General features: G+C 34.4%; 1 protein-coding gene and 1 long non-coding RNA gene across 6 annotated transcripts; one reads left to right on the top strand and one right to left on the bottom strand.

Annotated features, from left to right (window-relative positions):
* Positions 1-27375: 27375 nt before the first annotated feature.
* Positions 27376-43391, top strand: LOC149954563 (uncharacterized). 4 transcript variants are annotated; one of them, XM_090169139.1, is made up of 10 exons: positions 27376-27547; positions 32028-32217; positions 33328-33448; positions 33655-33747; positions 34887-35009; positions 36079-36122; positions 37401-37644; positions 37788-37859; positions 38498-38633; positions 40314-41774. In XM_090169139.1, the coding sequence occupies exons 7-10, from the start codon at positions 37497-37499 to the stop codon at positions 40348-40350; spliced, it is 393 nt and encodes a 130-aa protein (XP_090025265.1). In that variant the 5' UTR covers positions 27376-27547; positions 32028-32217; positions 33328-33448; positions 33655-33747; positions 34887-35009; positions 36079-36122; positions 37401-37496; the 3' UTR covers positions 40351-41774. The 4 variants fall into 4 exon arrangements, with proteins under 4 accessions (XP_090025265.1, XP_090025262.1, XP_090025263.1 ...); XM_090169136.1 differs by lacking the exon at positions 40314-41774 and adding an exon at positions 41783-43391 and having other exon boundaries at positions 27438-27547; XM_090169137.1 differs by lacking the exon at positions 40314-41774 and adding an exon at positions 41783-43391 and having other exon boundaries at positions 27438-27547; positions 33612-33747.
* A 13886-nt stretch (positions 43392-57277) lies between these two features.
* On the bottom strand, positions 57278-66001 carry LOC149954562 (uncharacterized). 2 transcript variants are annotated; one of them, XR_016479915.1, is made up of 4 exons: positions 65658-66001; positions 63510-63537; positions 60493-60601; positions 57278-59988 (listed from the first exon to the last, which is right to left on the bottom strand). It is a non-coding gene; the product is annotated as an uncharacterized LOC149954562 (long non-coding RNA). The 2 variants fall into 2 exon arrangements; XR_016479916.1 differs by lacking the exon at positions 63510-63537.
* Between the last annotated feature and the right edge of the window lie 6088 nt (positions 66002-72089).

Raw genomic sequence — 72089 nt, 5'->3', positions numbered from 1 at the left:
CTGTCACGAAATGGTTTCCCTTTTTCCCATCCGCAACTTCAAAATTGCTTTCGAGGCCGGGAATCGCGCTTCAAAATAAAATTATAAATATCGGTTTATTTCTACCTATGCGCACTGAATGTCTTTCAAATAGGTTTTTCAAAAACTGACCATTTCAAAATAATCAGATACTTTGCACACCTCGATCAAAATACTCACGTAACAATACATTTTTTGGTCGTTTCCTTGTATTATATTTAAAAATTTAACCAAGCTATAAATAAAATACATTGTTATTTAAAACATAGGATTGTCATATTTTTAAATTAAGCAAATTTAATAATATGTCTAGGATTGAGAGCACCTTTGCCCACGGATACTTTTAAAAAATGTGATCTAGCGAATTCTATTCGAAACTAGAAAATAAAATATAATATATAATACCTTGTCATTTTTAAAATTTCTACTCTTTGTTACGAGGCAAAGAGAGGTGTCGAAAAAAAATTTTACATTATAGACATTTTGTATCCAGAATTTAGATATCATATGATGCAATGCAATTTCCCTCGCGGATAGCTTACGTGAGCATGTACAATTACAAAAGAAACCGCCACAAAAGTTAGGTCCTGCTGTTTAATCCCGCGTCCTTTAAAACGATCGCTCTTAATCCTTAACCGATGATAACAAACCAAATTTCAAGATGGACTTTCCTTAAGCGTCATTGAAATTTAAGCTTTCTTCTTTGTTTACTTCGCCATTTGGATAATTTTTTTTCGCGTGTTTTTTTCACGGTTGGCTAGCTTAAATGGTGGTTGAGGACCGTGTGACCGGTTGGGATACCACATCTTCCAATGCTCTGGAGTGTAGTCGTAAAGCAATCTTGATATGACTTCAGCAGCACAACGAGATATCTGGTCTTGTACAAATAGCCAGGTATCTACAGCTTCTCAGTCGTTTGCATGTGACATAAATATTTTAAATAGAGTAGATAGTATTCTGAAACTTTAAGTCCCGAAACATTCGCAGATCCTCTTGTTATCTCGCAGAATGGATTTGATAGGATAAAAGCTTAGCTTTTCTATGAATGGAATATTTTACCCAGGGTTTCAGACTTCTGATTTCTCTTTCAAGAAGAAAGCCATCCTGAATCTTGAGAAGTCGTGAGAAAGGAAACAAAGCTCTTGGCTCCTCCCAATGACAATAGTTCAATTGGACCACAGACGTCGGTGTGGAAGAGTTAGCAACTTTCGTAGCTAGTTGAGATGTCGACGATTCTGATTTTCTTCGACGCAGAAGTCTTCACTTGGTTGACAAGTTACGTCCAATTTTCCAATTTTGGACTCGTCTACGTGTTTGTTATTATGACATAACGTTTCACGCTATATCTGAAAGGAATTGGTTCTGCTTGTGTTCGCTTCTGGTGCTCGAATGCGTTAACATACAGGAATTAGAAATCTTGGAAAACGGAATCTTATCTCTGATAATCGCGTCAGCTTAAAAAGAACCCTTGATAAGTGCATTTATTTGATCTCCATTTCCTGAGAGTTATGGGGATCTGCTATGCGAATTTATCGTATTCGGTGAACCAGACAAACTTGAATGAGTTATGGTTTGTCCGAGGGGCTAACCACTCTTATAAAGTCGGTACACCGGATTACTCTTAGATTAGCACTGCCAAAGGCAGGGACTTCAAAGATTACACGTAATCCCATTAGTACAGTCAAAGGTACGGTTCTGTACACCGATTACACGGAGTGATCAGCCCCTCGAGTTTGTCGCTCACAATGAAATTCTAAGCCAGATCAATAGTTTATCAACCAATAACTCGGCCATTCCGACTGATTATCGTTCTTTTTTTAAATGACCCTTTTTCCAGAGTTGAAACATTTGGCGTGATTCTTGCGATCTAGGTGCCGCTTCTTGTCTGTAGAGGAGTTGCTTTTATAGTTGTCCCTTTAGCTAGACGTTTGCTAAAAAGAGTGGATTCTTTACGGAATTCTGGACATCTTTACCCATTGCGACGACTTCTACTCGTTGAGCGGTTCTCAGAGTATTCGTTTTCTCCCTTGAAACCAATCTAGGTTTAATTTGGTCTATAGTTTGTACAGTTGTCAGCTTGCAGAATTTTACCACTCTTTTCTCCTCGCATTCACTTCAAGAGGGTGCGGCGTATATTGTCATGAGTCACTACCGAATATTTTAGTGTGCCAAGTAACTCTCCCAAATAGCCTGTTACCAGGGTTGGCTAATTTTAAACAAAATGTTTAAAACAAGTGTTTTCAAGGTAGATTTTATATACTCTTAGAAGTTATTTTTAAATAATGAGGGTAATTAGAGAAAAAATTGCTCGATTGACGTATTGCTATTGCGACAAGAATGGTATTCAATGACTTAATAATAAAAGGTCTGCTATGAAATTGCCTATTGTTTAAAGTCTATAGATATTGTTCTATTTAACTCCATACACTCTGGTAAAGTTGTGAAGTAATATGGTTTCTATACGCCACATGTTGGTGCATTTCGATAGTCAAATTGTGTAGAATATTCATGATGCCATAAAATTTCAAAATTTTAGAGAGTAGCAGAAGCTTATAATATAACCATTTTTGGTGGGAGGGAGTACCTAATTTAACTACTCGTTTTTCATTAAATATCCTTTTGACGAGTTGTGACTCGTGGGCATCTATATTTGAATAGACCAAATAAAATAAATAAAAAAGAATACATCCATAAATATTATTTTCTTTTTGGAGCGCATTTACGTGATAATTAATTCAAAAACGATTGTAATCGATCCTGATTCAGATAATACGTTAGACCTAGCAAACCACAGTAAATTATCTATATTTTTAAAACCAACAAAAAAACTACTACTCCTGCAGGGAGTTAGATACTTTTCCTGCAGCTGGAGTTTATTATAAGACCCTGGATATTATTATTGAACTTAGATGCTTATCATTATTTCGGATTTATAAATTAACGGATTTTATTTGTCTCCGTAGCTTTCGTTCTTATCCTGATCCGTTTACTTATAAAACGTGTCTATCAAAGAGCATAAATATATTTTTAAAGCTTTGATTAAATTGCAATATCTGTTCCCTCCCTTAAACCAATTCTATCGGGCTTCGCAACTCACACACGAATGATCACTAGTAAGCATGAATAAATTGATTTAAACTTTGCCAGAGTTGTGTCAGAGAATTGGGTGATATTGTTTTGCCTTGTTTTAAGATTCATGAAAATGGTCATCGGGTATTGAGGAGGAACAACTGTTTATGTTGTCCTCCTTTCAAAGGAGGACAACATAACAGAGGTGGGCAAAAATTGTGAGCGAATTATGAAATGAACGCTCAGACGTTTTTTATTTGAGTGGTCAAGTCGGCGAGTGCTCAATGCAGGTGACGCTATTTTCTCTTTCTTCAGCTGAGCCAACTCAGCCCGAGCGCCAAAAAGTTATCTCAGTCACTTATCGTTCACGGCGCGTTGAGCGAGATCGGCCGATTGACGAGCTAGCATGCTCAATTCTGAGCGCCGCGTCGTCTAGCGGCCAAATAGTTCGTTCAATAAAAAGCGCTGCCGCAAAGTCGAGAGATATCTACCCGAGCGATTGAATTCATTTTTTAAGGCTGACGGATCTCGTTCACGGTGAGCGACCGGATGGTCTGTTCGACCACAACCGCTCACTCGGCGGGAGGCCTACGTCTCAAGATTCTTAATTTTTTATCATCATAACTTATTTTTTAATTTTTATAATCAGTGACGGGATGAATATTTTTCTTTATTTTCTTATCGATTTGTATGTTCTAAAATTAAATAAAAAGCTGAACAGAGGGTTCGCAATACTAACTGCAAAAATTTAAAAAATATTTAGAATAATATAAAGGAAGACGAAAAAGGGACGCTTCTAAAAATAACTCATTTTAAGACGTTTACAATTATTTAAAGAATTCAATATGTTTTCCCAATTCTAATACGTTAATTCTAGAAGGTTGCCTCGAAGGTTGCCCACAAAGTTGAAATGTCTGGTTTCAGCGTTTTTACACACAATCCTAAGGATTTGTGTGTATTAGTTTCACGGACAGTGTAGCCGTTGCCGATGCCGATGCCGCCTTGTCGCGCATATCTCTTCAACGGTTAGGGCTAGAAGAGTCAATGATATCTCGTTCGAGTGTACATATCTCGCCATTGATAGCCTTTCATAATTTTTTTAAATCGAAGCCCAAGAAGTTGGGCATCTGCCCAATTTACCGTTTTTGGTAGTTTGGCTTTGTGTGGTAGATATTTTGTTAAAAATTAAGACCGGTAACGTTAAAGAAAATATTATTGAATAGGTTAGGATTCAGCGGAACTATCCCTTCGGTTATATCAGTAAATACAAGGTTCGTAAAAATGCTAGCCGCACTATAAGGTTGGCTCACGCGGACGCGCTGGGCGCCGGTTGTGGGGGAAAACCTTTGGGGCGGGAATAAGAGGCACGCCTCGAGCTTTTTACGTCACAAATTCCGAGAGAGAAGAAACAAGATCACCCCGTCCGAATCCACGCGACGGCCGCCAGCAACGCGAAAATCTCCGTTAGGCCTAATATTTTTGCGTCCATGCAAACAAAGCCGCAGTGCGATATGAAATAAACTTTTGGAACTCTGGAAGATAAAAGGTACGTTAAATAAATAATAAATAGAATATATAGTACAGAAATAAATATTTATTGTTAATTATTCCTCAGTTTAAAATATGTAATTGTTTGAGAACTGTAAAGGTATATAATTCCTTATATTAATCCCAGATAATACCTTTTTTAACAAGTCGAAAACAATTCTTAGCTATATGAATCTTTAGGCTTACCGTTAATGATTTTTATAATTATTTTTCATATCAGGATAAATATGGAATAGTTTGAGCTATTTAAAATTTCAATTATGCCAATAATGAAGTGTTGCGGTTGCGTATTGGGTTGTAACAACTCCAACCAAGAAACTAGTGAACAAGATACTACAAATAACAACTTCCATAGAGATATAAATACTAGAAATAAGTAGTTAGAACAATGTGGTAAACCAGAAGGCATCAATATTAAAAATGCTAGAGAGTGTTCAAGACATTTCAATAAAGAGAGCGACGCTCAACGAAGGGCGGATAAGAGTAACATACGAGTAATTAAAAATTGTAAAATAATAAGGTTGTTTAGAAGTGGCTTTGGCTATGATATCATTTGTAATAGTTTTTAACAAAAATATGTATGTTTTTAAACCATTTGAAATAAAATAAGTACAAATTAATTAATAATTTATTTCTTATGAATTTTAAATAAGTCTTACACATTTTATGTAGTTATCTAATGAAATTAAATAGAATGATAAGTAAAAGAATAAAAATAAATATAAATTGTAATAAAACAAATATAAATTTTAATGAAAACAATTAAATATAAATTTTAATGAAAACAATTAAATATAAATTTTAATGAAAACAATTAAATATAAATTTTAATGAAAACAATTAAATATAAATTTTAATGAAAACAGTGAAATATAAATTGTAATATAATATTAAATATAAATTGTAATATAAAAGTAAATATAAATTGTAATAAAAAAATAATACAGTTAAAAATTTATGTTTGTTTTATCATAGTGGTTCAAAAAAAACCTGCGGCAGACAGACAATGAAACAAACGTAAATATCGTCTTAGCCCTCCCGAATTACTAGCTCCTCAGAGGACTGGGGAATTTGTGACGTAGTACGCTCCTGCGCGCGCAGGGTTTTTCTCTCACGGCCAAAATGAGAGAGACTAACGTCGCGATCCGGCGAATGCGCCCCCGTTGAGTAAATATTAATGTTAAGTGTGGTTTTCGGGGTAATTTAAGGGACCCCAATTTTCGTGGTTTTATATTTCCGCCTGAAAGTCGACATAACGTTCCTTAATTGAAGTCCGATTTTCATGAAAGTTATATTTTTGAATAGCCGTGGTTTCCATATAACCTAGAATTGCAATTACGTTGCTTAATTTTAATTCTAAGTAAGGTTTTTTGGACAGCGTATACGTACCCCCTTCAACTTCCAACATTGGAAATACGCGTGGTTATAGAGATTATACGCGAATTTTTCTCTGGCATTTTCCAAGGCCGTTCTAATATGACCCAAAGTAACAAATAAGTGTGGCACTTATCGGAGTAAACGCGATGCTTACAGCGTATGACCTGAAGTAACAAATAAGTGTGATCAGAAGTAAAAAATAAGAGGGACACTGATCGAATGAACCTTCGATGCTTTCAAAGTATGACTAGAAGTAACAAATAAGTGTAAATACAATTATGTGTGGCCGTGGATATTGGTTGTGATACCGGCGTTGCAGGTTGCTGTGAATAGCTCAAACAAACTTAACACATTAGAAGGATTTTATGTATTCTGACCGTCGTACGTCTTGTTTATATTATCCTATATGGACAGATGATCCTAAAAAAGAGTGAACAATGAAGATGGCGTCAGCGGTCACCGTCGAGCTGAGGATGTGGCGGAGGACGACCTGTTTTTCCTTGGGGGAAAAGGGGATGTAAAACCTTACGAAGGTACTTTTTGAACTCTATACGTAGTGACGTGTGGACAGTGTCAAATCAAGTTCATACGCGGGTTTGCAAACCATACGTTCCAATAACGATATCAACTTAATTCTGCGCCATAGAAATGCCAAATTTAATTTGGTGGGTGTAATTGGTTTTCAATGAAACTTAATTGTTTTTTACATACAATCCCTATTTGTTTCCATTGAATATAATATAGCTGTTTTCGGAAGAATAATGTGATGTAAAAATTTTGGCATAATCTCATGTCTTTAATAGATATTTGGGGTTTTAAAAGTATTTGGATCAAGTTTTTCTTAAAAATGTCCTAATTGCCTTTACGGCATTATTTACTTTTTATTATGCCCAATCTTTATAAAGTGTTAATTGATGTTTTATATACGGTTAGTTGAGGTATTTTTAATAGTGAATGCTAAATACGCTGTTTATTAACCGTTGATAAGCAGATTTTATTTATACGCATTGTGAAACATGTAAATGTACAAAATGTAAACGCTAAAAATAATGCTACTAAATAACAATACTAACGTAGTATATACTTTGCTAAAATAGGATGTATAATTAAATTTATTTCTTAGGTTTCAACCGATTAACTCTCGTTTCCATTTAGAACTTAACAATGTAGTTTCACTCGTTTTGAAAAAAGTGTAAAACACATTTCAGAAGAACAAATTTATTAGGAATAATTTAGTTTGCTCAATATTTCTACCCTATTGTGGCAAGTACCAATTAAGCACGTGGAATACTAGGCTCTCCTTAGTTCTAATGTCGAAATGGTCGGAAGGGCCGCCTCAACGTCGGCAGACCACCTGTGTCGAGATATCCAAAAAGGTCAAGAAAAGTGGACCACTGAATCGGAATGCATAGGGTAGGTGCAAGGTGCAATACACTTATACGTTAGTCCTTTGGTCTACTTTCCTGTAATATTTTTACCGGTTTTTTCTAGCGTGCAGATAAACTTTACCCATTAAAAATTGTAGGTAAAAAAGGTTTTGATATCGACTAAGCTGGTGAATTTAGCGATGGAATATTAATCATTTGAAAACCAAAATAAATATAATCAAATTTCTAAACATACAATAGCGCGATTAACTGTTACGGGATAAGAGCTTTTAGATATTTGAAAATTTTATTTTCTGTTCTCATTCCAGTTTAAGAGGCCAATATCGCGATTTTTGTTTCATATTTTAGGCCATTATTATTTGACATTTTAATTAAAAAAGGTTTAGAATTAATGACAAAAAAGGTAAGGGCTAAATGTTTCCAATAAAAATGAGCATTAGAAATAATTATTGGATCAAAATTGTCGTGACACTCTAAACCGAGTGGGGGAGTTCGAATTTTGTAACTTATGATGACCTTGAAACATTAGTGTGTAAATGTATGTATTTTGATTATTTAAAACCTTACTAAAACAGACCAGTGGTTAATAACATGGTATTGACTTTTAGAATTGCTTTGGCGATATCAATGCCCAAAAAAATTAACTTAATTACTGATGATGCCATGGATTATTTGGATGTTTTCTACAATAAAAATGAAAATAAAACAGCTTTTGTTAAAACCAATTTCATGAAAAACAGAATTGCTCTTACAAGTAATTAAACTTTCGTGGAAAGCATGATACCTTCACTCCAACATATAGAAATATTCAATTCATTGAATATTGAGAATCAACATTGCGTCATTCAGGTATTTTTGGTCCGAATGTTTGAGAAACATGACCTGAAGGCTGATTTACCATTAACTAATGAAAATGACAGGGAAAATCCGTCAGCAGAATTAGTACTCCACCAAGTTGCTGGCTACGTAATTGATCAGCTAAGAGGGTTTTATCATGGCTCTGCAGATTTTGAAGGCAACAGTTTGCAAGACAGAAATCAACCACGTAAATCATTTTACGCCTGGTCTGTGAAATTGGATCGAGGTGGCTTGATATATTTGAAGGAGGAAGCCTTTGAATTTTTCACTAAAGCCCACCAACAAGTCACACCACACCTTCAAATAAGGAAAGTTTTGAAGGAAAATTGTAATCGGAACAAGCTCATTTTAGAAAAATTGTACAGCGATAATTTGTTACATCAATTGTGGCCTAAGTTATGGATTGATAAGAAAAACGCAAGAGAAGCACTATCAAAATGCTACCTTAAAGGATTTACTAATCAAATTAAAAATCAAATTCAAAGTAAAAGAAAGACTAGTTTAAACACCTGTGGTATTAGAAATGAGCTAAAAGTTTTAAGCAAATAGAAAGTAATGGGAAACAATGTATAAGCTTGAATATTAAAAATTAAAAACAAGATTTTAAAGTACATTTTGAAAAACCAAAGTGGGTTATAAAATATTATATTTGAAAGACAAAAGTGAGTTTTAGAATATAAGTTTATTTTAAAGACAAAAGTGAGTTTTAAAATAATAGTTTATTTTAAAGACAAAGGTATAAATCTTTCAAATGCAATAAAAAATATCAAGTTAATTGAAGTCTACGTCTCATTTCTTTCCGTCTCTCAATCCTTTGGTTTGTAACTTGGCAGTTTCCTTTCTTTGGTCGTCCCATTGCTGCACCTTCTGCTGGGTTGAGCGGCTTGCATTGAGGGGGCGGCCATCAGTAGTAGGGTTCTGCTACCCATGCTGGTTTTGTCACCTGTCCGGGCTTGTGGACGCTGGCGTAGGGCATTTTATGATGGACCTCAGGTGGTGTGGTTTCAATCTTACCGGTACACCGGGCTATAAATCTGATGCATGTCTTTGCTTACAAGGCTACTGAACCCATTAACTTGATCCTCTTCTCATTATGGTTGTACTGATTTACAGTAGGATTCTCTCCTGATCCACAAGCAGCACGTTGTTTACCAACGTAGCGTTCTAGTGGATCTTGGTTAATTCAAAATGTACTTGGCACCCTTTTCTAGCAAAAACTTAATGGTAGCAATTGTGGAATATACTGTAAAAGATATTTTCCATTATTATCTTTATATCGGCTTATCTTTGACTAATAAATTTTTATATTGGAAAAGTTACCGGTTATACGGAGTCCTGTGAGATTTTCTCTACTGATAATATTTTTAGTTTTGTCAGAATCATCATCCATTAGCTCAAGTTCATTTTCCCAATATTCGAAGTACTTCAAAAACACATTTTCTAGCCACTAATTTTTTTTCAATTATTTATACTCGCTCAAATTTAAAACATTACCTCGAGCCGCCAATCGTCCATGCTTCGAAATGGATACTTTGCAGGTTTTCTTGAGTGGAATCCTTCCATAGTATTTGAGACATTAAGCACGTCAAAAAACTCTTCAAATAATATAAAGAATTTAACTGTTTCAGATGCTTCTTCGCCTACTATATCATCCATTGCATTTGGTACAGTTGCACTCATAGTGTGAGTTGCTAATTTCACTCGCATGCGAGAAAATGGGGTTAGGTTAACGTGGTTTTAAGTCAATTTTGGAGCTTTACGTAATATGGATTTGGAATCTATCCTGTAGGTTTCAAAAACGTGCTTCCATAAAATTTATTTTCCATTCTTTTTCAGTAAGCGAATTGTTTGTACACTGTTATCTTTCTGGTCCTTAATTTTATTACCTCTCCGAGGGGACAAAGTCCCCTAGGAGGGGTTATACAACGACCGTGTCTGTCTGTGGGTGGGTCTGTGGGTGGGTCTGTGGGTGTGTCTGTCTGTCAGGACTGCGAACGCGTTCGCATTTTCGGTGCAAAGTGTAATCACTGCGTACGCAGTTTCTCAAAGGGTTGGCAAAACCACCGTGTGACGGTGAGCGTTAACGGATGCATTTGCGGTTTGGTTTGGATGGTGTTTTTTCGCTCACCGTCGTGACGGTTTGGTGTATTACGGTTTTTGTAATGTTTATGCGTAGGTTGTGAGTGTTGAATTTGTTGTGTTTGTGTTCTGATGGATGTGCATGTTGAGTCTGTTGTGTTTATATGGGCATTTTCTCTCCAACTTCTTCTTAATGACTTTGGGACGGACCGAGTGCTGAGTGTAATGCTACCTCTCAACGTCCAATGGCAGGGTTTCCACCAGTTGTACACGGTATTCGTCTTAGTATCAATTTGCGATCGCATCGGGCGGGATTTGAACCCGAGACCTCCTGATTGACAGGCGGACGTTCTACCACAGAACCACCGACACTTGTTACGCCTTATTGAAAATTAGACCTTCAGCTTTATCGGAAGCGTATTTAATAGAGTACGAAATTTTGGTTTAATTGAAATAGAATTGAAATTGAAATTATTGCATCGAAGAAATTCTAATTTAGCGTTTCTCTATTGATTAAAAACAAATGCGCCACCCAAGTTTCGAACCCAGACCATTCGGCTTGGCAGTCGAGCGCTCTACCACAGAACCACCGATAGCTGCTTAGATTCACTGAAATTAAGACAGGCATCGTAAGCATAATAGGTAATAAAGTCTTTTTTTATTAATGAATTTATGAAGGCCTAATCTGGTATTTTTTAAAGGTTAAATCTTGTTTTAGCGCAGTCAGCCGAGATTAGAGGGTTAAAGGGTAGACCCTGTGGGTGGTCCACTTTCTTAACGACCTATATATAGTTCTGTTAATTCAAAGGAGATAATTTAACGTTTATTGCTTTAAAAGCTGGCGGTTAGTCAAGTGGCTCTCTGTGCTTTGTTGATGGTAAGGTTTTTGCTTCTTGTAAATACATTTGGTGTGGATATTTGGATATCTACGATTTCTAACGCAGTCAATGATTTCTTGGGTGTGCGAGTCATTATATGATATTGGAAATTGGACGGCATTGGTCTTTTTCATGTGGTATGCGTCACAACGTCAACAGGAAGTGAACGAGTCGTCCACTACCAGATATCTACGGTATCTTCATCAAGGGCGAGTGTTGAAATAAAATGAGCGTTAAAGATGCGGCAAGTATTTCGTAAGCGAGTAATTCCAAAAAGCCTCTGTAGATATTTCTTTCATTAAAATTTGCTTCGTATTATATTTAACTGATAAACTTGTTCTGTAAAAGGGTTTAATTCAATTGTGCATTGTTATAGTACGTCTAACTTACTGTTGTAACTACTTAACTTATGATATTCTGAATAAATTAAAATTGGTCGTTTCGTCTCAATTATTTTAATTATAATTAAAATTTTATACCGGGCGGGATAGAAATGGGTTAATATTTTTAACAAATAACTCTAAATTGCGGAGATATATCTTTGAGGGTTATCTCGAGAAATTAATACCACTAGGGACAATTCTTCCGAGGAGAGGTATATTTTGGCTTGCCAACTTGTTGGAGTTTCCAGCCTTCTCAATTTTACTATTTTTTTCAGTCTTCTTTTTCTTATTTTTGCCACTGTTATCTACATTGTTACGGGCAGTTTTCTCGAGGTGACAAACATCAGATATAAAAAACATTGACTCTTAGTTATTGAACATGTTAATACATCTATATCCAATTTTTTCACATTGCAAAAGTTGTTCACTCTCGGTGCTATCTTTGATAAGTTTCTGGTTGATTGATGCTTTGTCACATATTACTGTTAAGATACGAATATCTGCCCCACATAAATTCTCAATTGCTTCCCAAACAATCGATAATACATCGTTAGAGTTTAACTTAACGGGAAAAAGGTAAACATGAACTTGAATTTGGTCGTGATACCACGTACCATTAATTGAAGAATATGGCTGGCCAAAGGGATGGAGGAAACGTCATCTTCGTTTTCATTTGATAATTCCAATTCAGCTGTGTTAACTGAATTGCGAAAATTGTTAGGGTTTGTAAATCCTACAAGTTGCCCAGTATTGCTGTGGAAAACTAGTTCTTGCTTTACGGATATCTCATCAAGTATGAGTGAAAAGTATTTTTCGTGTTCCTTTAAATTTTGGATTTCAATCTTCGCTTTCATCTCTTTTAGGGTTTCTTCGTTAAAACCACTCCTTGCTGAAAGGCCTCGAGAATACTTGAAAAGCGTGTGCTGTGATGGAAAGGTAAAGACCTGTTTGAAAGCTTCATAGGTTGAGGCTGACTTTGACTTGAGATACAAACACCATTGAATGACAAATTTAAATTAAAACCACAACACCCACTTCTTGTACAATAAAAGTTTTTAATTTAAAAAACGACGACTAGTTTCGTTGCCCCTTCGGGAACATCATCAGGTCTAACTCTAACGTGATGCGGTTAGCCAATATATACAAAAATTCACAGTACAGAGGTTGGTTTACATAACCAGTAAACCGTCAAATATAAAGAATAACAAATAAATAAGAGTAAAAAATTAGGAAATACATAAAAAATATTAAAAAACAAAAACCGTCAAATCAAATTTTTGTACCAAAAAAATGCGGTGAAACTACCTGGACCGTCGTCTCTATTCAATAGGTCCTCGTTTGTATTACGTTTTTTAATAATTTATAAAGACCCACGAACGTTGAGTTTTAAATAATTATCCGTTTGGAATAGCCAGGTAATGTTGTCAAAGTCGGGTATGTGGCCTGTGTTAAATACGTGTTCGGCTAGGGCTGATTCATTAATTTTTAAATTACGGACGGCCAACTTATGCTCGTTAATTCTAAATTTAAAATTTCGTTTTGTTACAACTACAGGGGATTTGGTATATTCCGTAGTTTTCGGAGAGTTTAATTTTGTCTTTGGTGGAGGTAAACAGTGATTGTAATTTATTAATGGGTTTATAAATTGGTTTTATATTAATTTTGCTAAATTCGTTACCGATAGTACATGAGACATTGGTGTACGGTAGAACTACAATTTTCTGGGTTTTCCAGTCTTTTATTAGGAGCGTGTTTTTTTCAATGGCTTGTCTATGGGTTATACGGTCTATCCCTCTATTTAAAATGGAGTTGTCGAAGCCTCTACTTGAAGCAATCGATTTTACAAATGCAATTTCTTTATTAAAATAAGTGTTGTTGGAGCATACTTTAGCCGCACGATCAATAAAATAATAAAAAGAGCTAAGTTTCTGGTTCATGGGGTGGTTGGACCGCGCATGTGGTGGCATGCATACAGAAAAAGGTTTGCGGTATACTTCAGTTTGAACAGATTTGGCGGACTTGGTAATCAAGACATCAAGGAAGGGGATGCAGTTGTTGGATTCGAGTTCAATTGTAAATTGTATGGCAGGGTCTAAGGTGTTTAAATAATCTAAAAAATATGTTGACGTTGGCCAATCCATAACGCCACAGCGCTAGGATATCGTCGACATATCTTTTCCGAAAGTCAATTTTGAAAGGGGAGTTAAGTAGGGCTATAGATTCTAACTTATTAACATAGATATCACATAGAAGTGGGCTAAGAGACGAACCCATCGCTAAACCAGAGATTTGAACATACATTAAGTTATTAGCTTTGAAAAATGGGTCTATTACACAAAGTTCAATTAGGTTTAAAATGTCAATAATTTCAATGGTGTTAATTTTTTCTTCTACTAGCCTTTCTCTGAAGACTTCGATGGCTTCAGAGACTGGAACACTGGTGAATAGCGAGATCACGTCAAACGACACAAAAAAATCTTCTTCATTAATTGTGAGTTGGTTGAGGTCGGAAATACGTTCTGGAGAGTTATTAATCGAATGTTTATGATTTTTTGACAAGAAGCCAAATTTTCTAACTATGAATTTAGCAATAGGTTGGGCGGACGAATTGACATTTTCAACGATCGGTCTAAATTTTAACGTCGGTTTATGCATTTTTGGTAATATGTACAATCTGGGGGCTGAATAATGTGAGACAATAAGTTTTTTCTTATTGTCCTCCGTAAGGGAGTGACATTGTTTTAAAGTTTTTTTTAACCTTCTCATGAAATGTGTACGTGGGATCTTTATTAATCATTTTATATACTTTATTGTCGTTAAGTAGGTTTTTTAACCCTGTCTCATAGTCATTTTTATTGAGTAGGACAATGCAACCGCCTTTATCGGACCTAGTGATAATTAGATTTTTTTCTTTTTTAAGTTCCATTAATGCGCGGAATTCAGAGTTTGATAGATTAGGTTTAAGTTTTGGAAAGCGTTGTATTGAGTTGATGCATTTATTCCTTAAATGGTTTTTTGGTTGTCATGTAACCTATTGCTAAATTCATAGTTAGAAAATTTGGCTTCTTGTCAAAAAATCATAAACATTCGATTAAAAACTCTCCAGAACTTATTTCCGACCTCAACCAACTCACAAATTAATGAAGAAGATTTTTTTGTGTCGTCTGACGTGATCTCGCTATTCACCAGCGTTCCAGTCTCTGAAGCCATCGAAGTCTTCAGAGAAAGGCTAGTAGAAGAAAATATTAACACCATTGAAATTATTGAACTTTGTGTAAAAGACCCATTTTTCAAAGCTAATAACATAATGTATGTTCAAATCTCTGGTTTAGCGATGGGTTCGTCTCTTAGCCCACTTCTATGTGATATCTATGTTAATAAGTTAGAATCTATAGCCCTACTTAACTCCCCTTTCAAAATTGACTTTTGGAAAAGATATGTCGACGATATCCTAGCGCTGTGGCGACATGGATTGGCCAACGTCAACATATTTTTAGATTATTTAAACACCTTAGACCCTGCCATACAATTTACAATTGAACTCGAATCCAACAACTGCATCCCCTTCCTTGATGTCTTGATTACCAAGTCCGCCAAATCTGTTCAAACTGAAGTATACCGCAAACCTTTTTCTGTATGTATGCCACCACATGCGCGGTCCAACCACCCCATGAACCAGAAACTTAGTTCTTTTTATTATTTAATTGATCGTGTGGCTAAAGTATGCTCCAACAACAATAATTTTAATAAAGAAATTGCATTTGTAAAATCAATTGCTTCAAGTAGAGGCTTCGACAACTCCATTTTAAATAGAGGGATAGACCGTATAACCCATAGACAAGCCATTGAAAAAAACACGCTCCTAATAAAAGACTGGAAAACCCAGAAAATTGTAGTTCTACCGTACACCAATGTCTCAAGTACTATCGCTAACGAATTTAGCAAAATTAATATACAACCAGTTTATAAACCCATTAATAAATTACAATCACTGTTTACCTCCACCAAAGACAAAATTAAACTCTCCGAAAACTACGGAATATACCAAATCCCCTGTAGTTGTAACGCCATCTACATTGGACAAACAAAACGAAATTTTAAATTTAGAATTAACGAGCATAAGTTGGCCGTCCGTAATTTAAAAATTAATGAATCAGCCCTAGCCGAACACGTTTTTAACACAGGCCACATACCCGACTTTGACAACATTACCTGTCTATTCCAAACGGTTAATTATTTAAAACTCAACGTTCGTGAGTCTTTAGAAATAATTAAAAAACGTAATACAAACGAGGACCTATTGAATAGAGACGACAGTCCAGGTAGTTTCACTGTACTTTTTGGGTGCACAAATTTGATTTGACGGTTTTTTTTTTAATTTTTTATGTATTTCCTAATTTTTTACTCTTATTTATTTGTTATTCTTTATATTTGACGCTTTACTGGTTATGTAAACCAACCTCTGTACTGTGAATTTTTGTATATATTGGCTAACCGCATCACGCTAGAGTTAGACCTGATGATGTTCCCGAAGGGGCAACGAAACTAGTCGTCGTTTTTTAAATTAAAAACTTTTATTGTACAAGAAGTGGGTGTTGTGGTTTTAATTTATCTTATGTACAAGTGTCTCTATCAATTGTAACCATTGAATGACCACTGGGTGCCACTTTCTTGGTCATGACCTCTTCGATTTGATTAATCTCAATTGCTCCTTAATAAGCAGCTTCTGGAAAACGCTTCGTTCTTGGAATGGATTTTCTTTAAGTAATTGTTCAAATTCCATGCTCTCTTCTTCAAATAAAGAAATTTCTTGTTGAGTGATAGTTTTTCGAATCTTAATTTGTAGGGTTTTGACTTTACGGTTCATCGCTTGGTTTTTTAGTTTCAACTTAATCATTGGTTTCTGCATTTCGCTTTTATCCATGGAACGAAAGTTTTTTCGTTGTTTAGTTGTTCTTGGAGTGTATTCCTTTGCAGAAACTTAACGTTTTCTTTTCAAACGCCTTTATATATATTTTGGCCAGTCTACACGGCTGACAGAGTTTGGTTATCTTTGATTTAAACACTTTTTTGAACGAATGGAATCAGATAAGTGACAAACATACGAAGACTGTAAATAACTGTCCATTCGTCAATTTCAAACATAACTTTCAGTAAATCTTCTAGTTAGGCGAGAGGCTGATTGAAGTTAATTTTCTCTTCCAATTTGTGATTAGTACATAGCTTTTTTAACAACTGGAAATTGTAATCTTCATATCTTGTGAGACCCCTATTTTTAAACTAAGTTTATCATTCAAAATTTTTCTATATGTTACGAATGCATTGCGGTCATCCAAATTGATACCTTGTAGAATTTCAAAGCACCAAGTCATTCGACTTAAATTTACCACGAATTTTTGAACTAGTTTTTCCAGATTGATGATTTCTGGCTCTGGTTGAATGTTCAAAATAGGTGATGTTGCCATTTTTCTAAAAAATTTCAAATTTATAGGAGAAGTTGCGGTATCCTTGGAATGACATATTCCAATTTTTTTCTCCATCATGTTGTGTTGTTATATCATTGCCAATAATGGAATTATCATGACAATCTAGTTTATTGATCTGTTGCTCCTTTTCATTTTTGGTAGAAACAGTACTGCTGTTAAATATACTAGTACATTCCAAATTGTAGATGGGGTTTTCTTGGTTCACAGTCCCATGGGTGTTTTTCTCCATATATAGATCAGGAATGGGATCAGGAAACTCGTCAGAAGGCCCATTTTCGCCAACAGTGTTTTGAACAAATATGGTGGTGTTTCTTTATATTTCCTGTTGAAATATCTTGTCGGTGGATGGCATCAGCCCACTTTTTACACTGATTATAATTTTTCTTTGGATTAGGAAGACGAATAAAGAAAATTTTCGTTTCAAGAATTTCCGAATTTTGCGACCGACTGGTTTTTACAGGAGCGGTAAACGCAATACATGATCAAGGCGGATTAATTAGGATTTATGTAAACCTGCAAAAAACACAGGCTTAACAAAACTATTTTGCATGTAACTCGCAATTTTGTTATATGGAAAACGCACTTACTTAAGTTATATCACGGTCATAGAGATAGATCTCTATAATCACGGGTTATATGATATTTATCTTCACGTGATCAAAAAAATTAGAATTTTACGCATATACTAAGTAAATTTAGTTAACGTGCATTTTTAGCGTATTCACGACGAAACAAAGAAGAATAAAAACCGAAACAACATGGAACAATTTTTCTGAACTAGACGGCGCTCAGAACAGGAACGCGAGCCGGTATTTTACATTCGTTTTCCTCCCGCTCTCACCCACTGGGCGTCTCACGCTCTCTGACTACGGATGCAGCCATAAGAAGAGACTCAATTCAACTCCCCTTTCCTTAATCCTCCTTGATAACTAGGGCCTCACAAAACCCCAACGGGTATTTTTGACAAAAACCTGAGCGGAACCAGCTAGCGACAATATAAATAATTCAAATATTGAACACACATTTAAAGAAATTAAGGTAATAACTTTAATTTTTATGACATACATATCATAGTAGTTTCAGCCTCTCCAGTTCTTTTTTTTTAAGCTAGCCCGGTCTTACTATTGACATTCAAAAGTCGTTCTACGTTAAATCCGTGATCGAAAATTATGCCGTCCAATGTTTTTACGCGCGAAACGGCAACGTATGCCATGCCGTGAGCGAATTCGTTGGGTCCGAGATCAACAACTGCTTGCTCAAGTGTTAAGCCCTGGGAACGATGAATGCTGATTTCGTAAGCAAGTTGCAGTGGGAATTGCTTACGAGTACAAGTGGCCGCCCCCTTTTTAAACGAACGGTGACTGGTGGGATCGGTATCAGATTGTTGTATAACGACGGACCTGAGTATGTTGGAAAATTAACAAGCACACAAAGTGGCAACTCGTTTAAATACTCGCGAGTACCGGTGGAAATATAGATAATGTCAATGACTTTGCCTATAGTACCATTGCCAGTTTCCCTATCTCTCAATAAAAAAACCCTCGAAGGGATTCCCCTCATCAATTACTGTTTTCGAGATATTGCGAAATTTCTGCGAATTATTAGAGCCCCCATCCCCTCCACTTCTCTACAAAACGTTCTCGTACAACTCGCTCCTATCCCCGCCGAGCGCCCCCCTCTACCCTCTCGTTCTCTCTCTCTCTCTCGCAACCCGTGGCTCATACCATTCCTCTTTCTCTTCCGCCCCCCCTACTTTGAAACTTACTAACGGACGACCGTTCCTATCCCCGTCTAGCACCCCCCTACCCTCTCGCTTTCTCTCTCTCTCTCGCATCCCGTGGCTCATACCATTCCTCTTTCTCTTCCGCCCCCCTACTTTGAAACTTACTAACGGACGAACTTTCCTATCCCCGTCTTGCACCCCCCTACCCTCTCGCTTTCTCTCTCTCTCTCGCAACCCGTGGATCATACCATTCCTCTTTCTCTTCCGCCCCCCTACTTTGAAACTTACTAACGGACGACCGTTCCTATCCCCGTCTAGCACCCCCCTACCCTCTCGCTTTCTCTCTCTCTCTCTCTCTCTCGCAACCCGTGGCTCATACCATGCCTCTTTATCTTGCGTCCCCCCCTCCTTTGAAACTTACTAACGTACGGACGGACGGACGGACGGACAAAACTTTCCCATATCTAATCAATTAATATTAATTCTTCGACTAAAGGAATAATGGAAACCATAGATACGTTTAACAATCACGATTTCAAAATATACGTAAAAATGTAGGAGAACAGGAGATCAAGATTCAATCACAGAGTAAGGTGTTTTGCATATGATAGAATTGGATCCACGTCTTTAGACAATTGTCCGGCAAAAGTTCTTTATTACCCAACCGATAAAACACTAGCTAATATTTCAGGATCTCGGTTTTCCAAAAAGCTCGTCGTCGATCCGATTCCAGCAAGTATAATTAATGGCTTTAAAAGTCGCTAGATGACTTAGGCCTAAGGTCGTGCCTTGGGTATTAACCTAGCTGATAATCTATTAAAAAAAATTATACTCGTAAAAAGATTTTCCAAGCATCGAAATTTGTTTTTTGTAGTAGTTTATATGGGATAATATTTTGCTACGCATATAATATTAAATTATTGTCAAGAATCAATTTGTTATTTTTATTTAATATTCAACGATAAATTTTAAAATTAATAACGTAAATGCACTGTTGTATTAAAATTTCTTTACACACCCTTTAGTTAAAAGATACCGTTAATATTAAATTAACAATACTACATTGTGCCATTAAAATAAAATAATTTGGAAAATGAAGTTTTAACCTTAATATGGAAAATAACTTTGACCGTTTACCGAACCCAAATAATTCCTAAACTTCAACAAAGTGCGTTTTCATAACTTTATTCTTTTCAGTATTTTTGTATAATTACATTAATTGCACATTTTCATAAATTACATTAAAATAGCTTTTCTGTCATTCAGAATAAATAATAGTTTGAAATAAGTTTAATAATTTAAAAGTAATAAAAGCTTTGAGGAGTCGCTCTTCGCTCTCTACTGGAGCTGTTCGTGGAAGAACTTGCTCCTTCAAACATTCCGGTAATTGTCGCGTCCTCTTCAGGCGATGCGGTCCCGTTGTTCGGGGCCACCTTCGCGTTGAAGGACCAGGTGGAGACGTTGAATCCGGGAAAGTTGAATGTACTCCTATTCGTCTCGTCAGGGAAATCTGCAGGAAAAGCTGGCAAGGAAGGAAGCGAAGAGAATGGCTTGAAAGACGGCAAAATGAACGTAGGCCAGGTTAAGTTCCACACTGACCATGCTACATCGGGTCTAGGGCTATCCAGGAACTACCATGCTAAAATGTTACGGAAATGTTAATGCAACGACTAATTCAACGTTCATTCATCAAATACGGATCTTAGTTAGGCCCAATAACAATTTTAATTCCACCTATGATATATTAACCCCATCTTAGTCATTACTACTTACTTCCATTGATGAATTGCCAAGTATTCATTGCCAATAATCCAAATACGGTACAGCTCAGCAATACGTAAATTGATAAACCCAACATTTTACGTTTTTAAATAATTAATTACACAATTTCTATAGTTCAAGAGTATCCAAATTTCGACTTTTAATTTTTGGTAAGGAAGAAGAAAATAATATTGCACCAGAAAAAACACTATTTATAGGGAGGTATATGTAATTTATGTTCCAATATCAAAAACAACTTAAAAACGTAAATATTTAAAAAAAAGTAAGCTGAAATAAAATAGGTCAAAAAATTAAATAACCAAAATTCAAACTGGACTTGAAATAGGAAAAAGATTTATCAATTAAAAAAGCTCATCTGCGCTGAGAAAAAAGTTGAAGTATAGCTAACCATTTTAATCATTGCGGCTAAGAATTGGGAAAGAGAGTTAGTAAGTCTTCAAGAAAAATGTTTTTTTTTTGTTTCCAATATGTTGATGTTTCAATAACAGTTTTGTTTTCAGGCTATCGGATGTTTCTTACAATAGACGTTCCTTCAAAAGGGACATTTCTTAAAAAGGGGACGTTTCTTAAAAAGGGACCTTTCTTAAGGGACGTTTCTTAAAAAGGGACGTTCCTTCAAAAGGGACGTTTCTTAAAAAGGGACGTTTCTTAAAAAGGGAGATTTCTTAAAAAGGGACTTTTCATAAAAAGGGACGTTTCTTAAAAAGGCACATTTCTTGAAAAGGGACGTTTCTTAAAAATTGACGTTCCTTAAAAAGGGACGTTTCTTAAAAAGGAACGTTGCAAACAAGAGACGTTCTTTCCAATGGACGTTCCTAACAAGAGACGATCTTTACAATGGACGTTCCTAACCAGAGACGTTCTTTACAATGGACGTTCCTTACAAGGGGCGACCGTTACAAAAGACTTTTCTGGCAAAGCAAATTTCTTCACAACGGACCTTCCTAACAAGAAACGTTCAAATCAAAGGACGTTACGTACAAGGGACGATCGTTACAAGGGACTTTTCTGGCAAAGCAAATTTCTTCACAAGGGACCTTCCTAACAAGAAACGTTCCTAACAATAGACGTTCCTTACAATAGACGTTCCTTAAAAAGAAACGTTTCTTAAAAAGGGACGTTCCTTAAAAAGGGACGTTTCTTAAAAAGGGACGTTCCGAACAAGTGGCGTTCCTTAGAAGGAACGTTCCTTAAAAAGGGACATTCCTTAAAAATTAAGGGATGTTCCTAACAAGTGATGTTCCTAAGAAGAAACGATCCTAACAAGGGACGTTCCCAGCAAAGGCACTTTCATAACAAGGGACGTTCATAGCAAAGTAACTTTCATTACAAGGAACGTTCCTTAGAAGGGACATTCTTAACAAGGGACGTTCCTAACAAGAGACGATCTTTACAATGGACGTTCCTAACCAGAGACGTTCTTTACAATGGACGTTCCCTAAAAAGAAACGTTTCTTAAAAAGGGACGTTCCTTAAAAATAAACTTTTCTTAAAAAGGGACGTGTCTTCAAAAGGGACGTTTCTTTAAAAGGGAAGTTTCTTAAACAGGGATGTTACTTAAAAAGGGACGTTTCTTAAAAAGGGACGTTTCTTAAAAAGGGACGTTCCATAGAAGAAACGATCCTAACAAGGGACATTTCTTAATAAGGGACGTTCCTTAAAAGGGACGTTTCTTAAAAAGGGACGTTTCTCAAATAGGGACGTTTTTTAAAAAGGGACGTTTCTTAAAAAGAGACTTTTTTAAAAAGGGACGTTTCTTAAAAAGAGACGTTTTTTTAAAAAGGGACGTTTCTTAAAAAGGGACGTTTCTTAAAAAGGGACGTTTCTTAAAAAGAGACGTTTCTTAAAAAGAGACGTTTCTTAAAAAGAGACGTTCCTTAAAAAGGGACGTTCCTTAAAAAGGGACGTTCCTTAAAAAGGGACGTTCCTTAAAAAGGGACGTTCCTTAAAAAGGGACGTTCCTTAAAAAGGGACGTTCCTTAAAAAGGGACGTTCCTTAAAAAGGGACGTTCCTTAAAAAGGGACGTTCCTTAAAAAGGGACGTTCCTTAAAAAGGGACGTTTCTTCAAAAGGGACGTTCCTTAAAAAGGGATGCTTCTTAAAAAGGGATGACTCTTAAAAAGGGACGTTTCTTAAAAAGGGACGTTCCTTAAAAAGGGACGTTTCTTCAAAAGGGACATTTCTTCAAAAGGGACATTTCTTAAAAAGGGATGTTTCTTAAAAAGAGACGTTCCTTAGAAGAAACGATCCTTACAAGGGACGTTCCTCACAAGGGACGTTCCTCACAAGGGACGATCGTTACAAGTGACGTTGCATTCAAAGGACGTTTCTTACAAGGGACGATCGTTACAAGGGACGTTTCTAACAAGGGTTGTTCCTTACAAGGGATGATCGTAACAAGTGACGTTACTTACAAAAGACGATCCTTTCAAGTGACATTGCTTACAAATGATGATCGTTGCAAGGAACGTTCAATACAAGGGCCGTTCTATACAAGGGACGTTCTGTACAATTGACGTTCCTTACAAGGTCGTTCTTAACAAGGGACGTTCACAACAAAGGACGTTCCGAACACAGACGTTCCTTATTAAACTTTAAGTTAAGAAAAAATAAACCACATCAACATTAAACATTTTAAATTTTAATTAAGAGTTTATAACCATAAAAATTAATGTTTTATATTTTATTTTAAATTAAGAACTTTAAATTGGGAACTTTCATTGAAATGATCCACTTCTCCAAAGTTCGACGATCTCTCTACATTTTTGGAACAAAGAGCTAGAGCTTTGGAAGCCTCGGAAAATAAAACCAACGTAAACTAATCGAAGACTCCGTCCTAGAATATTAGGAAAACAGCTAACGTTCATCTTGGAACAAGTCAAGATAAATGTTTCTTACGCAATCAAGCACACGCTATCTACAGTTTTTCCACACTCCTAAAAACTTCAATTCACGATCGATGGTTTTAGTTCAAAAGCTTTACCTTTGCTATAACTGGTTGCGTTCTGCACAACGGAGCAGCGAGTGCAAACCCCGAAATTGAAAGAAATGTCATAGTAGACACAACATGCTCTTTCATTATGAACTTCGGAATGGTCCCCAGTTATTCTGAATGGCTGTCATCAACAGTGCCGGATTAGCCATATAGCAGAAGTAGCAAATGCTACGGGCCCCGCTCTAGGCGAGGGGCCCCCGCCGCCCAGCGCCTAAGGAAAACAATTTACAGCGAAGCCAAAAATTTTGAATTTAAAACAAAAATATTAAAAAATCTAGAGATTAAACTAGTCTATACAAAACATTATGCATGAGTCCAGCGGCATCTTCGTGTAACTACTAACGAGGTAATAACCCAAGGACGTATATAAGGGGGGGTTTAGGGGGTTCAACCCCCCCCTTAGGACCCGATTCCTTTCTTACGAAAGGCGCACAACATTAAGAAATGAACAGTAAGACGTAAAAATGAATTGAAATATCCGCAACGCAGCACAGTAAAATATATTAATATATTAAATATATTAATAGGAACACTAATATTATCATTTTCTCGCAAAGGTATTAAAAAACTTCGTTTGATTCACGCGCGGAAATGTCATTGTCACTCGTCCCGAGTCTAGCCAGTACTTTAAATATGCGTTATTGCTAACGCGATTTCATCTGGTTGTGTTATAACCCGTCCCCCCCTTAGACTTTCTACATCTACGTGCTTGTAATAACCTTAAGGTAGAAGCAATGAGTTGGGAATATTAATCTAGAGATCCAATCAAACCTGCTCCCCGCGAAACACGTTTTTGAAACCTAGGGCCTCTTGGTAACATATGCTACAGGCCCCGCGCTGGCTTAATCCGGCACTGGTCATCAACATCTTCCTCATCTCTCCCTCTGGGATCTCTCTCTGTCTCTCTATAGAAAATGGGTCATACGCGCTAGTGGAATAAAATGGCAGTCAGACAGAACAGCCATCCTTAAACTCGCCTTCGTTTCAATGTATGTTTGTGGTGCGTGCAACGCAAAGTTTCAAAACAATCTCATTATACGAAAAAACTTAGAGGTAGTAACGTATATAGGTGACTGAGAACCTACGAGTCTACTACTCCTTTGACGGTTTCTCCTGAACATGAAATATCTTGTACATTTAAGACTTATGATTATATTTCCCTGTTTAAATGGTAGACGGGCAAGGAAAAAGTATTATTCGCCTTTTTGGTGAACTTGTTATTTTCTCTACGCGAACACGGGAATTACTGACTCATTTTAGTTTTGTTTTCGGGGCGAGCGGACAGTTGCGTGAATGCTAACGGGTGAGGTCTCGTCAACGATAACGGGTCGGCGTTTTAAATGTTGTTTTCAAAAAAATATCACTTTGATTTATGCCAAAATTGTAGTTATTAATTAAACTACGTGCACACGAACAAAAATCACCCCAGATGTGGTTATTCTGGTGGTTGAAAAGGCCATCTCTGTTAAACGGATGTTCATCCGACACCACGAATAGATTAAGAAAATCCGGGTTGTCTCTAGACATGATGCTGAGCCAATGAAATGCTTCTTCGAAAGTGGCTCGAAACGGTTGGAAGTTGAGTTTTCGCCGGGTCCTCCATACATAGTCCCTTCTTAACCCTGGTCATCACTTGCGATCCTAATACCGCGTCGATGTTTTCCTGATCTAGTACACGGAACTTGGGATTGACATCTACTTTTACCAACACTAAAAATGCGTGTCGCATCCCTTGCCTAGTTATGAGCCTGTTTATTCGACATGGTAGCAGAGCGTGCTTAATGGTTGATGGACAAGCCTGGCGCTGTAGAAGTCGTCACAGAAGAGCTTATCATCATCGCAAAGATATTTATTATTCGCACTCATTCTAACTATTGGAATACGTGGCTAGCCTTGCAGGACACCTAGGATCGAGCCGGATAATAATAAAAATAAATACATTTTGTTGTAAATCATAAAATAAAATATAAAATAATCAAGTTAAGAGATAATTGCTTGGAAATTTTTAAGCGAACCCCACTTATCAATTAATATAAATAATCAAATTTGAAAGAACTGTATTTAAATTTGAGATTAACAATAAAATTTGAGTAATGACGTTTAAATTTCAAAATAAATACTATTAAACTTAAACTTCAACAGATGTGAAACCTAGGGCAATTTAATTTGACTTTAAAACAAATGGGTTCCACAGTTCTTATATCTTTCCAGACGTGATTTAAAGCTACCGATTGCCGACTTAACTTTAATATTATAGGGTAAATAATTTCTCTCATTCACAATCCTATTTGTGAAAAACAGTTTTCAAAATTGCAGTAGAACAATGTGCTTTGAAAGGTTTTGGGAGCTTTAAACCTCGACTATGTTATTTTGAAGAGCTTCTCAGTCCGAATGAAGTAGACATTTTAAAAGAGTTTGAATCATTCAACGAAACCGGTTCGTAGACGTCGCGTTGCTAATGGAAACAAGTTAAGTCGATGAAGATGTTGTTCGTACCGAGGGACCATTTTAGAAGATTCACGCTCCAGTCTGTCCTTTGTTTTTAATGAGATGAGGCTCTAAAACCTAGGACCGTAATACATATGCGGGTGAACGTATGTGCGGTACAGTATGTCAAAACTCTATTCTAAATGAGTAAATGAACGACGAAGCTCAAAGAAAATCGAGGTATCTTTCGTAGCCGCAGCTATAGCGGAACACGATTGCGAATCGGCAAATTTAATGGTTCCACCCATTGAATGCACTTGCGACAAAGATTGTTTTTGCAATATACATTGCAACAGATTTCTCAGTATTCAATCGCTTACCTATTTCAGCAGCCAGTTTTAAACAAGCTGTTAATCATTCTGTAGAGCCTCTATTAATCCCAGTGTTCTGCCGCAAAGTCGAGAGATATCTACCCGAGCGATTGAATTCATTTTTTAAGGCTGACGGATCTCATTCACGGTGAGCGACCGGATGGTCTGTTCGACCACAACCGCTCACTCGGCGGGAGGCCTACGTCTCAAGATTCTTAATTTTTTATCATCATAACTTATTTTTTAATTTTTATAATCAGTGACGGGATGAATATTTTTCTTCTTTTTCTCATCGATTTATGTGTTCTAAAATTAAATAAAAAGCGGAACAGAGGGTTCGCAATACTAACTGCAAAAATTAAAAAATATTTAGAGTAATATAAAGGAATACTAAAAACAATTGGATAAAATAAATAATTAGTCTTCCATATCTATATGGCACTATTTAATTATAAAAGATTTTGACCGACTAACCCCTTCTAGATTGAATGTTACCGTTTTAAGTAACAGGTTCATCAAAATCTGGGGTGCTCGATTGCTGCAAACATTTTTATCTCTATATTAACAAGAACTAATTTATGTATATACATAAATTAGTTCTTGATATTAATTAATCCTGGTTTTATACTGAAAAATTATTTGGGTTTTTAGTCATTCCGCTGGATACGTCACCCCCTTTTTGTTAGAATAGTTTTTATTGTCATTATAATCAGCTAGGCTAATACCCAAGGCACCACCTTAGGCCTAAGTCATCTTGCGACTTTTAAAGCCTATAATTCAGGTGGCCGGGTTACAATGCGTAGAAGGAGCTATTTCAATGGTCGTATTTTGACACTTACTCATGAGTAAGTCTATGGAGCTTTAGGCTGGAGCAGTGCTGCCAGACATAACATTTTTAGAAAGGCTAGCATGGTGCTACAAAGACGAAAGAGTCAACAATTTTAGAGTCCTGTAGGCTTTATAATGCATTTGAATTGATATTAATCTTTGGATAGGATTTGATTTGCTGCATCGACCAAAGAATCAACCAACATGTTGGGACTCCGTAGGATTATAGGATTGAAAATAAGATTTTTACTCTTTGCTAATTTCTTAATAATTTTGTCAGCGAATGTATTTAATTGTTCTTATACCTTTTTTTGTTATATATTACGAATTTAGAAAGGTAAAATGTTGTTTTTATATCAATATCTTGGTTATTGTGTTTTATTTACACTTTTTTAACTTCGTGGAATGGTTTTCATGTTGTTTTAGCTCGTAATTAATTTTAAAAACCAAGGCTTAATTAGTTAAAATATTAGTTTTTAACTATTTATTACTTGGGCCTGCGGTATTAATTTAATTAAGTACCGCGATAATTAAGTGGTACTATAGTTAATTAGGTAGTACTATAGTTAATTAGGTAGTACTATAGTTAATTAGGTAGTACTATAGTTAATTAGGTAGTACTATAGTTAATTAGGTAGTACTATAGTTAATTAAGTGCTACTATAATTAATTAAGTAGTACTATAGATGTGGAGAGAAGCACATTGTGAAAAACTAATTGAAAAGAGTTTAAGTCTCTTTTCAATAAGTAGTACTATAGTTAGTTAATTAAGTAGTACTATAGTTAGTTAATTAAGTAGTACTATAGTTAGTTAATTATGTAGTACTATAGTTAGTTAATTAAGTAGTACTATAGTTAGTTAATTAAGTAGTACTATAGTTAGTTAAGTAGTACTATAGTTAGTTAAGTAGTACTATAGTTAGTTAAGTAGTACTATAGTTAGTTAATTAAGTAGTACTATAGTTAGTTAATTAAGTAGTACTATAGTGAATGAGGTAGTACTGTAGTTAAATATTAGTTTTATTTAGCATGTTAAAGAAATTATTGACACATGCATTAAATAACTTTAGTACTAGATACAATGAGATGAATTAGTGAGTTTTTTTAATAAAATTACAACAAAGACGACTTGGACTAGATGGTATTTAATTGACTAGCAGTTTCTGTTAGCTCGCTCTTAATAAAGCACACTTTCTGATACAGTAGACCCCGCTTAACGTGATCACTTAATTAGTTAGAATATTAGTTTTATTTTGCATGTTAAAGAAATTATTGACACATGCATTAAATAAGTTTAATACTAGATACAACGAGATGAATTAGAGGTTTTTTTTATAAAATTGCAAAGACGACTTTGACTTGATGGTATTTAATTAATTAGTGGAGTTTCTGTTAGCTCTATCTTAATAAAGCACACTTTCTGATACAGTAGACCCCGCTTAACGTGATCACTTTGGGACCTAGCATAATTGATAACGGTAAACGGGTGATAACAGAAAGCGGGTTATCAAAATTATCGGATTTTGAAATGTTTATCTACTACACGTGTAAATCAACCAAATTTTGAGGAATGTCAGCCGAAGAAAACTTACCGATAATGCGGATTACGTCGTATTTATAGCAGCTGAAGCGAGGATATATATGTTTTCTTGTTCCCTTACCAAAAAATAAGTGGTCTAGGAAATACTTTAAGTTGGTATTTGAGACAAATACCAACTTAAAACCAACTAAATACCAACTTAAAACCTACTTAAAACCAACTTACAAATAATATGTCATTTTCTGACCACTAAAAACCAACTAAATACCAACTTAAAGAAAAAGGCATTTTCCCACCAACTTAAAACCAACTTATTACCAACTTAACTAGTTTACTGAAATATGCTGACCACTTAAAACCAACTTATTATCAACTTAAATGTTAATAATATTGAATACCAACTAAAAACCAACTTATTTTTTGGTGAGGGTTAAAATGTTATTTTTCGCGGTAGTTTAAGTTGTCTGCTAGTATTTCTATATCTTTTTCTCTTGTCACTTTCCACGATTAGGTCTGTCCCACGATTAAGGCGAGTAAATTTTAATTTTACAGACGGATTCTTAAAAAAATGGAATGATTGTTATTGATTATTATTTTAAAACGTTTGATTATATGTTAAATTAATTTTTCGGATTTAATAAGAGTTGGTTTCAGATGTTAATCGCTAATGGCAGGTAGCACGCAGCACTATAGCGAATGAAGTAGTACTATAGTTAATGAAGTAGTACTATAGATAAAGAAGTAGTACTTATGTTAATGCAGTTGTACTATAGTTAATGAAGTAGTACTATAGTTAATGAAGTAGTACTATAGTTAATGAAGTAGTACTATAGTTAATGAAGTAGTACTATAGTTAATGAAGTAGTACTATAGTTAATGAAGTAGTACTATAGTTAATGAAGTAGTACTATAGTTAATGAAGTAGTACTATAGTTAATGAAGTAGTACTATAGTTAATGAAGTAGTACTATAGATAATGAAGTAGTACTATAGATAATGAAGTAGTACTATAGATAATGAAGTATTATAATTAATGAAATAGTACTATAGTTATTAGTTAATGAACTAGTACTATAGTTATTAGTTAATGAAGTAGTACTATAGTTATTAGTTAATGAAGTAGTACTATAGTTATTAGTTAATGAAGTAGTACTATAGTTAATGAAGTGGTACTATAGTTATTAGTTAATGAAGTAGTACTATAGTGATTAGTAATGAAGTAGTACTATAGTTATTAGTTAATGAAGTAGTACTATAGTTATTAGTTAATGAAGTAGTACTATAGTTATTAGTTAATGAAGTAGTACTATAGAAGTGAAGAGAAGGACATTGTGAAAAACTAAATGAAAAGAGACTTAAAACGGTTTTAAAATTCACAAATTATTTATTTAGAAAATCCAACGTTTCTGAGGAACTGTTCCTCCGAAACGTTGGATTTTCTAAATAAATAAATTATGAATTTTAAAACCGTTTTAAGTCTCTTTTCAAGTAGTACTATAGTTAATGAAGTAGTACTATAGTTATTAGTTAATGAAGTAGTACTATAGTTAATGAAGTAGTACTATAGTTGAAATACTAATGAAATAAAGTAGAACTATTTCATGAGTTCTGCTATAGTGTAGCTCCTATACTAAAGTATACCACCTTACGATAATACTTAAGGTTTCTTATCAAAACCCGAACTAGCTGTACGGGGATTTGTTTCGCCCAACCTGGTGCGGTAGCGTAGCTAGACCTGTTTTCTACCCAGGGTGGTCCCAATGTTATCCACGTACCCTCTTAATATACACCAGATTTCAGTCTCTCTCTCTCTCTCTCCTCTACCTATTTCCAAGGGTAACTCATGAAAAATTCTGCCCCCACAAAAGTACCGCCTGGGGTGGACCATCCCTTCCTCCCCCATTGCTATGTCACTGACCTGGCGTCACTTACACAAACCCCCAAGACCCCTGCTTTTGTATCACTCCCCCCTTAAAATACTATTTGCCTGGTGTACAACAATGCCTGGGCTATGGCCATGCGCATAGGTTGGGAGAAGTTTATCTGAGGCCAAACGATGTCTAACATAGGACAGAACTAACTTGTCACTGATGACCATTAACGTATGTCTTACTGCTAAGGCCATACCGACAACATTTACACCTTTTCCCTACTACCAAAGATTTTATTATAGCTTCAAAAGTAGCTCATTCTTCTTACGCTAGACTTGAAAAACAGGAGGAAAAAAATAAAGTAATTGCAGGCAAAGAAGGGAATAACTGATTTACCATCTCAATTGTAGTATCTACAAAAATCAAATAAAAAAGAAGAGGAAGTTGGTTATAATTGGTTTGAACAAGCTACCACTAAACTTAAAGATGCCATTACCATTGAAAATCTCGCATTTTTGTAAAAAAGTGAAAAAAGTTCATAATATTGTGACATTTTTAAACTAGATAATTTAACCATAAAATGTTTGAAGCTTAACATAGTTCAACACTAACTATTTATGTATGTGATATTTTAAAGGGAAAAAGTTTTAACTATGAAATGTTGAAAGTTTAACGGTTATAAATTACAATAAAATAATTAATGCAACGCTTTCTGTTAAATAACTTGTAAAACTCATATATTTTTGTATTTTAACCATATAAGACCCCTATAAATTGAAAATAAGTACTGTACTTCTCCTATAATTTTGGAATTTTAATCGTATATTTCTCCGACAATTTTGTGATTTCAATCCCATAATTCCTTAACTTTAATTTTCCTATTAGCTGGAAACACTGCACCTTATTTTCCTCTTGATTCTGGAAGAATAACCACCGCTCTTATCTTTCCCCATCGAGTCTCATAGTTTCAGGCTTTCTCTCTCGCCATCTATCCCAGTCTCTCTTTCTCAGGAAACTATTTGCCCTAGTGATTACCACCATTGTTTTACTCCATGAAAAGAGTTGGCTAAGGGGTTTGATACTACCACAGTAAAAACTAATTAATATAACCAAATTGAGACACTTATTTGTCATAGAATTGAAAATTTGCACATGAGAAAATACAGAGCTTGTGAAATTTATTATATGGTACTTAAATATTGTACTAAGACAAACTGATTAAGCAGGAATCCCCGGAACTCAACTAGATCTGAGTTTTTAAAATTCCCAATAGTGAAAAATACCAACTGTGAAGTAATTTTAAAAATTTTATAATATTATATGATTATTTTTCATTTCCTCCTGACTTAGATAAGTAATATTACTGTTGGGTTCAAGTATTCATAGTCATATTCTTTTTACTTTAGTTACAGAGATGTCTAAACCATGGAAATTTTACCCTTCAAAAGCTATGACATCAAGAAGTGATGGATTTTCTGGCCACACTGATAGAGCTTTGATTCCAAGGAAAAATAAATATGTTAAAAGAAGTGTATTAAATAAAATGAAAGCAAAAGCGAGAGATGAAGATCAGAGCCATTTATCTTTTTCACAAAAGTAATGTGTTAAACTGTATGCTACATAAATTATCACATCTGCGGGGTATTTGTATAGAAAAATTTGTGTATGACATCAGTGTATCCCAAGTTATTTGAAACGAGCATCAGTATGCAGTGTTTGGAAATGGAAAATTCCAGGTGGCCATAAGTTTGGAAAATAATGGAAATGTCCGGCCTGGACAAAACTGAATTAAGGGGCTCATTCGGGAATGTAACATCAAATCTCCGAAATTCACTTTCCTTCTATCAATTGTTTTTAATTAGACTGAAATTTGAAAGTAGTTTATATGAAAAAATTGTAAAGTGTATGCTTTTCATGGGGAGTAATAAGTACTAACCCACAAAAATTTCTTCCAAAATATAGTTCATTTAATTATTTCCAGCGAAGGAAAAATTTCCCCATTGAGCTGAAATGATTGTTAGCATTTTTCTGTATTAAATCCTCAATTTCATTATTTTGAGAATTTTTTACACATTGCTTGTTAATGTGGGGTTACAATAAGTCTCTTATATTGGGGCTGTTGATGGTTATATATATCTAATAATATCTAACTTTTTGCACATCATATTAGACTTAATACCAACGATTCAAATTTCATAAAATGGAACCATTTCTTCAAATAACTGTTCAATGTTAAACTAGAAACTTTATCAGATTCTGATTGCATGAGATCAAACTTGTTTTTTTTTTGTTACAAGGTAACAAGTATGTTTTTAAAAAAAAACTATTTTGATAAGCCCATGCTGCCACGTCGTCATCAACTTATTTGGATGGTGTATCAGAGAATTTCAAATTTTTTCTGTATCTTCTAGTCTACATAACAGATAATTGAGTCTTGCATAATGTTTGAGTTGAACTTCTTCTGTGTATAGTTAGATCCATTGGATTGGTATTCCTCAGATCACTTCGGTTCTTTTTTTATAATGTAGTGCCCCATCAAATCAATATTGGGCAAAGAACTATTATGAAGTTGTTACTTGCACATTTATTATTATTTAGTCACTGATACTAGTTAAAATGGAAGTTGCGCTTACAAGTCTCATGCATTCATATACTATCAATAACTTAGATTTACAATTAAAGTAGTATAATTTTTTTTGGTTTTAGGTTGATGACACAACAGCTTACAAATAGGAGATTTCTAAGAATGGTGCTATATGATGCCATGTACAAAGAACACAATTGGTTCATTTTGTTAGATTTTAATCTATAACCAAGAACCTTAAAAGTAACTACATTAATCCAATAACAATAAATATTTATTAAAATGAACGTTTCTTTTTAATGGATAACGATTTATAGTCTATATATTTTCTTTTTACTTTTGAAAATTTAAGTATAAAATCATATTCAAACTTAATCCTGATCTTATTTATAACTTTGTATTTTAGGAAACCCCAGTTTTCATACAAGTTATTTCTAAAACGTTTACAGATTGTTGCAAAGTGGTATTGCAGGGTTTGTGTATGAACCGAGAAGATCAGTTGATATTTGGCACATCGTCAGAGCCAAACTGTTCATTTTCAGGTAACAATTAAGTTCCTTAATTAATTTTTGTTTGATAACATTTTCACAGTATGGGAGCTATTCTTTACATAACAAACATTAAAATTGATAGTTTATTACTGTAACCAGTAGCTTAAACATAAAACTATTAGGGATGCACCAATATGGGTAGAACCGACCCTTACCAAAAAAAAGTTGTCTAGGAAATACTTTAAGTTGGTTTTAAGTTTGTATTTGAGACAAATACTAACTAAATACCAACTGAAAACCAACTAATTACCAACTTAAAGAAAAAAGTATTTTCCCACTCAACTTAATAACAACTTATTACCCCTTTAACTAGTTTATTGAAATATGCTGACGTACCACTTGAGCCTACTTAAAACCAACTTAATGTCAACTAAAATGTGTATACCAACTAAAATCCAACTTATTTTTTGGTAAGGGGATATATTGGCTGACCGATATATTGGCTATCCGTGGCCGATATTAACAAAGTCATCCATCATAACAGTAGTGTGTATGATAAAATCATTGTAAAAGACGGTTCAGTGCACTGTCATACCATTTTATTCTAATTTTTCATTAAAAAGGTTTGCAAGAGCATATCAGAATATGTTTCTGTCCTGTTAACGTGATACATATTATCACAAATCTAATATCGTTGATTTTATTTGTTTAAACTCTAAACCCCCTGTTAACAAAAATGGTCTAGCTTCTGAAGTCTGGTGTACGTGGCGCGGCCAATCACTCTTTGGGTCTTTTAAAAACGTTCTTTGGTCTTATGAGACATGTTTTTCCTGCAAATATTTTTCGGATACCGGTATCGGCCAATATCAACTTTAGTTACTGATATATCAGTGCACCCCTTAAAACTATAGTTGTGTTTATGTTGCCTATTTGTTCTCTGAAACTCATTTTTTTATTCTACCTTAAGTTATTTCAAATTTAATTTAATCCCTGGGAATTATTTTTGGTTGTTGATGTACTTTTATCTCCACATAAAGTACAAAGAAATATAAACAATTCACAAAAATAACCATACCAAATTAAGTGTATATGACCTACAAGTAGCTACGCTATAAAAATACGAGGAGCTAGGTTTTTAAAATTTCCACTTTAATAAGCACTCATAAATGTTACTATACCTACATTTTCAGAGTTTGTAAATCAAGTGTCCTATTGTATACACGCTTCAGCTGCGGAACAATTCATATTGATGTTTTTTTGAAAAAAAAGACTTAGACCCAACTGATTTTTGTCATTGTCTAATGCAAGTATTGGTAAGCTAGTATTCATTAAAATATATATATATATAAATATAGTATTTGTTTTTTCATTTGCTAAAATAATGTAAACAGTGACCTAAACCGTTCAAACTATTAATTTTTTGGTTTTATATTTACTGTACAGCTTATAAAAAATTAATATGCACCAAAAATAAATTATACTTAACACAAAAGTCTGGGACTCAGCTTTGATCGTGGTTTAAATCATATTTACCAATTAATGATGCAATGTTTTTCTTGAAGAGAATTTAAGAATGGAAAATTAGCTCAGTTTGTAAAATTTATATCAATGGAATAAAACATGCTCCGCCGGGCCCTTGAGTCACGCTGCACGTACAAGATAAATTTTCATTTATTTCAAATCGAATGAAAAAAATTTAGTTGGGACCTACTTAGGTTAGTCATTCTGCAAAAGAATAGCCAAAAATCTCTAGTCGCCCCAAAATAAGAATGAAAACGGTATTATTACACTTATGATTCGGTTTGACAAAGAACTTTGGTATATGCTGTCACGAAAAAGACCTGAAGGAAGCGCGTCAAATTATATCACTTAATAAATGCCATGTAAACCTCAACAGCCGCAGTCCCAGACGTTCTGCATATAACATAATTAATTTTTGGCAAAACTTATTAAGTGTTAGTGACTGTCACGAATCAGTTAATTGAAGCCTTAAGCTGAGAGAGAAATTCACTTTATTAAACTTTTAAAAAATATATTATATTATATTATGTTATATTTAATTATAAATTTTATAAATGTGGAATTCATTTTGTGACCTTATCATACTTAAAAATAGTTATGAAATACTATTTAGTCTAATTAATATTTCTTATCCACATATCAAAGTTATAAAAATGCATGTTTGGTTGAAATTCTTGATGCATGAGTTCACGAAAACGATTTTCCATCTACCCATAGTGATATACCATTCCACCCCCTAGACATTTGTCACTCTTTTCAAATGGGTATTGTATCTAACGTGAAATTCAACCATCCATTCATGTTGGTATAAGCCACTGTAATAGTGGTGCTCAAACTAAAATAAAATTTTATATTCATTAGGAGCTCATAATTGTAAAAACGTCTTATCTGAAGCAGCTATTGAGGTAATTTAAAATTTAATTATTGGTTTAGTTCTGTTACGGTTACAAGTTGCATTCAAGTCAAGTCAATTGATGTTTTCAAAGTAGGATGAAGTATTAAACAATAATTTTTGTTAGGAGTGATCCTCAATCAAAACGTTATTATGATCCTGATAGTGTTTCCGTATGTTATGCTATTGGGTTGGTAACGTGGCCCTTAGAGGCTTACAATGAGACTACACAGTAACTATTCTAGTATAACAAAGTACTAATAACAATTAGTTATACCACAAAAGGGAAGAATATGCAATCTTGCAGCCACTAGGGGGGAATTAACCACTGCCTTCTGCTATTCTGCCCCTGGTCTATCATTGACTACCCTTTTTACCTTTTTATCCTAATTCCCACATTGCCTCCACCACTGGCGCCCCTTTGATTTAAGCCTTCTTAAGATAAGGGGTCTGGCTATCTGGCCTACTAGTCAATATGGCTGCCATTGACCATGGGTACGTTCAGTTGCATCGTAAAAAAAAATAGCGTATAGCAACTTTTGATGTCACGATGCTCATCGGTGAAATCACGCAAGCCTGTAGGGGCAGATGGATTGGTTTTGCAAAACATTAGGTTTTGAAGGTGGCGGTTGGACAGTTTTAATAAATTTGGGTTTAGATGAGTGTTTCTTTTGAAATATATTGTTGTTTCTTGGACAATATTTTGAAGGGTGTGTCTTTTAATCTGATGTGTCGACCTTATCCTTGAACTTTTTTAATCATTATTTTTGGAGCCATCAAATAATAATCAGATCCCCTATACAAGAAATTGAGGTAGTCAAGGAACCCATTAAAATTAAAAGATACAACACCAAAGAGCCTTGAAAATTAATGAATACTTCTAAGGCCTTGATGAACTGTAGTAGCTGGTGCTTTACCCTTACTATTAAAACATTTAAAATTATAATTCAGAGGCAAGCGTGTTTAGTTTAGTAAGGGCTATTTATGGTGGACTATAAATTTCCTCTTAGTTTAATTCGATATATACTTTTATATGTACACCCGAATGAACAATTTTTTTTCTATAATGAAGTTTACGTATGTTTGAGAAAGGAATCTATTGACAATAACATGCCATATCTTTACGAACACTAAATCCTGTATAGCCAAATTACTAAGCCACATTGTTTTTTATATGACTTATGCAGGTGTATGTATCACATTGCATTCTATATATGCACACATTAAAATGTGTAAAGTAAACAATTAAATTTTGACTATTAGTTTTGCAATAATACTGCTATCTTTTTAGGATATTTTCCCAAGAGTTTTACATGTACCTTTTTGCCATGGAAAAAAATAATTTGGCCATAGTTAAGATGAAAGGTAATCAACTACAGTGCTTGTCATGCATCTTTGGAAATCATTCACGCAATCATGTGGATTCATGTGTAGAAGGAAAGCACTTTCTTTTAGATCCATACCATATGAACCAACTGTTGGTGAAATAGAAGTATTCAGAAAAGGCACTTGTTTTTATGAAGTATTAGAAAAAAGTAATAGTAATATCATTTTTCCGTTTGTAGCTGTGTTTTTGAATTTAATGGTACGAATAATTATTCATCCCTTAACAAAGTATTTAGTCCTGGCTTTTATATAATTTTGACCGCATTAATGTGAACAACTTTTATAATTCCAGAAAGTTTTGAATTATTTTATGGAAGCAAAGAAGTACAACTTCACTTATTAACTGCTGTAAAAAAATGTTATGGTAAGTATAAAATGTATATTTTCTAGGGTTATGAAATTGGCAACAAATTGGTTTTACATATTTTTAAATATTTTTTCTAAGAAATTATCAGTTGACTTAATTAAGTAACATTTAAAGCGGCATAAAACCGAAAAGTGTATCAGCCCTACTTTGGTGCCTTTTGAAATATCTACTGAGAGCTAGTCTCGCCATGAAATACAAAGCGAACTAGATGGCTATATGTAATAGAGGTGTTCTCTTTGGTCTATTTGCGAATTTGTCTTGGCTCGATTTTCTCTTTAGTTGCACATAGAGGTACTTATTCTTTACCCCCACTTCTACACTCTTTTTACTTTACGACCAGATCTCAGTTAAAAAAATAACAATCTCATTGGGTCTTATATCGTTTTTGGTCACATCATTGCAACTGCTAATTGATCCGTAGTTTGTTTGGTTTAGCAGATGCTAGTGACTCTCCTACCTGATTTAAGCTCGAGTTGAAAATGTCAGTGACTTGGCTTATTTGTGACTTATTATTATTACCTATTTCTATAGTAAATAGTTTAACCACCACAAAATTCAACATCTTAACGCCACTTTGATTGGCTTTTGAAAATAACAATAAAGTACATTTTATAGGTATTTTTTTTTCTTTTTAGTCCCCTCCTTTACTTGTTCTAACTGCTTATTAAATCGCATATTCGATGGCAGCGATAATGCTATTTTGAACATGGGAACATACCTTGTAGGCCATGTGGTACTGCGGCATTATTTGGACGAATTTGAGTGTGGAAAGTAAGTTTGATGGTTAAATAACCTTTTTAAACTGATTATTAATTAGTGGTGTTACCACTGGAGTCGGGGGGGGGGGGGGGGCATGTTGCACTAGGTATCATTCTGACGGCCCATTTTAGGGGGTGCCAATGGACTCAAATGGATTAATTATATGATTCCCTTAGTATGGTACAGTTTTCCTTCTAAAAATCCTCCAGAAAATTCTACACCTATATGAGTTTGTTCCATGATGTAGGCTTGCCCTTTACTCGTCACGCAACCATATACAGTTGTAGGCACCCCGTAGTGGGCGAAAGATTAGTGAATGACGTCAGCAGTGGCTGGCGCCAAATAATAGATAATATATATAGGAGGTCCCTCAAGTAATAGGAGACAGTAATCATTTGAGAGCAACTAACTATAGTTAGGCGTTAACCCAGTCGCCAGAGGTTGAAGAACAGCTAGGTGGAGGTATGAACTAAATAAAGTATTGTTTAAATAACTAATCAGGCGTCTTCAGTCAAAATTTTAATATACGACGTATAAACTCTCCGTTTTTACCTAACTTGGGAAGAGAGTTTATTACACAGCCAACTCCTCAAGATCAAAAATATAGAAATACCTGGGACTCTTTTTTTTGAGTTGTTAGACATTGACTTCAATGTTGGTTTCACATGTGGAAAGTGTTTGGATCGGCAATCTATAATCCTCTGCAATGGAACATCTGTATGCTTTTTTTTTGTGCATTGCAAGAATGCAACCTAAATTCCCTGAGTAATAATTTCAAATTTTCTTTAATCTTATACCAAAATGATGTTGTTAGCAGACATGCTTTTTCGAATTTATTTAAATGGAACCAACACTTTTTTTTATATTTCTAACGCTAGTATGGCTGTTTTAATAACTTTATACTAGGTATAAGGATCGGCTTCTAATCAAATTGGAAAAAAACAAAATTGTTTGCACATTTTGCAAACTCAACTATTGAAAAGCAAGTAGCTACTGAGGAATATTCTTCACTTCTGCTTAATCTTGGAGCCTTCAAGGAGGGCTTGATTATAAAGGACTTTATTGTTTCCATTGTCAACCCTAAAGATATATTTTGTCTAGTTTGGTACTCAAGCTTGCTTCGAATAATGTCACTTACCTCACTAATTTGCGCATCTTTGCCTTTTTCTGATGATTTAATTTATCTCTTAAAACAATAAATTTCTGGGTTTGATGTAAAAAAAACCTGACATTTATGGCCTGTCTAATGAAGAAATGCCCTCTTCTTTATAAAATTATGGTTAATGTCAATGGTGATAATTTTCTGGAAGCCTTGTTAGATGTGTTAGAGTTGTTGATTGAATATTCGGGAAAACCTTTTGAAAACCTAATCCATTTGGATCAGAGATCATCTACATTGGAGAAGAAATGTGAAGATGACTTATCTTTTTTTCCTTCTCTTCCTAAAAGAAGAGAGAGAGGTTGTTTTGAAGCTGACAAAAAAATATAAGGGCTGAAGGTTGCATCAAAACCTTTAATAGACATCCCAAGCTGTTACCAGGTGTTTTCACCATTTACGGTGGTCACGGTTAGTCAACTCAGTTTCGTTTTAAACTGGTAAATTGTGTTCTTTATCGGAAACTAAACTTAAATTAACTCTACATAGTTTACAAGCAAAAATACGTTAGTGATAACCATCCTCATTCTTTTTAGGTGTCTGTTATGGATATCAAATAATGGCTCTTGCTGAGTCAGTAAATGTAACATTCACTATTGTAAAGACTAGGTTTGGAAAACGTTATGTATGCTCATTTACTTCATGAAAATTTCATGGGCTTAGCAGTAAACAGAACTCGATGCCCTTCCATTAAATTTAAAATATAGGTCAGTTGAATTTTAGCCCATGGAAAATCCTTTACCTAAATGGTCTTAATTTTTTTAACATTCATTTATGTTATTTGTCGTTAGAAGTGATCAAATTTGAAATTAATTTGAAAAATTTAATGCATAGTTTTAGATTAATATTTATCTGCCACTTTGAAAGGGGGTTTCCAAAACTGATTTCTTTGCCTTTCCAGTCACCAAAACAGTTCTATGCATGCTCTTGTAAAATAATAATCATCAGACCCAAAGACCACCCACATGATATGCCAAGAGTGGGAAATACTAAAAACATATGCACTACATATGCTTGGGCACCAATCACAACTACTAGGTGTCATGTGGATCTAGCGAGGGTCACTCAGTGCCATAAAAACTTAGTGCATAGATGGGAAATTTCTATTTTCTATGCCCTAGGTAGTGTTTGGCTGTAGTTATATTTTCACATTTTTCTTATTATTAGCTATAAATCTGGTTTTATATACCCATGCTTGTAAGCTGCATGCGTTCACTTTGAGTAGAAGCCCTTTGGAGTTCAAAGACCCCAGGTTTTTAATTGACCAAATTTTTTATGCATGCTAGAAAATAAATGAAGCCTACTTTCAGTGACAGAATGTATTAATGAATTAGGATGGTTTACGCTAAGAGAAGTTAGATATAAGTTCCACTTGTCTATCTTCATGCATAAAATATTTTATAAGAAAGTACCACTTAATATAACTGAAATTTTTAATGATGTACATATAACACTAGACTTTTCCATAACTGATCTCCCAAAAAAATACTATACAATATGTATGAAAATGGTATTGGAATCAGTTACCAAATGAAATTAGAAGTATAAATAGTGTAAACATATTTAAGTCAAGGATGATGGGCTTTTTAAAAATTTTAATTGGATGCATACCAAAGGACCCCACTGTAAACCAGTTTCAGCTGAATGGGAATATCCCATTTGCTTTTTCTCTTTGCAAATAAAGCTTTTGATTATTATTATTATTAATTGTGTGTAGATCCCATAATAGAGTCAAAGCTTTCTCTCTATTTTCGAAACTGAGAGGCTGGCTGGACACGTAGAGAGGATTATAATTTTGGGCAGATGTGAGCAGAAGGTCTAAATTTAGGTTTCATACACTTGGTAACACCAAAAGTGCTCAACCCACTGGTTTTTAAATTATTTTTTTTTACTGTTGTTTTAGCAGTAAGCATGATCTGGTCTGAAATACTAAACTCATCCCCATGTCCCTACCTTATTAGATTTTGTCTGGTGGTAATTAACAGTTAAATTTATTTTTCCTTAGGCTGCTACGTGGGATACAATTTATCAGAATATCCTGAATTATTGTCTTTGAATAGTCAAGTCAATGAACAAGTGAATGCAAGCTTACAAAAAATTAAACATTTTCTTTCATACATGAGCCAAGGAAAGCTTTATATTTGTGGTTCTACACCAAAACTTTTGTACAACGAACTAGATGAAAGCTTGAAGAAAATATTATTATGAACACAAGGCAATGATATGTTGTACTGTAATTTGTGTTAATATATTTATGTATTCATTGCTCTTTAGCTTCTACGAAAAACCTAGGCAATGTGATTTGTACTTTAAGCAATTAAAATTAAATTAATTGTATATTGTCAGTTAGAGTGAAAATAGTTGCAATCTGTTAGTAAAGTGAATGTAGAGGTTTCGAAATAATTTTTATGTACTTTAATAATTGTAAATTTAAGTGTAGAATTATATTTTGGATTTGTTTCTTTTTGAATGAGGCTCCAAAATATTTACCTGTGCTTTGATGGCAAGACAATCTATTCTGTAGTATTATATCCTACTTTTTGTGAACTATTTATGGTTAAGAACTGATAAGGCTACCTAGCCTGTATTGTATTTTGTGGTGGAAATTTCTGGATTGCGTCTAAATGATGCCAAACAGTTATATTAACTTATTGTTAAAAGAGTATTATATTCTAAAAGTAAATCAATTTGGTAGAAAGCCATCACCCAAAGAAAAAAATTAACATGGTTTTGCCGAAGATATAAATTTTCATTATCAAACTTTTTTTGGTGTCTGAAGCTCTTTAAAAATTTTAAATGGACTTTACAAAATTGTTTACTTATTTAGGTCTCCAAAAGGCCTTAAGTGCTGGATCTTAACTTGTTTTTTTTTGTTTGTTTTGGAACCATGGCTTAGATTATTACGACTATAAATTCAGTGTACCAACAGCTGAAAGCTTAGACTTGTCTTTACCCAAACTTATACACATCACCTTACCTGGAGAGAGTATATGATGAATAATTATTGGATTTATTTTTCTTATCACAATGTATTGTAACAGAAATCCTTGGTATATAGTTATTTTCAATTCCTATTCTTTTTGAGAGATGATTTGAGCAGTTAGCCTTGAATGTAGATTTCATATTTCTTGAGCTGACAATGCGAGTAACAGGGAAATGAATAATTATCGAATCTTTGTTACAAAATTAGTGCAGAGCTTACCAAAATTACATTCTGGAAACACATGGGCAAGGCTTACTTTTTCACTAAAGATATAAACTAAATACTAGTTTTAAATTTGAATAGCAATATTCAAATTGTTATTCAATATTCTTCTGACAGTACTAAATATTTGAAAACCCTATAATTTATATCAATTTGTGTTAAAAGTGCCAGATTGACAGATTCAACAATATTTTCTTTAAAACAGGATACACTAAAATTATCAAGCATGTATAGATAAAACTACTATGTTAAAGCTATGTGGCAATTTATTAAGCAGTACTAAATATTTGAAAACCCTATAATTTATAGGAATTTGTGTTAAAAGTGCTTAGATTCGACAAAATTTTCTATAAAACAGGATATACTCAAATTATCAAGCATGTACAGTTAAAACTGCTGTGTTAAACTATGTGGAAATTTATTTTAATTTTTCAAATAAAGCCTATTTTATGGTATTATTTATTGTATTTACTTTTTTATAATTTACTTTAAATATTTGTTTTTTAAAGAGAATTTTTAAAATAAACAAGTTAAAATTTCAAACTAACTATTATTTGTAGCCTAGCTACTCCTTGGCAAGTTACATGGTTGTAGATGCAGTTTTACAGATATATTTGTTTGTAACAGGCTAGGGGATAACATGCCTCAACCACATAAAGACGACGCTAGGTGAAAATAACCCGGATTGTGTGAGTGGGAGTTCAGCAGCTTGTAACCCACTGGTGAAACAAAAATAGCCAGCAGATTGCTACTCCTGCATACTGTTTTCCTCCAAGGAGAAAATAACATATTTTGCACCATATGTCTAGATTGGGCCTTTTTTAGTGAAGTCTTATTGATATTTGGTTCCAGGATTATCTGTGGACAGTCTCAAATAATCTCTGCAGGTTCAAACTTTCTATAAGAAAAAGAGCTCTTAGTCTTAATCACAAATATTAATTCATTTCTAGTAGTTTACTACTATTTCCTAAATCTCTGTACTTGTCAGTGGTAACAATATTAAAGGTTTGCAGTTCAATTTCTAAAACTGCATATGATCTACCCTACTTCCGCTTTTGACCTGTCCCAGCTGCAAATTCTTCACAGTTTCCAAATCCCACCGAACTCACCCTTTTCCACCCTGGATTTGTAGAAGGTTCTTCAATGCCTCTGGGCCGTAGAGAGATGCGAAATGTTTCCCTGCTTTTGGCAGTTACTGTGCCACATTAAGGAAATTTTTAAGACTGGTAAATAGAGATGATAAGCTAATATAGGGGCGATGCGTTAGCATTCCCTTACCTAAAAATTAGCTATTTTAGTGTGGATTTTACCTGGTTGTCTTTAAATAAGAAGGTTTGTGAATAGTTTTATTCAGGCTCAACCTAGAGTGCTTGTTTCGATTATTTATACTAGGCTGCTGGTAGGAAGCTGACTTCTGATTTCTGCATAAAATTACCTGGAATAGAAAGCTCATCAAACTGGTTTTTCACTATCTCATCAACTTCTTCTGTTAATTTAAACATGGTTTTAAGCTAGTTAATGGCATGTTGGAATAGAACAGTGCTGTTTAAAAGTGGTTTTTATCTAATGAATTTTCCCAAGGCTGAACTCCAGGTTATTTTGGTATTAATTTTAACTTAATTTACATCGTGGTTTACACCCGGTACTTTTCAAACCAAAAGTATTGATCAGGTAAAACATTTTATGTGTGTATTGCCAGCCCAAATATTACCTTCCCATAGACGCTGATACAGACAAAGGCGAAATAAAACATTAATAATAATAATAATAATAATAATGAGCTAGGCTAATACCCAAGGCACCACCTTAGGCCTAAGTCATCAAGCGACTTTTGAAGCCATTAATTCAGGTGGCCTGATTACAATGCGTAGGAGGGTGGTGACTCAACACCACTAAGTAACAGTCAGTTAAATTGAGTTGATTCATGCAAATACGTAGTAGTCCACTTTTTACGGACCCTGCCCATATCCTATATCTATTCAGTATAAATATATCACCATTTGATTTGAGTTAAGCACTTATTATGCATAAATTTTTAATTGTCAAAATTGTAAAATAAACTAGACACCACGACCAGTGGCGTAGCTAGGGGGAGGGGCGGCCCCCACCGTGTGCCATCCCCAAACGGGTGGCACCCGACCGTGAAAAAAATAAACACTTACACAAACTAGAGAAATTCGAAAAACATTTTATACACGTTTTGACTAGTAAGTAAGTTTCAAATTTTAAACAACAAATTACAATTAATAAAATTTTCTGATTATTGTGATAGGTAAATTTAAACAAGTTTTACTATTAGTGGTCAATATATAATTGAGCTAGATTACGGTTATTTATAGTTCCCGTGAGTCGCGAAATTTCGCCCTTTCCAATGGGAAAAAAAATTATTTGTAAAATTTCCAATTTCTTCAGTTTCCAGCACTAAATAATATACATTAAATAGTTTAGGCTCACACTAAACGTGTAGAAATAAAAATTAATTTTTTAGAAAATAGTGTTTCAAAATTGACTAAACGCCTGTAATTTCATTCTTCACGCATTGCATAGGGCCGTACAGTGTAGCTCACCACCAGTGTTTAGCTTAGTATTGCCTTCACTATAGAACCCCTGTAAAGGTCTCACACCGACTGAATTTGGCTGCTCGAGGAGAAGTTGAAATAGGTACCTTAGGTGAAAAAACCGTGAAATTTCGCGTAGTTCATGAAAAATACGACTGTCGCTATTTCAGTTCATCTACAAATTATTAATTTGTATTGTGAAAGAAATAATTTAAGTTTCTTAAGAAATTAAAATTATAAAATATCAAATAATTAGTAAACGACTACGAGGTTTTGGTTTGTAGGGCTTAACGTGAAATGAAAATTTACCTTATTTTGTTGTTAATTTATAACGAGTGTAAAACCCAAAATGGTTATTAAATTAATTAAGAATTGTGTGAACTTAAACTTGGAATAACTCGAAAAGGTGATCACGTTTCATATCAGTGGTAAATAACGAAATATTTCATTCATAATTATACGCACACGCAGTTTCCAAGTCATACCAAGCTCATTCAATCCGAGGGGCAGGTCACTTCCTTGATTAACGACGCACCCCTCGAAAGATTAAATCCTATTTACTTGTGATTATTTTGTTATATTAAATTAAATCACGAATATGTTGATTAAATCACGTTTAATCACGATTAGAATGTTTAAATCTGATTTAATCATGATTAAATATGATTAAAATTATTAAATCCTGTTTGAAACGATTAAATATGATTAAAATTATTAAATCCTGTTTGAAACGATTAAATCGTGATTAGTATAATTGAATCGCGATTAGAAATTAGAACGATAATCAAACACAATTGCGATAGAATCATCAATATTAATAATTAATATTAAATTATCGTACTTTAGTTTTGATTTTAATTATAAAATCTCGATTCAACCGATTACATTGATTAAATCTGATTAAAATGATTAAATGCTGATTAAAATGATTAGATATGATTAATATGATTAAATTATGATTAGAATGATTAAATCTAGTTTAAATCGTGATTAGATTGATAAAATCGTGATTAGATTGATTAAATCGTGATTAGATTGATTAAATCGTGATTAGATTGATTAAATCGTGATTAGATTTTCTAATCTTGATTACATTTTTTAATCTGGATTACCTGATTTAATCATTTTACTATGATTAAGACGCATCCAAAATGGAAGTGATTTGACCCTCGATTCAATCAGTAATTAAACTTTGTTGTTTACCGATATTCAATACCCAATAAATCACATGTAGTCATTTACTGAACGCGTTATATATAATTATACTTACTTCATAAGTTAATTAGTAATTCATTAGTTCAATTATTTATATTTACCAATATAATACCAACTATAAAATCGAGCCAGTTTGAAAGCTGTCTAGCGTTTTCCTTAAACTTGAAATTTCACCGAAAGTACGTTTATGTGAACTTCTCCTCGAGCAGAAAAATTCGGCAGGTGTGAAACCTTTACAGGAGTCCTTTAGCGAAGGCAATACTAAGCTAAACACTGGTGGTGAGTTACACGATACGCGCCTATGCAATGCGTGGAGAATGACATTACAGGCGTTTGGTCAATTTTGAAATTATATTTTCTAAAAGATTATTTTTTTATTTCTACTTCTTTAGTGTGAGCCTAAATTATTTAATGTATATTATTTAGTGCTGGAAACTAAAGTAATTGGAAATTTTCCCAAGAATTTTTTCACCATTGGAAAGGGCAAAATTTCGCGATTTACGGAAACGATAGAAAGGGTTTCCAACTAACCCCATTTACTAAGATAATTAGAGATCCTAGGACTCCGTTAATTGCAGATTTAATTTAATTTTACCGATATTAATTAAGTGTAATTTAGAGAAATAGCTAAAAATGAAGCCAATTGCACTCGTTAATCATTGTTTTTAAACACATTCAACTTCCCGAATTCAAATTTCCCGCCGACATTTCAAATTTTGGGATCGCGCTCAGACTCAATTTGACGATTAAATGCTTTTCTTTGTATATAAATTTAACTACTTCATCAACGCGACTTAAATTTTCGTTCATGAACGCTAAACTAAGTGAATTACGGCTTTATCTCATATTTAGGGAAATCTACGATTTGGCGGGAATTTGAAATACCTTATTTGTTGACAAGCTAGCAGTAATTTGTTTTATTCTTGGTTCTGTTGAGTCACCTTGGGTTACTATTTTAAAAGTCAAGATATTCTGAAGATTATAGAAGCCTTTGAACAGTTCATAATAAAGAATAATTTCTTTAATTCAGACTAATAAAAGCAAAAATTTGTTTAAATAATTTATTAGCATACAAGTATGACTGACTTCATATCATTTATATTGAAGTTTTTAACTCTGCAACTGGAACTTAACTGGTCCTAGAAATAAGAATGTTAGTAAAAATTAAAGTCTCTCAGTCTAAAGTTTTCGTATTTTACAATTGGTTTCTCTGAAACAATTCCTGTAATAGTAGTTTTCAGGCCCGGATTGGCTCCTTTGGGGGCCTTCGGCTAGAGACTGAATAGGGGGCCCCTTACCAGGCGGTGTGGGGGTATGGAATAAAAATCTAAATGTTTATTTATAGGACAACAAATAACGTTTAAAGTGTAATAGATTCTACGTGCACATTAATTTGAAACGTCAAACGCGTCTAAAGTATATCTTTAGGAAAAATTTATTATAAGCAATTTGGGGGCCCCTTGAGCCGGGGGCCCTCGGCGATCGCCAACCAGCCGATCTGGCCAGTCCGGGCCTGGTAGTTTTAATCTTAACCATCCATTATGTCTGCTAATTTTTAAAGCAATTTCGCTAGAGTTACTTTTGTATGAAAAATATAGTATAAAAATATATGGACAATTTTCGAGGCAGCAAAAATGATGGCACTATACAGGGTGGAAGCCTCATACGCGTGGTCCAGCCTCGGTACTTCTCCTAGTACACCAGAAATTTTATTTCTGTATTCACTCCTGAGAATCAATTTTTAAATTTTTTACTCCCTGTTTCAAAAGGGGTTTGTAAAATCAAAAGGAAAATAAATATGTAGGTATGTATGGAGCTCTACCGACTGGAAAACGTCTCCGTGAAATCTTAGGAAATGATCCAGCGTGCCTCTTACGTGGGGAACCCAACGAAGACCTGTGCCATAACGTTCGTGAATGTCCAACAATCGAGGAGAAAAAGTTGTCGAACATTATTTGTTACCCCTGGTGACCATATTTGCCTTCGACAATGTGGGAGATCGCCATCTAATTGAAAACACGAAGTACCTCCTGAAGCAGTGGTGGTTTAAAATAAATGACATCAAGCGGGCCAACTAACAAAACAATAAACTGCCATATATAGAAACCTTTGTAAATAATTTGTATTTATAATATACATAATTTTAACAATTTCAATATAAGTTCTAACATAAATATATATATTTCTAACTTGTAATATAATTATAGCCTGTGAGCTTTGCTCCTTCCTCGAAAAGGAATTTGCCAAATAAAAATTCATTCATTCATTCTGCGGGTGAAACAGTCGCTGGTAGGCCAAAAATAGACCAATGGGAGAATTAGAACAAAATTCCACACTGCTCTCTTACACCAGCAATGGTTATTGACAAAGCGGCAGATGGGAAGAAGTAATTTTTTATCGTAGTTTATAAATGTTTTACTTATTCTTCAGAACAAATAGTTCTTTTTATAAATTCAGCAACGCTTGCCGAACTTGTTTTTATGTTGCTCCTACGTCACGATGTCCTAGCTTTATTAGAATAGTTTTGACACGCGAGGTTTGCACGCGCACGTGGAAATTCGAGGTTTCTCGCGCCCTGAGCGCGCGCTCGCAATATAACCAAAGTTAAAGCAGTGACGTAGTAGCTACATACAAACAAGAAGGCCACGTTAATTTATAAAAACACCAATTATCGCTCGCTACGTAGTTATGGTAAAATTATCGCGAAATCGTTATTTTCCAAACTTTTTGAATTCAAAATAAGTAAAACAAACCGTGAATCTGACCTCTCCAAATGGCCACTCCTAGAACTAAAACTGGAGCTTCAGTTGCAAAAACAAACACAGTCACACATTTATCCAATCGCCCGAAAAAGCATTTGGAAGATGCGCTTCTAATCCTCATATTGGTCTATTTTTGGCCTACCAGCGCCTGTAGAAGTGTTCTACCTGCAGCACTCTAGTGTACTAGGAGAAGTAATGAGGCTGGACCACGGCTGAGGCTTCCAGACTCTAAAGATTACGCGTAATCTCATTAGTACAGTCTAAGTTACGGGCTTGTACACCGTTTACGCGGAGTGACTAGCACCTCGGCTACTATTTAATGTAAAATAAAACATAATACAGTATAATCATTGTGGTCAATTGATATCAACCTACATTTACGGTGGTAGTGAGGAAAAATGCAGGGATAAGGTTAGAAGTGTTATACTTATGGATATTATGTTACCTATCCTTGCTCATAGAGCTACTTTTTCTGAGATTATAAAGTGCTGAAACTTGGAGTACTTTTCTGAAGAACATTAAAACACTTTAGTGTAATTAATAACGTACCTGATAGTGTCAAAATTCCAACACAGAAAACTTTGCGTTTGACCCAGCAGTAGTTGAGGGCAAAGGCTTTTCATACCAATTCCAAAGGATGAACATGATAGTTAAATTAAATGTGACTGTACAACATGAAGGATGAGCCAGATACTGAAAGGACGACTGAACTACTTTTGTTTATTGATAACAGGTTTATCTAACAATTTTTTTTATTGTGATACAACAGATGTTTAGAGCATATATTAATAAAACAATCTACTAAATAATGACTTTTTTTATTGCAACAAAATCATACATGGACCCCAATATAGCCTTAATGCTAGTGTCACACTCCTCAATAGAAAATGTGAGACATGGTTGGAAATTAGTGATAAAAATTCTGATAATCAAATAAATTTCCCTCTTTCCATTGACTTAGTTTGAATCCAGCTTATTTTATTGCTATCGCTTGATTATTATATTAAGTAAAGTAAAGTACCTATCTTACCCCTTTTGTATTTCATAAACTACTGGTATCTAAGTAATCTTATTTTTTACAGGTAGAGAATTGTTCCACTGGATATCGCCTAGAGCAGTACAAAAATACCAGAACATCAACTTATTATTATTTTAATTTCAGAAAAAAATTCCTTTAAATCCATATTTTGAATTTTTGTGCTATGGACCAAGAATAAGAAGATTTAAAATCAATACAACTAGTTTTATGAATCTTAAACTAACAAAACCTGAATTATAAATAATTATTGGAAAACAAACTAGCTAGTCAATTCAATGACTGTGGTCATTGTGAAAATTATCAAAGAATAAGGCAACTACTTACCTATAGAACATTTGTAAGTACGCTACCATACAACGTTTTTTTCAAATACTGTGCATACCACAGGTATTTTGATAAGTAATGGTAAATAGTATACATAATATGTAAAATTAATTATATTTAACAGTTTGCACCATAATGTTATTTACCATTATTTAACATCTGTTAAATTTCACTTTGGAACACTTAAGTGGAATAGGCTCATTAAAACATTAGGTGGTTTTTTTTCGCCTGTTCTGGGTTTTTTGAGCAGGTTAAAAAGTGTAGCCATATGACGTCATTTTACTTCAATTCTGTCTTGACGAAAAAAATTATTTAGAGTAAGAAGGGAGTAGTTAATTAAAGAGTAAAGGTTTTTATTATTATTATTATATTTTCGTGAAACGCAATTTAAACAGACGACAAAGCTAGATTACTCCCTCTACACCTCCTTTCGAGGAGGAGTAAAAAATTTAACCTTAGAACTCTGGAACAAGCTAACAAAATTCGGTACAGGATAAATCTTACCCCGAGAACAGGCGAATAAAACGTCTTAGGGTAAAAAGTTTACACTTTTTGTCCCCGGACAAGCGAAAAAAAAACCACCTAATAAAGAACAAAAATAATACAAACTACATGTAGGGACTGGTTCCTACTCTTACATTTCCCAGAGACGTTTCGAAATGTTTTAAATAAAACCCCAAAAATGTTTAATTCCATATCAAAAAATCAAAAGCTATGTAAGGGTTCAATGTTTATGTTATTTTTACTACTTGTTTAAAGAACCATCAACTGTTTTTTTAAATTAATACGCCTAACATTAACAGGATTTTGAGATTTGCATTATTTTTTGCATGTTCTGCTAAGCCGGAACATAAAAAATAATCAAATTAACAAAATCGATCATAATTATGTTTAACTAACTTCAAGAAAATCTCCAAATATTCTAGATCCTAAAAAAATGCAATGTAATTTTTAATAGTAATGACAGCCTGAGTTCCATTTTAGCTAATTTTTGGAATATGTAATCAATTGGGATATTTAAAAACGCCCTCACGGGTGCAGGCGATGCTAGAGCCACCCAAAACATTTCTGAAGCGCCACCTAAATTTCCAAAAATCCCCTCCTCTACAGGAAGAAGCCTTGATCTGGCCAACTATACTGACTTTTCTTTTTCACTTGACAAAAAGTTTATTTATTTTGGAAAAAATGCTTCCTAAAAAAAAGGCCACCAAAAACTTAATTTGGCCAAGTCAGCCTTGATTTTTCAACTTTACAAAAACTTTTTGGGGGTTTCCACCTCCCATCTCCTTAGAAGGGATGCCCCTGACCAGAGTTTATGGCTTAAGCTCCACCAATTTAGAAAAACCTGGCGACGCCACTGCTGTACACACCTGATGAAATTACTGAATGGTCAACGAAACTAGTCTTATAAAATATTTTGTTTTTATTCTTAGTGATTTTAATACATATTGTTATAATAACCGTATATGGTAGGGTTTCATTAGATTATTCTTTTATAACCTATGGTCAGTGGTAGAGCTCGGCATTTGGATAAAAATTAACCACTTATTTTATTTTTATCCATAACCTACAATTATCTGAAAATAAATTATTTTTTGCATGTTAAATCTTTTTTATCCATGGATAATATCCATAAATAAACAGTTAACCAAAATATTTACGATTAATCGAAATTTTGTCAGTTAATTTATCTGTTATGCAGAGCTCTAGTCAGTGGCGTCCCCCTCCCTGCCACTTAAAAATGTTGCGCTCTTTCATACATCATATATAAAAATCCTCCCCAAAAAACTCGTGTCCAACCTTTAGTTGTGTACGCTGCAAGATATACACGACCATCACTGGCTCTACTAGCCCCATTTATTAAATTATATTAAACCAACAAAACAACCAGGGTTAGTTTCAAAATCTAACTTTTTAATTAGGTTTGGCAAAATCCTCTTAATTTGGTTTGAAAACTTCCTTATATTTCCAGCTCATAATCTAACTAACTACCATTTGAATTTTAGTTGCTTTCTGTAATAGTGAAACATTAGATTTGACAGTCTAGCTTTTACATGCATGCTATTAACCCCTGAAATAAAGGGCAGTTTAATTAATAATTGCCAATTTTTTTTTCTAAAATTTTAACTTTATGAATAGTAAAGTGATGTAGAATGGATGCCATATCCAGAAAAATAAGACCCTATAGTGGGCAAAATATATACCAAAAATATTATCTTGCACAAGTTCTACACTTCAGCACAGCTCACTATGATGACAAGCAGACTGGAGGACTAGAGACCAACATAAATAAGAAAACTAAGCAGTATCTTTGTGAAACCTAAGTAAAGGATTTCAATTAGCAAAATCTATGTAACAGAATTATGTTGGATTCGGTTAAACATTCAGTATTTTTAGTAAAATAAAATCACATTCAGAGTAATGACATTAAAAATTTAAATGCTTTTCAATTTCTCAGAACTCAAAAATCCTCCAGTCACCTAAAAAAAATGTTTTAATTAATAGTACACAGTTTTTATAACTTCAAACAATACAATAAGTCATCTCCGTTTGTTTATTGATTTTCTTCATTAAAGGGATAGTAGCAATTGTTTTTGCTGATAATGCATGTTAGTCAAAGTTGATTTATTACATAGGCTAATATTGAAAATTTATTTGTCCAATTCTCAAAAAACATTTTTTTTTCCTTCAAGTGGATTTGAAAATTAAAATACAAACAAAACCTCAGATTTATTTTCTTTGAAATATTCTCGAGCACTTTGGTAAATTTCTAAAAGCATAGCACGGCTCCAAGTTTCTTTAAAAAAATATCACTGAAGACACTTAACAGAAAAATTCTCGTTGTGTAAAGCAAAATCTTAAGATATTAATATGCTGTAATTATTATGAAACTAATGGCTGTAAAATTATTTAGATACAAAATTAATAATGATAATAATAATAATTCGCTACGCTAATACTCAAGGCCTAATTCAGGTGGCCAGGTTAAATTGCGTAGGAGGGTGGTGGCCAACAGCTCCCTACACTTACTGTTACCATTAACCTCCACAAGTTTTAACCTGGTTATAACACAATTTCTAGATAAGAATTGCATAGAAAACCTGATATTAAAGATGTACGACTAAAATTCCTGTATTTGACAAACGGGACTTGGTAATTAGAAAAAATCAACTTTGAGTTCTATTGAGTTAAAGAAAAGTTAAATTTGAATTTCATTGAGTTGAGGAAAAGTCAACCTGGAATTCCGTTGAGTTGATGAAAAGTCAACCTGGAATTTCATTGAATTGAATTCCGGGGAGTTGAGGAAAATTTAACTTTGAACTCCGTTGGAGTTAACAAAAACTAAATTAACGGATCTGAGTAAAGCAAATCAAATGACAAACACAATACAAACATATAAATTAACAAACTTAAAACCAACTTATTACCAACTTAACTAGTTTACTGAAATATGCTGACCACTTAAAACCAACTTAATATCAACTTAAATGTGAATACCAACTAAATACCAACTAAAAACCTTATTTTTTGGTAAGGGACAGAAGAATAAATAGATTAATTTTTAATCTCGGGACTTTTTAATAGTTTTATATTTTAATTTTGTAAATATTCAATTTGAAACGTTTGATTCCGTAACTATGTCCTATTTCCTTTTTAGCGTTATTTTTATTAATACCCTTTTGGACATTTATTTTGTGTTTTTAAGTGTAGCTCCTTTTAAAGTATTCATTTTCCCTTACCAAAAAATAAGTTGGTTTTTAGTTGGTATTTAGTTGGTATTCACATTTAAGTTGATATTAAGTTGGTTTTAAGTGGTCAGCATATTACAGTAAACTAGTTAAGTTGGTAATAAGTTGGTTTTAAGTTGGTGGGAAAATGCCTTTTTCTTTAAGTTGGTATTTAGTTGGTTTTTAGTGGTCAGAAAATGAGATATTTGTAAGTTGGTTTTAAGTTGGTATTTAGTTGGTTTTAAGTTGGTATTTGTCTCAAATACCAACTTAAAGTATTTCCTAGACCACTTATTTTTTGGTAAGGGATTATATCCTTAAATTTATTAGTCTTAATTTTGGAACCGCCTTGAAGGCATATTCTGCCGAAGTACTGCGGTTTTTTATTAATTATAACGATCCTATTACCATTGTTTTACTTTATTAACCAAAGGATACTCTAAAGAAGCAGCGGGAGAAAAAGTCTAAGAAATAATGCTAAGAAAATCTGAAACTTGTCAGAAAATTAAAAAAATATGAAGCTATTAACTCAAGTGGATTTCTGTTCTAGAACCAAAACTAAATGTGAGGGCGCCCCTCTACGCTCACAATCCAATGAAAAAAATCATGAAAAATTGCTTACCTTCAAGGTTTACACTACCAAAACACATGTCTCTTGGCCACTACTGGCCTACGTTTCAGAAACACATTATCGACCATTGTTTTTTTGAGTTTGAATGCTTCTCTTACTAATTTTAGTCGCCGATTCTAAATTTGAAGTCCGTATTTTTCTATCTGGTCTAGTTTCCGAGATGAGAAAATGCAAAAACGCATTAAAATTGAAAAGTTTTGTTACTCTGCAGAAACGCATTATGTCGTAATTAACCAATAAGAGTCTTCATTTTGTAAAATTTCGTCTGCTCTAATTTCTTTGGCTGCATTCCCAGGGTAACAGTCACAATGGCCATTACTCAGTATTATTATACCACAATGCGTTTCTGCCAAATATAAACGTACAAAACGCATTATGTCAAATTATTCTGAGATTTACTTAATTTTGGGGATAGTCGTTGTTATATTTATATTGCGGACTAAAAGAAACCCCTAACAACTAGTTTTCAGTTACCTAAATAGTAGTAGTAGCATTGTTATATTCCCTTACCAAAAAATAAGTTGATTTTTAGTTGGTATTCACATTTAAGTTGATATTAAGTTGGTTTTAAGTGGTCAGCATATTTCAGTAAACTAGTTAAGTTGGTAATAAGTTGGTTTTAATTTGGTGGGAAAATGCCTTTTTCTTTAAGTTGGTTTTTAGTGGTCAGAAAATTACATATTATTTGTAAGTTGGTTTTAAGTAGGTTTTAAGTTGGTATTTAGTTGGTTTTAAGTTGGTATTTGTTTCAAATACCAAATTAAAATATTTCCTAGACCGCTTATTTTTTGGTAAGGGTTGGGTATTAGCCTAGCTGATTATTGTTATTATTAATATTATTTTTAATAAGAATTAAAAAAATCGATTTATCTTGATATGCCATTTTTGGAGATAATATAGGGGTGTGCGAGTACTCGATCATCATTGAGTACCCGACGTTTTTTGAGGTCGAGTACTCGAAACTCAAACTCGAATAAGAAAATTTAAATACTCGTCAATTATCGAGTAGTAAAAATTTGCCTTATTCGAGTACTCGACTACTCGAATAAGCCGCTTGCTAAACTCGTCGAGTTATTTCCCCGTCGATAATATTCAGCCCGTCGTGTAATCGTCTAAAAAACGCCACACTCCCCCTCTAAAAGAGTCTTTCTCTTCGTCTACCCTTACCAAAAAATAAGTTGGTTTTTAGTTGGTATTTAGTTGGTTTTCACATTTAAGTTGGTTTTTAGTTGCTATTTAGTAGGTTTTCACATTTAAGTTGGTTTTAAGTTGGTTTTAAGTAGGTTCAAGTTGCCAGCATATTTTAATAAACTATTTAAAGAGGTAATAAGTTGTTTTTAAGTTGTTTTTAAGTTGGCTGGAAAATACTCATTTTTTGAAGTTGGTTTTAAGTTGGTTTTTAGTGGTCAGATAATTCCTTATAATTTTTAAGTAGGTTATAAGTTGGCTTTAAGTGGTCTTTATTAAGAAAGCTTTTAGTTGGTTTTAAGTTGGTGTAAAGTGGTTTTTAAGTAGGTTTTTAGTTGGTATTTAGTTGGCATTTGTTCCAAATACCAACTTAAAAAGTTACAAGACCACTTATTTTTTGGTAAGGGTAGCCCTTTTCTCCACCGATGAAGCGTTTTATTTTATCTTCAACGCGCGGCTGCACAGTACACAGCTATGATATTAATAAATGCCATCGTTACCTGGTACTCTTAGACATACGGTACGACGGCTAGCTTTGAATTGGTAGTAGTAACAAGTAAGGCGGGCTTCTAGAACTTTCTCTAAAGTTTCGGTTTCGAATCGAGCTTCACTTAGGCGGTTTTTCACGACTCTGACGGCGGCGTTTTTCGGGTGTTAGGCTTCACGTATTCTTTTAACAATTAAAAACCGTACGGAACTATGTTAAAGCTAAGTAGAAGAATAATATAATTAAGTTAATTTAGATTTTAAAGTTATTAAAATTAATTAAAATTTTTAATTAGCTACTGGTTTTTCTTCAATCGACAACCCCGGGCGATTTTTCAAACTACTCGAGTACCAGAACGATTTTTCTTAAATACTTGATACTCGAATAAGGAAAAATTTTAGCTTAATCGAGTACTCGACTCGACCAAAATATTACCCGACTCGACTACTCAACAGAAGCTTGTCGAGTACTCGATACCCGACTCGATCACCAAAAACCACTACTCGCACATCCCTAAGATAATATGTTTCTGAAACGTAAGGCAGACCAGTCTGATCTAGAAATTTTTTGATAGACTCCATGCTTCAGAACTACAAAAAAAGTTTTGATAATTATATCTTAGTGGTTATGAAACCTTCCCAGTTTTTAACCCAAATTTTTAAATCCAAATTGTTTTGGGCTTTCAAAAAAAAAATGCATGCATGGGTCTTGCTTAATAGGTAGTGCTATTACACTGCAATAGTTTACTATAAAGAGAGCCAACACAGAATTAATGAATTCAATAAAAATTCAGAAATAAATATTTTGACAAAAATATTAATTAACTTTTGCCCTTTTTTTGATGCACAGTAAAACTTCCATAGGTGTTTTTGTTAAAAGAAAAAAATTATAGCATCATGTTCAGCACATAACTACATTTAAAACAAAAAGGGATAAATTTGCACATTTTACTACTTTTTACTTAAGATGTTGTTTTAAAACCAATAAATTTTCCTTTGTGGTCGGGATGTGTATTATGATACTTTTCTTTCATTGGCTAGGCCAATATTACAACGTTCTTTTATTCTAAACGCACAAAAAAAATGAGGTTGTCATTAGAAATACAACTTTCATTGTTTGAAAAAACCTTATAATAAATCTTTAAATTTGAAATGGACTATTAGTTTCCACCAATAAAATTTGTTGCCATTAAAACCCTTAAGTCGTCTACACTTTAAAATAATTGAAATAAATTATTGTTAACTATTCTTATCCCTTTCCGTGATTGTAGCCCACGGCCAGATTAAGCAGGGTTGGCACGATTTTTCCAAGGGTGGAAAAAACCGCGGTTTTTTCCTGTTAAAAACTGTGTGGAAAAATGTATTTCCATGGTTTTTCCACACCTAGTAGCAAAATTCAATAAAAAATTAATAAAAGCAGTGATACTCTCTTCTATTCTATTCACTCGTCTGTCTATACATAATACACAAACAAGAAATTATACCACAAATTCGTAACTTAATAGATATATTAATGAGTAATTTAGCCTGTTTCACCGGTTTTCCCACATGTCCCGGCAAAATCCTGTTTTGGCTGGGTTTTGCGAACCCTGATTTTAAGTGTGTTTTCTCAGCACTATAAAGGTGGAGGGGAAAAACGTTAAGATTCCATTTATGTCCCGAGGCAGTATTTCACAATTTTGATGCATATTGCAAGATTTCTTTGGCTCGTGGGCGCAGTACTTCACCTCTTGTAGTGGTTAATCCCTTACCAAAAAATAAGTTGGTTTTTAGTTGGTATTTAGTTGGTATTCAATACTATTCACATTTAAGTTGGTAATAAGTTGGTTTTAAGTTGGTGGGAAAATGCCTTTTTCTTTAAGTTGGTATTTAGTTGGTTTTTAGTGGTCAGAAAATGACATATTATTTGTAAGTTGGTTTTAAGTAGGTTTTAAGTTGGTATTTAGTTGGTTTTAAGTTGGTATTTGTCTCAAATACCAACTTAAAGTATTTCCTAGACCACTTATTTTTTGGTAAGGGATCGTCTGTGATAAAGGAATGATCATTCAGATATAATGAAACTGAAATAAATACAAATGGTACATAAAAATTGCTCCCCATTATCACATTATCAATGGAAACATGACTAAAGACCTTTTCACACGAGCGAACTTTTCAAATCAAAATACTGAGTCAGCAAAAATTGATCAGTGATACATCTTTTCTTGTGTACTTTTTTAGTTTATCAACTCATCGAACTTTTATTCACACGAACGAACTAGTTAACTCAACTCAAGTTTACTCATCTAGTTGGGTCAAAAAGTTGGCTCGTGTGAAAAGGCCTTTAGTGTTCTTTATTTTCTAACTTGTCATAAGATACACCTAGAATTTGTAGTGGGAATTGTAGAAGCTGTCTTTTTTTTAAATTATGATAAACCTTTTTGTGAGTCATGATTAAATTTACATTTCATGCAATACATCAGAAATTCCAAGAGCTAATGTGTTACGCATGATTTTTTTCATTACTGGTATTGCAATTTATTTTTATTCTATAATATTTATAAATCTTGAGGAGCTAGCCATGCACTTCCTAAAAATCTGCACAATGATTACAGGCATATGAAACTAAGTACAGTCTTGTGGTTATACTAAATTACATATCACTTTGGTATCTAAGCATTTAACACAAATATCATTGGCTTTGTCTTTTTATTCCAACAACAGCATGTAGTTTTGTTATTAATTTATTTTTCCTGTGGCACGGCAACATGAATTCCTATATCTGTGGTCTCTTTTCACCAAAAGCCAGCGGCAAATCTAAGGGTTGGCTAAGTTCAGTGCAATAAATAATGTGACAGCCGGACCCTCACATGTTCAGAAAAGGCTTCAAATCAAATTTAACTAGTGAACGCCAAGGACCTTAATAACGTTACTGACTAAGTTGGCAATGGCCAACTGTAAATAATTGAGAGACCTGCTTTAAATTTACTTATTTTGCATAAAACTTAAAAGAAACTAATAATAGTTACTACTCACGCACTGGCTTAAGGAGAGTTATTAGTTCCCTCAACTGAACTAGCTGTGTACAGACTCCACCTTAGAATTTAAAAAAAGAAATGATTGATCATCTTGAAAATATACAATTAAGGGGGGAAATATTAGTTGGGCAAAGCAGCCTAGGACCACAAACTACCCATAGTGTTCAATAAAAGTGGTAATGGTAATTGGCTGGCAATGATTTTCTTTGATTTCTTCATTGAGATAGATCCATTAATTTTTCTATTTTGAAAACATAACTTTCCAATACATCAATGAGAGTTATTCTCATGCTGAAAATATACCATTATCAAGTCAGTCCAGGAGCTATATAGTCTAAGACTTATATTTATTTCTCGCCATGTTAAAAATCACAAATAAACAGTTTCACTTAGCTCTGAAGCTTGGAATAGCAATTGAATATGTAGTGACAACATTTTCATGGAGCATTTTATGTTTATTAGAAACTTAAGTATAAGCTTTAAACTATATATGTATACGCGTGAAAAATCTAAGGAAGACTATGGTGCCCTAAGAGATTTAATGTGAATCTAAGAACATTACCAAATTATATCTTCAAATTCACTTCTTCCTGATGACGCCTCAATAATGCCATTTAAGAAAACGTTTTTTATTTCCAATTTCATTTTGTTGTCCAATGAACAGCCATAAACTAAAAAAATTACTTTATTCTAAGCATATTAGGATGTAATGGTTAAAACTAAATTTAATTATGCTAATTTTATTTAATTATACCTAAGAAATAAACCCACACTAGTTGGCACCAATAGTGCAATTTCTGTACATGTTTTATGAAGTAGACATAAATAGACCTGGATAACGGTTCCAAAAATTTCATTGCTTCGTAAATTACCTTACATATATGAAAATAAAACCAATCCAAAATAACTCTTGAGCGCTAGTTCTTAGCAATGAACTTCTAAGAAGCATGCGACCAAACTTAAAATTTACTATCTTGAATAATTTTGCTGTTACCTGGTACAATGTTGAAGAAATGCCCCGTACACGGCCAAACCACACACTTTTAAATGAATGTACCAAATTTCAATAATACATCCCATAAGTGCAATTGATCATTGAATTAAACAAAAATAAAATAGCCAAGATAGGAAAAAGGATAACAGAAGACTTAGTTAGGAGGACAAGCTTGTCTGTCCAAGAGTCTAATAGTGTCGATATGATACTTTGCTTTTGTGTTGAAAAGAAAGATAAAGAAATAAACTATCTATTTCCACATTATTGGTATTGCATACTAAAAGACTAGGCGCCTTGGTATTTTGAAACAACTCTTTTTGCTATAAAGCAAAATAATACAGATTAAACAGAAGAAAACAATTGAGCTGATCAAGCTATCAAACATGATTTACACTTCCATACATTGTTTCACACTGGGAAGGTGGACAGGACTTACTAAAGGTTTATTATTTAAGTAGGCAACAAGAGACCAAAATATATTTCCAAAATGATGACCTCTAGAATATTTGCATGTTTTTAAACACTTTACTCCTTTTAATTTTGAAACTTAAAATTGCCAGTTTTCAGTTCAAAAGATCAAATTTCTCTACATGGACAAAAGGCATGGTGTAGCAAATATTCTAGACTTTCTACAGAAAATCCTACCTCTAATTTGCTTTCAGCACTAATAACAATTTACTCTCCAGAGGTTTCCAGTGAGCTACTACCTCGTCATTAGTATATAATCTTTAATACTGGAAAAGGATAAATGCCGTGTCGACTCAAGGATAATGTGATCTTGGAATGCTAAACTATGGCTTAAACTCAGTGCCTAGAAACTCATAACCCAGTTATTGGTTTCATTAGCAATGCATGTAAAGAATACTAGTCAGGAGTTAAAATTCAGGCTAGCAACCGATATTAAGCACAAGCATAAACCATTAATAAACACATGTCCCTTTAAAATCAATTTTAATTTAATTAAGTAGTCTTGTGTATAGGCCAAAACTTACTTTCTTGCCGGGTTGTAATACATAGGAGGGTGGTGGCCATCTCTTCATGCCACTAGAGAAAACAGCTCCCTACACTTAATATTACCATTAACCTTTACAAGTTTTTATAGAAAGGGGAACCCGAAGATATCGGGTGAAACTTCCAAACTCAACACAGAAGTAGTTGCTCTAGCTTTTAACCCAGAGCCACAAACTAGTATCGAACCTGGCTACTCTTGCTGAGAGCTTTATGTCATATTGTTAGAAAATATTAAAAAAAAACATTTAACTAGACTAAAATTCAAAAATTAAAAATAAAAAGCAAATAGCTTTTTAAGTTCTGACATGGAATTGCATAGCTAAAATGGCCGCCTTAAGTAATTTAAATAAGCACAGTTATGTTAAAATAACTAAAAAATTAAACAAATTCCTTTTTAAAGATAATGAGGCATAAGCTTACTTTCTTTCCTTTTAGTACCATAGAATTTCACTGCCTTAATTAACACTGGCGATTTCCGGTTAACCAATATTTAAACAAATTACCCTTACCAAAAAATAAGTTGTCTAAAAAATATTTAAACTTGGTTTTAAGTTGGTATTTGTCTCAAATACCAACTTAAAACCAAGTTTAAACCTACTTAAAACCAACTAGAAGTATACTTAAAACCAACTCTGATTTCGCTTAATGGAGGCAACTTAAAGCCAACTTAAAAATAATATGAAATTTTCTGACCACTAAAAACCAACTAATTACCAACTTAGAAAAAAGAAGTATTTTCCAGCCAACTTAAAACCACCTTAAAACCAACTTATTACCCCTTTAACTAGTTTCTTGAAATATGCTGGAAACTTGAGCCTACTTAAAACCAACTTAATATCAACTGAAATGTGTAAACCAACTAAAAGCCAACTAAAAACCAACTTATTTTTTGGTAAGGGTAGTTGTATCTAATTTTTAGGCCTAGAGTTTAACTTATTTTCTGTAATTAACACAAAAATAATGAAGATAGACAGGTGTAAAATGAAACTGACAATTTAATAAAATATCACTTAATTTATAGCAAATAGGGCTTATACTAAGCCACAGTGATTTTAGACTAAAAAATTATAATTGAAGTGGAGCAAAACAAACTTTTAAAAGTTTGCAAAGTAATCGGAAATATTTATAAGGAGAATCACGATACGTTTTTAATGATAAATTAAAAAAAAAGGTTAATTAAAATAGATTGCTCTTACCATAGAAAAACCTCTGTACTAATTAGCCTGACAACGGCGCTAGTATTGGCGCCAAAGCGACCGTAGCTTAGTTTTGTAAATTAAGTAATTAAAATTAAACCTCCAAAGAGTTTTTGCTAATTTTCATTTTTTAATCCTCCTAGGTATGATTTTGGTTTCCTTTTTTTTCTAGATTTCAGGGAAGGCTGAGTAACCATGTTATATTTTTTATTTTATTTTAGGGGCGGCATTTATATTTTTCACAAGGAAATTCCTAAACCTAGTAGAGACAAAAGTAAATTACAAGCTTGTTGACAGTGAAATCAAATAACTACCATGCCCATAACTGGACATCACTGCTTTTATCAAAGATTTCTAAAAGTATGTATTTAAACCTACCATGATTTCTTCAATTGCAAATTGATTCCTGTAACAAAAACCTTTCACTTTAGAAAACACATAAGATCTTTTGATTTTGCTAATTCAACTTCTCAATGACACAGCATTAATGCAAAAACACTCGTACCATGAAAGTATTTTGGTATGCACAGGCTTTAAACGAGCGATCTTTCCAATACCTTGGTAAAGCAAATTTCGCGCTGCGTTTCAGACACTGGGCTTTTCCATGTAGTCTAAAAGGCTGTAGCTGCACAATGGACCTCTGGTCGAAGTGCAGGGTTGCGCTTGACCCAACCACCCGGCCCCTACTAATTATTATTATTGAAGGGGTGGAAAGCCTCGCACTTCGACCTTTGTACAACCCCAGCCTGTGACTTTAGGTAAAAAAAAGTCCTATTTCCGACACAAAGTTAAGAATCTGTTGGGCCGGGATGTTGAAGAAGTCATGCGTCTCCAACCGATGCATACCAAGATGCTCAAACCTTTGAGCCGCATAATAGTCACAGCTACAAAGAATGTGATAGTTTCCTCCTCGGTTAGACAAGCCCTACAAATTGGGTCATCACTGACTCCAATAAGATTTAGGTGTCTGTTAAGTTAGCAATTATTATGTTTCGTCTAGGCGTTGAATAAAGACAACAAGGTTGACTTACTATAAGTTATTATAATTAATTTAAACGAATACGTTATATAACAAAAAAAAATAATTATTGGTATAACAATAGTAATTGCATAGCTACTCTCTACATCGCCCGGTCATTCTGTTCATCATCGCTGCTCGCGAAGATTCGAGTAAACCCAGGAGGTTTGGATGCGGTAGAGATAGCGCCATCTTTTGCTCAATACATTTCAGCAATGGCCTGTAAATAGGCCAGTTACCAACCTTATATTCGTCTTAATGAGCGAGAGTAGCTCTTTTGCTCTCTGCCTAGAGGGGCCAGGGATAAACTCCTTGTCCTGCCTATGACCATTCATCTCAAGCCAAAGCTTGAGTTGAAAATCCGATATATACTTGGATGTCACGGGGGATGGGAAGAGCAAATACAGGCCCACTAAACCCAGCTCTTGCACCCTCCCGTCCCAAGGCGTCAGCCTTTTCATTCTAGTATACGAAGTTGTAAGTTTTTTAAATCTAGAATCGTTCTCTTAATAGTTTATTTTTTATTGCTTAAGGTTTTGCAGAAAGATTACAATTTATGTCACCGATTAGAATCGGTTCAGTATTAACGTTTCGAAGTAGGCTATCTATTTACCTCCGAAGTACCACCGTTAGACCCTAATTAAAATGTTGAGGAGTTATATAAAGTATACCAATATTGAGTTTGGATAAATGATTGTTACCATTATTTTTGTATTGAAGCTCGTATAAAAGCCATCACTAGCTTTATAAGCGTTTTCACTGGTTAAATAAATAAATAGATAAATATAAAATTGTCATATGGAAGAGAAGAACTCGATAGTGGCTTGTGGATGTGAGTAGACTCCAAAAGAAGTCTAGACTTTCAATAAATGGCATAACAACTTAATTGAATGCCGTACTACATTACTACACAATTAACAACAATACTACCTCATTAACTACAGTACTACCTCATTCACTATAGTACTACTTAATTAACTAACTATAGTACTACTTAATTAACTAACTAACTATAGTACTACTTAATTAACTAACAATAATACTACTTAATTAACTAACTATAATACTACTTAATTAACTAATTATAGTACTACTTAATTAACTAATTATAGTACTACTTAATTAACTAACTATAGTACTACTTAATTAACTAACTATAGTACTACTTATTGAAAAGAGACTTAAAACGGTTTTAAGTCTCTTTTCAATTAGTTTTTCACAATGTGCTTCTCTCCACATCTATAGTACTACTTAATTAATTATAGTAGCACTTAATTAACTATAGTACTACCTAATTAACTATAGTACCACTTAATTATCGCGGTACTTAATTAAATTAATACCGCAGGCCCAAGTAATAAATAGTTAAAAACTAATATTTTAACTAATTAAGCCTTGGTTTTTAAAATTAATTACGAGCTAAAACAACATGAAAACCATTCCACGAAGTTAAAAAAGTGTAAATAAAACACAATAACCAAGATATTGATATAAAAACAACATTTTACCTTTCTAAATTCGTAATATATAACAAAAAAAGGTATAAGAACAATTAAATACATTCGCTGACAAAATTATTAAGAAATTAGCAAAGAGTAAAAATCTTATTTTCAATCCTATAATCCTACGGAGTCCCAACATGTTGGTTGATTCTTTGGTCGATGCAGCAAATCAAATCCTATCCAAAGATTAATATCAATTCAAATGCATTATAAAGCCTACAGGACTCTAAAATTGTTGACTCTTTCGTCTTTGTAGCACCATGCTAGCCTTTCTAAAAATGTTATGTCTGGCAGCACTGCTCCAGCCTAAAGCTCCATAGACTTACTCATGAGTAAGTGTCAAAATACGACCATTGAAATAGCTCGTAGAAGGGTGGTGGCAAGCCCTGCAAGCCAACAGCTCCCTACACTAACTATGGCCGTTAACCTCAACAAGTTTTTATGGAAGGGGAAACCGAAGATCTCGGGGGAAAACCCCTAAAACCAGTGTAACTTGTCTACGGATGTAATCAGAAGCTTACAGAAGGGGTCGGATGGGAGGGGAGTTTGTGTATCAGATTTGTTGCCCGGTGTACCGAAAACAAAGTGCACACCACCGGAGGTCCTTATCATAATGCCCTACGCCAGCGTCCACAGAACAGACAGGTGACAGAACAGCCAAGGCAGCGAGAGAACCCTACCGCCGACGGTCTCACCTTCGACGCAAGCCGCTAAACCCAGCAGAAGGTGCAACAATGGGAAGACCAATCCCTCACTTCGCACACAGCAGTGGGAATAAGAGCGGATGCTATGGCAACTCCAGCCGACAACCTACCTACGTAGGTAGAGAGCCATACCCTTCAGAAAGAGTGTTTAAAAGGGAATGACGGGCACACAGCAGTCCGCATAACCCGGAACAGCTGGCACCGGGAAATGGGACCACTGCGCCTCATACGGAGGGCCACCACCCCACAGCAAGCTACCCAATCCACCGAGGTGGCCAGTTTGCACGGATCCTCTGCGTTAGCCTGAGCCTAAGCCCAGTTTCCAGCCCATACGTGACCGAAGTCGGGGGTGGAGGTAGGACCATTTGATCAGAGCTAACATCTCCTAGTGCCCCACCACCCTTATGAGTTACAAGAGCTGGACCCCAACTCCCCGGTAAAGCCACCAGTTATTCGTTTATTTACCTCAGGTGAAAGGTAAGTTGACTTAAAAAACCTTGTCGGGCATTTTTCTAATTGGAACCATTCTCCTAATCCTAATGGTTCTCGAGATAAATTTTGAATGACCTTGAACTAATGTTTCAAGGTCATCATAAGTTACAAAATTCGAACTCCCCCACTCGGTTTAGAGTGTCACGACAATTTTGATCCAATAATTATTTCTAATGCTCATTTTTATTGGAAACATTTAGCCCTTACCTTTTTTGTCATTAAATCTAAACCTTTTTTAATTAAAATGTCAAATAATAATGGCCTAAAATATGAAACAAAAATCGCGATATTGGCCTCTTAAACTGGAATGAGAACAGAAAATAAAATTTTCAAATATCTAAAAGCTCTTATCCCGTAACAGTTAATCGCGCTATTGTATGTTTAGAAATTTGATTATATTTATTTTGGTTTTCAAATGATTAATATTCCATCGCTAAATTCACCAGCTTAGTCGATATCAAAACCTTTTTTACCTACAATTTTTAATGGGTAAAGTTTATCTGCACGCTAGAAAAAACCGGTAAAAATATTACAGGAAAGTAGACCAAAGGACTAACGTATAAGTGTATTGCACCTTGCACCTACCCTATGCATTCCGATTCAGTGGTCCACTTTTCTTGACCTTTTTGGATATCTCGACACAGGTGGTCTGCAGACGTTTTGGCGGCCCTTCCGACCATTTCGACATTAGAACTAAGGAGGGCCTAGTATTCCACGTGCTTAATTGGTACTTGCCACAATAGGGTAGAAATATTGAGCAAACTAAATTATTCCTAATAAATTTGTTCTTCTGAAATGTGTTTTACACGAGTGAAACTACATTGTTAAGTTCTAAATGGAAACGAGAGTTAATCGGTTGAAACCTAAGAAATAAATTTAATTATACATCCTATTTTAGCAAAGTATATACTACGTTAGTATTGTTATTTAGTAGTATTATTTTTAGCGTTTACATTTTGTACATTTACATGTTTCACAATGCGTATAAATAAAATCTGCTTATCAACAGTTAATAAACAGCGTATTTAGCATTCACTATTAAAAATACCTCAACTAACCGTATATAAAACATCAATTAACACTTTATAAAGATTGGGCATAATAAAAAGTAAATAATGCCGTAAAGGCAATTAGGACATTTTTAAGAAAAACTTGATCCAAATACTTTTAAAACCCCAAATATCTATTAGACATGAGATTATGCCAACATTTTTACATCACATTATTCTTCCGAAAACAGCTATATTATATTCAATGGAAACAAATAGGGATTGTATGTAAAAAACAATTAAGTTTCATTGAAAACCAATTACACCCACCAAATTAAATTTGACATTTCTATGGCGCAGAATTAAGTTGATATCGTTATTGGAACTTGATTTGACACTGTCCACACGTCACTACGTATAGAGTTCAAAAAGTACCTTCGTAAGGTTTTACATCCCCTTTTCCCCCAAGGAAAAACAGGTCGTCCTCCGCCACATCCTCAGAAAAATCCGCCCCCAGACTGAACTAACAATTTCTTTTTACTTTTCCAAGCTACCCGCTTACTGGCTAGTTTTCGAAGGGTATTTTTATGACGAGATAACCTGGTTTTTTGGGTATTTGATAGTTTTACGTTAACAATTAAAGTGTTATGAATACATTCACTGATAGCGTCTATGAGGGATTTGTCGGCTTTAGCTAAAATGGCTTTTCTTTGAACTGGTTTACAACGACCGAGATATCGGAGAGTGTCTCTCTCGATACGCACTCTACGAGACATGATTCATAACTGATTGAAATTACGAAATGTTAGTTCTATTTATTTGGGGAGATAGGCGTAGCACGTTTCTCCCGGTAAAATATTAGTTAAGACTCTTTGATCTTCGGGACAAGTTTGAGTTAAATTGAATACTAGGTAACCGTGAGGTCTCGAAGTCGCGTCTTCGTAGGCGTCTACTACAAAACGCCACTTATCAGGGAACATTTATCTAGCGAGATAAGCCACTTGCTGACGGTCTCGGGGGCTTTTCAATAAAATTATGTAATGCGAATTCAGGGAAATGGTTCTGCTATCTTTTGATTGATGGAATAAGTTCTGTGTAATAAAAATAACGCTTAGAGAACGGTGATGGGTCCCTTTCACGAATAAATCGCCAATTTGACCTTTACTCTCGCTCATCTGGTCGTCGATAACTAATAATATTGGATCTTTTCCGTCATAATCAGATAAAACAGGCAATCCTTCTTTAAAAACTACCCTGTGCTTCATTTTATCGTATAGAGCTTGCCATTCTCCGTAATACCAATGTATTTCTTTGAAACCCGGAACAAACATTTCCTCTTCGTGATTAATTATAGATTCAATTAAATAGCTTTTGCCACTCTGACTCGGGCCTGCCGTTACGTAAGTAAACGGATGAATAAATTGCATGGTTATCTCCCTTCGAGTACTAGCGTACAAATGAAAATGTAAATTAAAATTCGGTTAAATTTATGGGACTCTTCAGCGGAGGAAAAATATAATCGAATAACCTATTTCGTCCCTTACCCCGTATAGGTTTGATATTCACATTAGAGTCGGAAGACTATATTCACTTTAGAGTCGTAAGACTGAAACCTATATTCACTTTAGAGTGGTGAGACTAATTTTAAGCGAGAATTAGCGATTGGAGGGCTCTACGTCCCCGTCCTCAGGACCAATTAGATTCGCTTTATAGCCGTAGGGTACCGTAGTGAAGTCATCCAGTAACCGTACCTTGTCTACGACGGGTCTATAGATTTTAGTACGGTCGACGGAAACGACCGTATGATCGGGTAGACGCAAAATCTGCCTCGGCTGGGGTACGGTTACTGGCTCGTTCGTTTCCCCGTCGACGCCTATCAATCTTTTAAGCGTGTCCATATTAACCAAATCTTTAATGCCTTGATTTATACGGAACCCTTTGACCTTCATCTCGTAGGAGACTTTACCGGTCGTAGGGTTTAGTACTTTAAAGGCGTAATTTTTTGCGCCACCTGTTGCCAATTCTTGGATGTACGAGCCTTTTCCGTACTTTGCCAACTCATCGGTCATGTCTCCGAGATAGTTTCCCGTCTCAATCTCTATCCCATTACGTAATTTTAGATAAATGCAACTGTCCGTATCATAATAATACGAAAGACGGCCTAATCTCCTTAAATAAGAGTATGACTTGATCCTAGCCAACAAGATCAATATCTTTCAAAAACGCCCACTTGATCACGCAATGGGTTTGACTTAAGGGAATAACCGATTTAACTTCTATGTCGGGGTCTAAGAATAAATCGAAAAACTTTTTGGGATCGCTAATAATAGCCGATTGGTCTTTGCGAGGGTTTAAACCAAAACGACCCCAAAAAGAGTTAAGACAAAGCTTCGCGATGGTACGAGGTCCAGGGTTCTTTTTAATATTGGTAGGATCAAGTTTTACTCCTTCCTTTTCGTAATATTCGTCAACGTATTTCTTAATCTCTTCATCGGTCTCTATTCCCGTGGGTAAGCCGCTGGATTCCTGTTTGAGTTTAGGAAACGCGTTGACGTACTCGGAGAAAAGACCACCCTCTTTCGATATCGGGTCGTATTTTACTACCTCGTATTCCCAAATTTCGTGAATAGAAATGACCTTGTAACCCATTTCGATTGCCAACTGTACCTCGTCTGCAACCCAAGTACCAGTTATTTCTCGTTCTGAGTCTTCGTGGGGACAATCCTGCTGGTTTCGAGACTCACTACATTTTTGACAGTTGGCAAACACTAGTTTCGATCCTATTCTTTGGGGTAAAACGGGATGGTAGATAGATTGAGGCGGTAACATTGTGGCTTTTATTAAACCGTTTACGGTAGAAATGTCAGGGAAAGGAGCTTTTACATGTATTTTAGGGTGTCCCACGGGTAACTTGCAATACTTTTTACACCACGGATAGAGTGAACAAATATCAATGTATTTAATTTCCTCCCCCTCTTTACACTTGTGATGTAATTTCAAGGCTGACGTACGTCCTCCGAAAAAGGCTTCGCGGGGGCGGATTGGCTCTTTAATTTTTAATTTTAAATTTTGAGTAGAAAGATAGGCATTGATGGCGGGGTTAGTACTCCTCTCGGCTTTGAAGATACATTCAAATTTCTCATGGACAGTGTATCCCAATTGTTTCAAGTGGTTTGTGGTCGCAACGGTTGACGCGTATCGCGAATTATGGGTATGTGTGTGGTCGCCGTATAACGCTAAGTTTCTATTGATAGGAAAACACTTTTTACAGCCGTGATAATAACATCCGTGATATTGAAACACTTCGTTATCGAGAAGTCCGACCACGTTAATGTTAAGAATTCTAGGTTCAAATCCATTAAAAGCAGACTGTATTTCCTTCCCTCGTAAGTGAGACTCCCATTCAAGCCATTCGATCGCTCCAAAACTCTGGTTGCAGTTCATACGATAGCCGAAAGGGGGCACTACACCAATCGTATCGGGCTGTAAAAAGTGTTTCCTAAAGATAAAACTGCATACTCCCGCAATCGTTATCGCGGCTAAGAACGGGTCTATTTCGAATTTATCCATGAAAATAGAACGATACGATAAACAGCCTTGCAAAAGAATGGTTACGTCCTGGCGACCGTACCGGATTAAATCTCTTTTATAATCAAAATAATTAAAGTTGGGGTCCGAATTACTGCAAGCTTCGGACCGGGAATCGTTATACCACAGGATAAATTCATCGTAGGCCTTACCGCTTAAACGATTAGGGTCGTACGCGTCCATCGGAGGCATGTCATTATGTAGTACGTAATTGGTTTCGTTTGAACGGCCGGGATCAAATTCATGGTCTACGGTATTAAACAATAGATGCGGGAAATGTCCCTTATTTAAATTATTATTATCTAAACCAAATGTGGAAACGAATTGAGAAAGTGCAAAGGGCATAAAATCTAAGAATTTTAATTTTTTATACTGCACATTCATGAATTTGGTTCCGTCTGTCAAGACTTTAGGGGTCCACTTTAAATCGACCATTTTACGTACTGTAAATTGCGCGTCGTAACCTTTAGCGTTATGGGCGATACATATTATCTTATCAGCCACTCTGTTAAGCGTACGAAGATACTCTAGAAAGTCGCCGACGGGGTCTTTTGAGAGAAATATTTTCTCCCGAGGACCACTACCGCATTTATTACATGCGTACTGACTATCTTTTTCTTCGAAACAGAATTTACACGCTTTTTGCGAAACGCATAAAATTGGTT

Source organism: Leiobunum rupestre, chromosome 3 (genome assembly GCF_980474605.1).
Source record: "Leiobunum rupestre chromosome 3, qqLeiRupe1.1.hap1, whole genome shotgun sequence".
NCBI classification, from domain to species: Eukaryota; Metazoa; Arthropoda; class Arachnida; order Opiliones; family Sclerosomatidae; genus Leiobunum; species Leiobunum rupestre.
The sequence above is the reverse complement of the archived record's forward strand: the minus strand, read 5'-3'. Positions and strand labels throughout refer to the sequence as shown.

Coding starts and splice junctions, on each gene's coding strand:
- LOC149954563 (XM_090169138.1), top strand. CDS start 37,497: ATGCATCTTTGGAAATCATTCACGCAATCATGTGGATTCATGTGTAGA. Junction 37,645..37,787: donor TTATGAAGTATTAGAAAAAA/GTAATAGTAATA, acceptor TTATAATTCCAG/AAAGTTTTGAATTATTTTAT. Junction 37,860..38,497: donor TGCTGTAAAAAAATGTTATG/GTAAGTATAAAA, acceptor TTTTCTTTTTAG/TCCCCTCCTTTACTTGTTCT.